The following is a 72,089-nucleotide window of genomic DNA, read 5'->3' as shown; positions in this document are numbered from 1 at the left end:
AGTTATGTTATTCCGCCATATATGTATAATATTACCTGTCTCTTTTTGATGTTGTCAAAGGGGGAGAAAACTGAGTGAATCAACAAGCATTGGAAAACAAACGCACCAAGAAAGGGGGAGCATACAGAAAGGGGGAGCATGCATTTCAGACAAGCAACACCTCGACTAAGATACACAAATTTTGCCATCATCAAAAAGGGGGAGTATGTGAGGGCAAGGTGTTGTTTTCATGCTGTCAAAATATTGTGAATCAACCGCAACTTAAGTGGAAACATAAAAATCAAGCACATGCAACCAAGACAAGCATTTTTGGCCACAAAACACCAATAGGTCGACTCACACACATCATAGGTCGACCTATTGCAAGCCCTTTGTGAAGAAAGTCAGGTGAAGGATGAATGCGTCGACGCATTACCTTCTTAGGTCGACGCATTGGGTTTTTGAGGAATTCACGGGAATGCGCACGCCGACCCTTCAGGTCGACGCATCAAATTTTGGCTGCTCAAGTGCAAGAATAGAATGTGTCGACGCATTGCTTCCTTAGGTCGACGCATGGCCTTTTGGGGAATCCACGGGAATGCGCACGCCGACCCCTTAGGTCGACGCAAGTGTCACACATGGCTCATTTTTCAGGTGCAAAGCATTACATAGGTCGACCTATGCAGAGAGCAGGTCGACCTGTCGCTAATAATACTGGTTTTTCTGCTGTGTTCATTTTGGTCTATGCATTGTATGTGGTATAAATCCTCAAGTGATCATTCTCAAGCAAAACAACAAGAAACGTGAAATATAGACTCAGCTTCTTCTCATCTTCAACCTTTCGCTTATTGATCGAGAATCACACATAATCATCTTTCTCCATCGAAGTAAGGAACGTGTGTTGATAAGGTTCGATGGTAGAGTTTGTCTTGTTCGAGATTCGACGGTAGACATTCATCTTGTTCGAGTGAAGATTGTTAAGGGTGTTTCTTGTATAAAACCTTAGGGTTTTTCCTTCCTCATCAAAGATTTTGTTCGAAGGTTTTTGACGATCGATTCGCTTTGGTTATCAATTCAGCCGTGCATAAGGGTTTGAGAGATTGAAGATCTACTCAACAAACTTGATACAACCGGAGGATTGAGAAAGGAACGATCGGGGTCTTGATCGTGAAGATCTTAGACATTGACTTGATTCGACTTGAATCAAGGGGAGGATCGAATTGTATTTCAATTTTACTGCATGTGTGTAGTTGGTGATTGGTACTTTCTATCCTTGTTAAACATTTTGCAATCAAATAAAACTTTCCTAATTTTATTTGAAATTAGGGGCACACGTACTCCTGCGAGGACGATAGAGGAACTGCCTAAACAAATATTGTGTTCCTTATCGCTTTTACTTTATCGCATTTTCAGTTGTTTTCGTTTATTTCCATTGTTGAAAAAAAACTAAGGTTAGGTAAAATATCGATCACCAAGTGTTCGATAAAATTACTCAATCAAATTTTTGTTCAAATTTTAGTGAAAACGTTCATTGTGAGTAATATACCATATAGTGTGTAATTGAGACAATCGAGATATTCGTTAAAACGTAATTCATCACTTGACATTTTCATCCGTTCGGTTTAGTGCACATATCCGGTCCCCGATAACATAATCATCTTAGACGATTAAGTGATTCAGGGAAGTCACGTTTCAAATAGCTAAAATTTTCTTAAGTTAAAAAAAGGTGGTCTATTCACCCCCCTCTAGACCAGTCCTATTGTCTAACAAGTGGTATCACGAGCTCCGGTTCATTCTAGTGCTTGATATAACTTTTTAGAAAATGGAGAACGGTAAAAAAGGGGCGTATACTAAAGCGCCTGTTTTCACTGGAGAAAACTATAGTTATTGGAAAGACTGTATGTGCATTCATATCAACTCCGTTGATAGAAAAATTTGGGATGTCATCGTCAATGGTCCTATGGCTATCACCATAACCAACGATGCTGGCATCACAATACCTAACCCTCAAGCACAATGGGATGAAAAAGATGAAAAGAATTACGGGTATGATTGGAAAGCTAGAAACATGATTATAGCTTCCTTAGGGGTCAATGAGTACTTTCATGTGTCGCATTGCCAATCGGCTAAGGCAATGTGGGATGCATTACAAGTCGCCCATGAAGGAACTAATGATGTTAAGCTAGCTAGAATCAATACTTTAGCGCAAGAGTTTAATCTCTTTCATATGAAGCAAGGTGAAACCATTGCGGATATGCAAAAGAGATTTTCTCACATTATCAATCGATTACACACTTTGGGACATATTACTCCCAATGCCGTAGCTACTAACAAAGTTTTGAGATGTCTTAGTAGGGAATGGCAACCGAAGGTCACGGCAATCAAAGAAGCCAATGATCTCACTACATTGGATCTCACAGCTCTATTCGGAAAGCTTGAAGAACATGAGCAAGACCTCATGAACCTAAACGAGCACGAAAAGAAAGAAAAGAAAGAAAAGTCAAAGGACACGGAAAAGAAGTCTATCGCTCTAAAGGCTTCAAGTTCTAAGTCATCCACCAAAGATACATGTGATAGTGAGTCTAGTGATGAAGATGATACTCCGGATGAAGATATGAGATTATTCGTAAGAAGATACAACAAATATCTTCGAAAGAATGAAATTAAGCACTCGGACAACAATCTAGTCGATTATAGACGTCAATCAAAGCCTAACAAGCAAGATGAGTACAAGAAGACTAAACATAGAGGATCTTGTTACAACTGTGGAAAACCCGGTCACTACAAACCGGATTGTCCTTCGCTAAAGAAAGATAAGACCAAGAGTAAACCTCAAAAGAAGCAACCAAAAGGAAGAAGAGCCTACATCGCTTGGGAAAGTGATAGTGACTCATCTAGCAAAGAAAGCTCAAGCGATGAAGAGGAAACCGTCAACCTATGTCTTATGGCTCATCAAAAGAAGAAAAAGATTGTAAGTCATGATAAATATAATAATGTTGATGCTATGTCTTACTTTGAATTAAAGCATGCCTTTGATACTTTGCATTATGAAGCTAAGGAAGCATTTCAACGCTTAGCCTCAAATAAAAGAATTTTTAAATACCTTGAGAAGAAAGTTTCCGATTCCGAAAAGGAATTAGAAACTCTCAAGGAATCTATGATCAAAAGTATCAAAGACACAAGCGTTGTTGACAAGAGTCCTTGGGTTTAAGTGGGGAGGATGTGAAACTTGTCACATTTGAAAAAAAGAAGTTAAAACTATCAAGGCCAAATTAGACAAGGCCTCACAACCAAAAATCACATATGCTATTGATCGATCACATTTCAAAAATAGTATGATAAATCTGTATCAACGATACACTTATGTGATAAAAGATCAATCTAGTAAATGTGATGACCACTCAAACTCAAGATGTCTATACTGTTGCAAAAGGGGGCATACCATTAAAAAGTGTCGCTTTAGGAGATTCTTGGTTCCCAAAGGCATTTTCAAATGGACTCCAAAGAGCAACATTTGTTTCACTCACACACAATGACCCAATGAAAATTGGGTACCTATTTCCCTTGTTTAAATTTGTAGGTGGAATGTCTTGAGCCATCCGAGAGAAGATGGTTTCTAGATAGCGGATGCTCAAGACATATGACGGGTGACTTATCTTTATTCTATGACTTTGTGGCTAAGAAGAAATGATTTGTGACCTATGGTGATAATAACAAGGGAGCAATACTCGGTAAAGGTAGTGTAGGTAATCCCTCTACTACTACTATCTCTGACGTCCTTCTAGTTGAGGGCCTTAAACACAATCTTATTAGCATCAGTCAATTATGCGACAAAGGATACTCAGTATCGTTTTCTAAAAAAAGTTGCATAATTAGAAATGATGACAAGAAAGATGATATGTTCAAAGGCCTGAGGGTAAATAATGTATACTTGCTTGATCTAAATGATGTATCCTTGATTGAAGCAAAATGTCTAGCAACTATGAGTGAAGACTCATGGCTTTGGCATAGACGTTTAACTCACGTCAACTTTGATTTGCTTAATAAAATCGTCTCAAAAGACTTAGTGTCCGGCCTACCTAAAATAAAGTTTTCCAAAGATCACTTATGTGATGCGTGCCAAATGGGGAAGCAAACGAGGATCTCTTTTAAATCTGAAAACCTTGTTTCAACTACAAGACCTCTTGAACTTCTCCATATGGACCTCTTTGGACCATCTAGAATAAAAAGTCTAGGTGGAAACTATTATGGGTATGTCATAGTTGATGACTTCTCTAGATATTGTTGGACGATTTTCTTAGCAAGCAAAAGTGACACCTTCTCCGCATTTGAGAAATTTGCCAAGTTAATTCAAAATCAATTAAACACTAACATAGTATCCATCCGAAGTGATCATGGGGGTGAGTTTGAAAACCATCTCTTTGAAGAGTTCTGTGGCAATCATGGCATTAATCATAACTTCTCCGCACCACGAACTCCCCAACAAAATGGAGTTGTGGAACGTAAAAATCGTGTGTTGGAAGAACTTGGGAGAACTATGATTAATGAACATGCGCTTCCAAAATATTTTTGGGTCGATGCCATTAATACGGCTTGTTATGTTCTGAATAGGATCTTGATACGTCCTATTTTAAACAAAACACCGTATGAACTCTTGAAAGGGAGAAAACCAAACATTTCTCACCTTCATGTATTTGGATGTAAATGCTTTGTTCTAAACAATGGAAAAGAAAGTCTTGGCAAGTTTGATGCAAAAGCGGATGAGGGTATCTTTCTAGGATACGCTCAATCTAGTAAAGCTTATAGAGTATACAACAAAAGGTTACATATTTTTGAAGAGTCTGTACATGTCTCTTTTGATGAGTCTTATCCGAAAGTTGTCGGAAAAGGTAGTGTTCTTAATGGTGCAGGTGTCTCAACTGAGAGTTTACTTAATGATCCGGATGCCAAGCTTGAGAAAGATAAAGAATCCCTCTTACCCGAGAATAATGAAGAGGAAGCGGATCAAACACCTAAAGAGAAAGTAGAAGATCAACCAAGCTAGAAGAGTGATCTTCCTCTTGCACGGAAATCTTCTAAGGACCATCCTATGGAGAACATTCTAGGAGACATATCAAAAGGGGTGACAACATGGTCAAGGATAAGTAACTTTTGTTTTTATTATTCTTTCGTCTCTCAAATTGAGCCTAAAAACTCAAAAGATGCATTAGTCGATGAGCATTGGTATTTAGCTATGCAAGAAGAGCTAAACCAATTTAAGAGAAATGAGGTTTGGGACCTTGTCCCTCCTCCGCGAGACCATTGAGTAATTGGCACTAAATGGGTGTTTAGGAACAAACTAGACGAAAACGGTATCATCACTCGCAACAAGGCCCGTCTTGTTACTCAAGGGTATAGCCAAGAGGAAGGGATCGACTATGAGGAGACCTATGCTCCGGTCGCCCGACTTGAGGCAATTCACTTGTTAATTGCATTTGCATGTTCACAAAACTTTAAGCTTTATCAAATGGATGTTAAGAGTGCATTTCTAAATGAGTTTATTAATGAAGAGGTTTATGTATCTCAACCTCCCGGATTTGAAAACATTGATTATCCTGATTATGTTTACAAGTGTTTGAGCAGGGTGATGTAGTGTTTGAGCATGTTGATAGCAAAAATCAACTTGCCGACATCTTTACAAAACCATTAGCTACCGAGCCCTTCTTTCACATCCGTAGGGAACTTGGCGTCCTTGATATATCGGATAGGTTGCAACTATGAGTAGTTGCATATGCTTTATTTATTATCATTATATATACTCTCACAATGTTTGAAGTGTTCATTAAAAGATATGTGAGGGCTTGTTTTCTCATCTCCCGTGTGTAAAGGTAATATCGTTTCAACCTTAAATTCACTTCATGGTAATGTATCACTATGGTAAAGTTGAAATGTGTTCATCAATATGATTATTCTATGCAAGATTTGGTCATAACATGCATACATTCATTGCATACAACCAAATTTTGAAATTTGCATTCACCATTTCCATATTGTCATGAACATTTTTTTTGTATTTTGTGACTTCATTTTATATTATGCTGGACAGAATTCTACCGTACTTTGTGTTTGTGTAAGGATTTGAATTGAGCTATGTGCTCATTATGCGTTTAGCTATTTATGTTATGTTGCCGTTTATTTTATCATTAACCATTGTTTTATGTGAATGAATGCTTTATGATTATGATTGCAAAAGGGCTTAGTAATTATCACGATTGAGTTATGTTATTCCGCCATATATGTATAATATTACCTATCTCTTTTTGATATTGTCAAAGGGGGAGAAAACTGAGTGAATCAACAAGCATTGGAAAACAAACGCACCAAGAAAGGGGGAGCATACAGAAAGGGGGAGCATGCATTTCAGACAAGCAACACCTCGACTAAGATTCACAAATGTTGCCATCATCAAAAAGGGGGAGTATGTGAGGGCAAGGTGTTGTTTTCATGCTGTCAAAATATTGTGAATCAACCGCAACTTAAGTGGAAACATAAAAATCAAGCACATGCAACCAAGACAAGCATTTTTGGCCACAAAACACCAATAGGTCGACTCACACACATCATAGGTCGACCTATTGCAAGCCCTTTGTGAAGAAAGTCAGGTGAAGGATGAATGCGTCGACGCATTACCTTCTTAGGTCGACGCATTGGGTTTTTGAGGAATTCACGGGAATGCGCACGCCGACCCTTCAGGTCGACGCATCAAATTTTGGCTGCTCAAGTGCAAGAATAGAATGCGTCGACGCATTGCTTCCTTAGGTCGACGCATGGCCTTTTGGGGAATCCACGGGAATGCGCACGCCGACCCCTTAGGTCGACGCAAGTGTCACACATGGCTCATTTTTCAGGTGCAAAGCATTACATAGGTCGACCTATGCAGAGAGCAGGTCGACCTGTCGCTAATAATACTGGTTTTTCTGCTGTGTTCATTTTGGTCTATGCATTGTATGTGGTATAAATCCTCAAGTGATCATTCTCAAGCAAAACAACAAGAAACGTGAAATATAGACTCAGCTTCTTCTCATCTTCAACCTTTCGCTTATTGATCGAGAATCACACATAATCATCTTTCTCCATCGAAGTAAGGAACGTGTGTTGATAAGGTTCGATGGTAGAGTTTGTCTTGTTCGAGATTCGACGGTAGACATTCATCTTGTTCGAGTGAAGATTGTTAAGGGTGTTTCTTGTATAAAACCTTAGGGTTTTTCCTTCCTCATCAAAGATTTTGTTCGAAGGTTTTTGACGATCGATTCGCTTTGGTAATCAATTCAGCCGTGCATAAGGGTTTGAGAGATTGAAGATCTACTCAACAAACTTGATACAACCGGAGGATTGAGAAAGGAACGATCGGGGTCTTGATCGTGAAGATCTTAGACATTGACTTGATTCGACTTGAATCAAGGGGAGGATCGAATTGTATTTCAATTTTACTGCATGTGTGTAGTTGGTGATTGGTACTTTCTATCCTTGTTAAACATTTTGCAATCAAATAAAACTTTCCTAATTTTATTTGAAATTAGGGGCACACGTACTCCTGCGAGGACGATAGAGGAACTGCCTAAACAAATATTGTGTTCCTTATCGCTTTTACTTTATCGCATTTTCAGTTGTTTTCGTTTATTTCCATTGTTGAACAAAAACTAAGGTTAGGTAAAATATCGATCACCAAGTGTTCGATAAAATTACTCAATCAAATTTTTGTTCAAATTTTAGTGAAAACGTTCATTGTGAGTAATATACCATATAGTGTGTAATTGAGACAATCGAGATATTCGTTAAAACGTAATTCATCACTTGACATTTTCATCCGTTCGGTTTAGTGCACATATCCGGTCCCCGATAACATAATCATCTTAGACGATTAAGTGATTCAGGGAAGTCACGTTTCAAATAGCTAAAATTTTCTTAAGTTAAAAAAAGGTGGTCTATTCACCCCCCTCTAGACCAGTCCTATTGTCTAACAAGTGGTATCACGAGCTCCGGTTCATTCTAGTGCTTGATATAACTTTTTAGAAAATGGAGAACGGTCAAAAAGGGGCGTATACTAAAGCGCCTGTTTTCACTGGAGAAAACTATAGTTATTGGAAAGACTGTATGTGCATTCATATCAACTCCGTTGATAGAAAAATTTGGGATGTCATCGTCAATGGTCCTATGGCTATCACCATAACCAACGATGCTGGCATCACAAGACCTAAACCTCAAGCACAATGGGATGAAAAAGATGAAAAGAATTACGGGTATGATTGGAAAGCTAGAAACATGATTATAGCTTCCTTAGGGGTCAATGAGTACTTTCATGTGTCGCATTGCAAATCGGCTAAGGCAATGTGGGATGCATTACAAGTCGCCCATGAAGGAACTAATGATGTTAAGCTAGCTAGAATTAATACTTTAGCGCAAGAGTTTGATCTCTTTCATATGAAGCAAGGTGAAACCATTGCGGATATGCAAAAGAGATTTTCTCACATTATCAATCGATTACACACTTTGGGACATATTACTCCCAATGCCGTAGCTACTAACAAAGTTTTGAGATGTCTTAGAAGGGAATGGCAACCGAAGGTCACGGCAATCAAAGAAGCCAATGATCTCACTACATTGGATCTCACAGCTCTATTCGGAAAGCTTGAAGAACATGAGCAAGACCTCATGAACCTAAACGAGCATGAAAAGAAAGAAAAGAAAGAAAAGTCAAAGGACACGGAAAAGAAGTCTATCGCTCTAAAGGCTTCAAGTTCTAAGTCATCCACCAAAGATACATGTGATAGTGAGTCTAGTGATGAAGATGATACTCCGGATGAAGATATGAGATTATTCGTAAGAAGATACAACAAATATCTTCGAAAGAATGAAATTAAGCACTCGGACAACAATCTAGTCGATTATAGACGTCAATCAAAGCCTAACAAGCAAGATGAGTACAAGAAGACTAAACATAGAGGATCTTGTTACAACTGTGGAAAACCCGGTCACTACAAACCGGATTTTCCTTCGCTAAAGAAAGATAAGACCAAGAGTAAACCTCAAAAGAAGCAACCAAAAGGAAGAAGAGCCTACATCGCTTGGGAAAGTGATAGTGACTCATCTAGCAAAGAAAGCTCAAGCGATGAAGAGGAAACCGTCAACCTATGTCTCATGGCTCATCAAAAGAAGAAAAAGATTGTAAGTCATGATAAATATAATAATGTTGATGCTATGTCTTACTTTGAATTAAAGCATGCCTTTGATACTTTGCATTATGAAGCTAAGGAAGCATTTCAACGCTTAGCCTCAAATAAAAGAATTTTTAAATACCTTGAGAAGAAAGTTTCCGATTCCGAAAAGGAATTAGAAACTCTCAAGGAATCTATGATCAAAAGTATCAAAGACACAAGCGTTGTTGACCAGAGTCCTTGGTTTAAGTGGGGAGGATGTGAAACTTGTCACATTTGGAAAAAAGAAGTTAAAACTATCAAGGCCAAATTAGACAAGGCCTCACAACCAAAAATCACATATGCTATTGATCGATCACATTTCAAAAATAGTATGATAAATCTGTATCAACGATACACTTATGTGATAAAAGATCAATCTAGTAAATGTGATGACCACTCAAACTCAAGATGTCTATACTGTTGGAAAAGGGGGCATACCATTAAAAAATGTCGCTTTAGGAGATTCTTGGTTCCCAAAGGCATTTTCAAATGGACTCCAAAGAGCAACCTTTGTTTCACTCACACACAATGACCCAATGAAAATTGGGTACCTATTTCCCTTGTTTAAATTTGTAGGTGGAATGTCTTGAGCCATCCGAGAGAAGATGGTTTCTAGATAGCGGATGCTCAAGACATATGACGGGTGACTTATCTTTATTCTATGACTTTGTGGCTAAGAAGAAATGATTTGTGACCTATGGTGATAATAACAAGGGAGCAATACTCGGTAAAGGTAGTGTAGGTAATCCCTCTACTACTACTATCTCTGACGTCCTTCTAGTTGAGGGCCTTAAACACAATCTTATTAGCATCAGTCAATTATGCGACAAAGGATACTCAGTATCGTTTTCTAAAAAAAGTTGCATAATTAGAAATGATGACAAGAAAGATGATATGTTCAAAGGCCTGAGGGTAAATAATGTATACTTGCTTGATCTAAATGATGTATCCTTGATTGAAGCAAAATGTCTAGCAACTATGAGTGAAGACTCATGGCTTTGGCATAGACGTTTAACTCACGTCAACTTTGATTTGCTTAATAAAATCGTCTCAAAAGACTTAGTGTCCGGCCTACCTAAAATAAAGTTTTCCAAAGATCACTTATGTGATGCGTGCCAAATGGGGAAGCAAACGAGGATCTCTTTTAAATCTGAAAACCTTGTTTCAACTACAAGACCTCTTGAACTTCTCCATATGGACCTCTTTGGACCATCTAGAATAAAAAGTCTAGGTGGAAACTATTATGGGTATGTCATAGTTGATGACTTCTCTAGATACTGTTGGACGATTTTCTTAGCAAGCAAAAGTGACACCTTCTCCGCATTTGAGAAATTTGCCAAGTTAATTCAAAATCAATTAAACACTAACATAGTATCCATCCGAAGTGATCATGGGGGTGAGTTTGAAAACCATCTCTTTGAAGAGTTCTGTAGCAATCATGGCATAAATCATAACTTCTCCGCACCACGAACTCCCCAACAAAATGGAGTTGTGGAACGTAAAAATCGTGTGTTGGAAGAACTTGGGAGAACTATGATTAATGAACATGCGCTTCCAAAATATTTTTGGGTCGATGCCATTAATACGGCTTGTTATGTTCTGAATAGGATCTTGATACGTCCTATTTTAAACAAAACACCGTATGAACTCTTGAAAGGGAGAAAACCAAACATTTCTCACCTTCATGTATTTGGATGTAAATGCTTTGTTCTAAACAATGGAAAAGAAAGTCTTGGCAAGTTTGATGCAAAAGCGGATGAGGGTATCTTTCTAGGATACGCTCAATCTAGTAAAGCTTATAGAGTATACAACAAAAGGTTACATATTGTTGAAGAGTCCGTACATGTCTCTTTTGATGAGTCTTGTCCGAAAGTTGTCGGAAAAGGTAGTGTTCTTAATGGTGCAGGTGTCTCAACTGAGAGTTTACTTAATAATCCGGATGCCAAGCTTGAGAAAGATAAAGAATCCCTCTTACTCGAGAATAATGAAGAGGAAGCGGATCAAACACCTAAAGAGAAAGTAGAAGATCAACCAAGCGAGAAGAGTGATCTTCCTCTTGCATGGAAATCTTCTAAGGACCATCCTATGGAGAACATTCTAGGAGACATATCAAAAGGGGTGACAACATGGTCAAGGATAAGTAACTTTTGTTTTTATTATTCTTTCGTCTCTCAAATTGAGCCTAAAAACTCAAAAGATGCATTAGTCGATGAGCATTGGTATTTAGCTATGCAAGAAGAGCTAAACCAATTTAAGAGAAATGAGGTTTGGGACCTTGTCCCTCCTCCGCGAGACCATCGAGTAATTGGCACTAAATGGGTGTTTAGGAACAAACTAGACGAAAACGGTATCATCACTCGCAACAAGGCCCGTCTTGTTGCTCAAGGGTATAGCCAAGAGGAAGGGACCGACTATGAGGAGACCTATGCTCCGGTCGTCCGACTTGAGGCAATTCGCTTGTTAATTGCATTTGAATGTTCACAAAACTTTAAGCTTTATCAAATGGATGTTAAGAGTGCATTTCTAAATGGGTTTATTAATGAAGAGGTTTATGTATCTCAACCTCCCGGATTTGAAAACATTGATTATCCTGATTATGTTTACAAACTTAAGCGTGCCTTGTATGGCTTAAAACAAGCTCCTAGAGCTTGGTACGAGCGGCTTAGCAATTTTATAATTAATCAAGGTTTCTCAAGAGGGAAAGTTGATACCACCCTATTCATTAAGAGACATGAAAAGCATTCTATATTAGTTCAAGTGTATGTGGATGATATTATCTTTGGTTCTACTAACATGACTCTTGTAAAGGAGTTTTCTAAGCTTATGCAGGGAGAATTTGAAATGAGCATGATGGGTGAACTAAACTACTTCCTTGGACTTCAAATAAAGCAACTAAAAGAAGGAACGTTTGTGAGTCAAACCAAGTATTGTCAAGAACTCATCAAACGGTTTGATATGGCAAAGTCCAAGGCCATTGACACTCCTATGCCTACCGCGGTAAATCTTGATCGAGATGAACATGGTAAGCCGGTTGATGTAAAAAGGTATAGAGGTATGATCGGTTCCCTACTTTACCTTACCTCTTCCCGTCCCGATATTATGTTTAGTGTATGCATGTGTGCAAGATATCAATCATGTCCCAAGGAGTCCCACTTAAAAGCCGTTAAGCGCATACTTAGGTATCTTGTAGGTACAACTAAGCATGGCTTATGGTTCTCCAAAGGTAGTGATTGCTCTTTGGTTGGATATTCCGATTCCGACTTTGCCGGGTGCAAATTGGATAGGAAAAGCACTAGTGGAACATGTCACTTCTTTTCAAATTCCTTGGTTAGTTGGCATAGCAAGAAACAAGTGTCCGTTGCTTTGTCAACCACCGAAGCGGAATATGTGGCGGCTGGTAATTGTTGTGCTCAAATACTTTGGCTCAAGCAACAATTACTTGACTTCAATGTCAAGCTTTATCATATTCCTATCATTTGTGATAACACAAGTGCTATAAATCTAACCAAAAATCCGGTCTTACACTCTCGCACTAAACACATAGAAATACGACATCATTTCCTTAGGGATCATGTTGAGAAGGGTGATGTAGTGTTTGAGCATGTTGATAGCAAAAATCAACTTGCCGACATCTTTACAAAACCATTAGCTACCGAGCCCTTCTTTCACATCCGTAGGGAACTTGGCGTCCTTGATATATCGGATAGGTTGCAACTATGAGTAGTTGCATATGCTTTATTTATTATCATTATATATACTCTCACAATGTTTGAAGTGTTCATTAAAAGATATGTGAGGGCTTGTTTTCTCATCTCCCGTGTGTAAAGGTAATATCGTTTCAACCTTAAATTCACTTCATGGTAATGTATCACTATGGTAAAGTTGAAATGTGTTCATCAATATGATTATTCTATGCAAGATTTGGTCATAACATGCATACATTCATTGCATACAACCAAATTTTGAAATTTGCATTCACCATTTCCATATTGTCATGAACATTTTTTTTGTATTTTGTGACTTCATTTTATATTATGCTGGACAGAATTCTACCGTACTTTGTGTTTGTGTAAGGATTTGAATTGAGCTATGTGCTCATTATGCGTTTAGCTATTTATGTTATGTTGCCGTTTATTTTATCATTAACCATTGTTTTATGTGAATGAGTGCTTTATGATTATGATTGCAAAAGGGCTTAGTAATGATCACGATTGAGTTATGTTATTCCGCCATATATGTATAATATTACCTGTCTCTTTTTGATGTTGTCAAAGGGGGAGAAAACTGAGTGAATCAACAAGCATTGGAAAACAAACGCACCAAGAAAGGGGGAGCATACAGAAAGGGGGAGCATGCATTTCAGACAAGCAACACCTCGACTAAGATTCACAAATTTTGCCATCATCAAAAGGGGGGAGTATGTGAGGGCAAGGTGTTGTTTTCATGCTGTCAAAATATTGTGAATCAACCGCAACTTAAGTGGAAACATAAAAATCAAGCACATGCAACCAAGATAAGCATTTTTGGCCACAAAACACCAATAGGTCGACTCACACACATCATATGTCGACCTATTGCAAGCCCTTTGTGAAGAAAGTCAGGTGAAGGATGAATGCGTCGACGCATTACCTTCTTAGGTCGACGCATTGGGTTTTTGAGGAATTCACGGGAATGCGCACGCCGACCCTTCAGGTCGACGCATCAAATTTTGGCTGCTCAAGTGCAAGAATAGAATGCGTCGACGCATTGCTTCCTTAGGTCGACGCATGGTCTTTTGGGGAATCCACGGGAATGCGCACGCCGACCCCTTAGGTCGATGCAAGTGTCACACATGGCTCATTTTTCAGGTGCAAAGCATTACATAGGTCGACCTATGCAGAGAGCAGGTCGACCTGTCGCTAATAATACTGGTTTTTCTGCTGTGTTCATTTTGGTCTATGCATTGTATGTGGTATAAATACTCAAGTGATCATTCTCAAGCAAAACAACAAGAAACGTGAAATATAGACTCAGCTTCTTCTCATCTTCAACCTTTCGCTTATTGATCGAGAATCACACATAATCATCTTTCTTGATCGAAGTAAGGAACGTGTGTTGATAAGGTTCGATGGTAGAGTTTGTCTTGTTCGAGATTCGACGGTAGACATTCATCTTGTTCGAGTGAAGATTGTTGAGGGTGTTTCTTGTATAAAACCTTAGGGTTTTTCCTTCCTCATCAAAGATTTTGTTCGAAGGTTTTTGACGATCGATTCGCTTTGGTAATCAATTCAGCCGTGCATAAGGGTTTGAGAGATTGAAGATCTACTCAACAAACTTGATACAACCGGAGGATTGAGAAAGGAACGACGGGGTCTTGATCGTGAAGATCTTAGACATTGACTTGATTCGACTTGAATCAAGTGGAGGATCGAATTGTATTTCAATTTTACTGCATGTGTGTAGTTGGTGATTGGTACTTTCTATCCTTGTTAAACATTTTGCAATCAAATAAAACTTTCCTAATTTCATTTGAAATTAGGGGCAGACGTACTCCTGCGAGGACGATAGAGGAACTGCCTAAACAAATATTGTGTTCCTTATCGCTTTTACTTTATCGCATTTTCAGTTGTTTTCGTTTATTTCCATTGTTGAACAAAAACTAAGGTTAGGTAAAATATCGATCACCAAGTGTTCGATAAAATTACTCAATCAAATTTTTGTTCAAATTTTAAAGAAAACGTTCATTGTGAGTAATATACCATATAGTGTGTAATTGAGACAATCGAGATATTCGTTAAAACGTAATTCATCACTTGACATTTTCATCCGTTCGGTTTAGTGCACATATCCGGTCCCCGATAACATAATCATCTTAGACGATTAGGTGATTCAGGGAAGTCACGTTTCAAATAGCTAAAATTTTCTTAAGTTGGAAAAAGGTGGTCTATTCACCCCCTCTAGACCAGTCCTATTGTCTAACAAGTGGTATCACGAGCTCCGGTTCATTCTAGTGCTTGATATAACTTTTTAGAAAATGGAGAACGGTCAAAAAGGGGCGTATACTAAAGCGCCTTTTTTCACTAGACGTCAATCAAAGCCTAACAAGCAAGATGAGTACAAGAAGACTAAACATAGAGGATCTTGTTACAACTGTGGAAAACCCGGTCACTACAAACCGGATTGTCCTTCGCTAAAGAAAGATAAGACCAAGAGTAAACCTCAAAAGAAGCAACCAAAAGGAAGAAGAGCCTACATCGCTTGGGAAAGTGATAGTGACTCATCTAGCAAAGAAAGCTCAAGCGATGAAGAGGAAACCGTCAACCTATGTCTCATGGCTCATCAAAAGAAGAAAAAGATTGTAAGTCATGATAAATATAATAATGTTGATGCTATGTCTTACTTTGAATTAAAGCATGCCTTTGATACTTTGCATCATGAAGCTAAGGAAGCATTTCAACGCTTAGCCTCAAATAAAAGAATTTTTAAATACCTTGAGAAGAAAGTTTCCGATTCCGAAAAGGAATTAGAAACTCTCAAGGAATCTATGATCAAAAGTATCAAAGACACAAGCGTTGTTGACAAGAGTCCTTGGTTTAAGTGGGGAGGATGTGAAACTTGTCACATTTGGCAAAAAGAAGTTAAAACTATCAAGGCCAAATTAGACAAGGCCTCATAACCAAAAATCACATATGCTATTGTTCGATCACATTTCAAAAATAGTATGATAAATCTGTATCAACGATACACTTATGTGATAAAAGATCAATCTAGTAAATGTGATGACCACTCAAACTCAAGATGTCTATACTGTTGCAAAAGGGGGCATACCATTAAAAAATGTCGCTTTAGGAGATTCTTGGTTCCCAAAGGCATTTTCAAATGGACTCCAAAGAGCAACCTTTGTTTCACTCACACACAAGGACCCAATGAAAATTGGGTACCTATTTCCCTTGTTTAAATTTGTAGGTGGAATGTCTTGAGCCATCCGAGAGAAGATGGTTTCTAGATAGCGGATGCTCAAGACATATGACGGGTGACTTATCTTTATTCTATGACTTTGTGGCTAAGAAGAAATGATTTGTGACCTATGGTGATAATAACAAGGGAGAAATACTCGGTAAGGGTAGTGTAGGTAATCCCTCTACTACTACTATCTCTGATGTCCTTCTAGTTGAGGGCCTTAAACACAATCTTATTAGCATCAGTCAATTATGCGACAAAGGATACTCAGTATCGTTTTCTAAAAAAAGTTGCATAATTAGAAATGATGACAAGAAAGATGATGTGTTCAAAGGCCTGAGGGTAAATAATGTATTGCTTGATTTAAATGATGTATCCTTGATTGAAGCAAAATGTCTAGCAACTATGAGTGAAGACTCATGGCTTTGGCATAGACGTTTAACTCACGTCAACTTTGATTTGCTTAATAAAATCGTCTCAAAAGACTTAGTGTCCGGCCTACCTAAAATAAAGTTTTCCAAAGATCACTTATGTGATGCGTGCCAAATGGGGAAGCAAACGAGGATCTCTTTTAAATCTGAAAACCTTGTTTCAACTACAAGACCTCTTGAACTTCTCCATATGGACCTCTTTGGACCATCTAGAATAAAAAGTCTAGGTGGAAACTATTATGGGTATGTCATAGTTGATGACTTCTCTAGATATTGTTGGACGATTTTCTTAGCAAGCAAAAGTGACACCTTCTCCGCATTTGAGAAATTTGCCAAGTTAATTCAAAATCAATTAAACACTAACATAGTATCCATCCGAAGCGATCATGGGGGTGAGTTTGAAAACCATCTCTTTGAAGAGTTCTGTGGCAATCATGGCATTAATCATAACTTCTCCGCACCACGAACTCCCCAACAAAATGGAGTTGTGGAACGTAAAAATCGTGTGTTGGAAGAACTTGGGAGAACTATGATTAATGAACATGCGCTTCCAAAATATTTTTGGGTCGATGCCATTAATACGGCTTGTTATGTTCTGAATAGGATCTTGATACGTCCTATTTTAAACAAAACACCGTATGAACTCTTGAAAGGGAGAAAACCAAACATTTCTCACCTTCATGTATTTGGATGTAAATGCTTTGTTCTAAACAATGGAAAAGAAAGTCTTGGCAAGTTTGATGCAAAAGCGGATGAGGGTATCTTTCTAGGATACGCTCAATCTAGTAAAGCTTATAGAGTATACAACAAAAGGTTACATATTGTTGAAGAGTCCGTACATGTCTCTTTTGATGAGTCTTGTCCGAAAGTTGTCGGAAAAGGTAGTGTTCTTAATGGTGCAGGTGTCTCAACTGAGAGTTTACTTAATGATCCGGATGCCAAGCTTGAGAAAGATAAAGAATCCTTCTTACCCGAGAATAATAAAGAGGAAGCGGATCAAACACCTCAAGAGAAAGTAGAAGATCAACCAAGCGAGAAGAGTGATCTTCCTCTTGCATGGAAATCTTCTAAGGACCATCCTATGGAGAACATTCTAGGAGACATATCAAAAGGGGTGACAACATGGTCAAGGATAAGTAACTTTTGTTTTTATTATTCTTTCGTCTCTCAAATTGAGCCTAAAAACTCAAAAGATGCATTAGTCGATGAGCATTGGTATTTAGCTATGCAAGAAGAGCTAAACCAATTTAAGAGAAATGAGGTTTCGGACCTTGTCCCTCCTCCGCGAGACCATCGAGTAATTGGCACTAAATGGGTGTTTAGGAACAAACTAGACGAAAACGGTATCATCACTCACAACAAGGCCCGTCTTGTTGCTCAAGGGTATAGCCAAGAGGAAGGGACCGACTATGAGGAGACCTATGCTCCGGTCGCCCGACTTGAGGCAATTCTCTTGTTAATTGCATTTGCATGTTCACAAAACTTTAAGCTTTATCAAATGGATGTTAAGAGTGCATTTCTAAATGGGTTTATTAATGAAGAGGTTTATGTATCTCAACCTCCCGGATTTGAAAACATTGATTATCCTGATTATGTTTACAAACTTAAGCGTGCCTTGTATGGCTTAAAACAAGCTCCTAGAGCTTGGTACGAGCGGCTTAGCAATTTTATAATTAATCAAGGTTTCTCAAGAGGGAAAGTTGATACCACCCTATTGATAGGAAAATAGCAAGTGTACTATTTTTGCCTATTGTAGTGATAAAAGGAGTTTTCTCCGAATGTCGATCTCAAGGACTGCTTGAGGATATAGAGTTGGAATATGATTTCAATTAAACAAAAGATCACTGGTAAATGGTTTGGTTTATAAGAAAATGATTAAATTATGCAATTCAGAAAGAGCAAATAAATCAGTTAAATGAATAACAAATATGAGTAATATGCTAGGGGTAGGTGAATGATTCTGCCTGCAATAATTTCGACTTATCAGTGCAATAATATACTTCACAGCAATTGATTACCGGTTCTCTAGAGCATCTAAGCCTAAATCCTTAGTCAGAAGATCTTTGAACACATACCCTAACTTCTATGTCCATAATCAATTACGGTAATGATCAAGCTTTCAAATATCGAGAATTTTCCGGTCAAGATAAAATATTTCTAGTCCTAGATAATATTTATTATCCAATGTTCTTATTCAGGTCGATAAACAATAGCTGCCCAGCTTAATATTTATAAAAACTCATAATCCGTTTTTCCGACGGTTTACGCATTAAGAACGATAACAAGAACAAATCAATTTAACAATGAATAACAAAATTAATGCATTGACAAATACGAATTCATTACATTCAGAATCAGGGTCACCCCCCTTAGCAAAAGGGGGTTTAGCTACTCATAATCAAAAACAAAGCAATGAAAAGAATTGTTGTCATTACAAAATCTGTGGAGGAATCAATCTTCAATTGTGTAAACTCTTGAATAATGTGAAACCCTTGCCAAATTCTGAGTTCTCCAGCGCTCTGAACGTGTCTTTGCAGTCAAAAATCGTCCAACCTAGTGAAATTTGCAGTACTGGTTTATATAGGCCTGAGATGGGCAATATTTTGGGCCTCATACGCGTATGATACTCCCTATACGCGTATGGGCAGAGTCAATTTTGCACATGATTTCTACAAAACTCGTATGAGACGCGTACAAGATAGGGGTCATACGCGTATGACATTCCCGTACGCGTATGAGCAGTCTTGTTTTTTGCCTTGGAATTTTAGGAACGCGTATGGGACTTGTGGCTGATCAAGCCATACGCGTATCAGAAGGGCCATACGCGTATGGGCTGCCTTGACTTGGATTTTCTTCCTTTCTTGCTTGTCCCAGCTTTTGTGCTCCTGATCTTGGACATCCATGCTCATAAACCTGAAACCATTAATTATACCACAAAGAGCGTAAAAAGGAACTAGAAAGAGATTGCCTTAAGCAAAATACTTTTTATTGAAAAGAACATAGATAACTTAAAATCGCGTGTTAAATCAAACAGTTTACCTGAATTCTTACTTTTTAAATGGTGAAATACTAACAAAAATGGTGACTGATCACAACCCCAAACTTAAATTGTTGCTTGTCCTCAAGCAACTTCAAATCAAGACCAATCATATCACCCCAAACTTCTTTGAAACAAAATTCTTACCACAATACCTGTGAAATCTTTCGCACCTCATTTCGCGATCACCCTTTAATTCTTCCAACTTTATGCCACCATCGCTTAGAGACACTTCCATTTTGAAACCTCATTCGACCTGTCAGCTTCTTTCACACTCTCACCAGTTCTCTCGGGGGTTCATGTGTTTACACTCAAATTCATGGTATGTAATACTCACTCAATAGTTCGAATGAATCCTAATCCCTGTTAACATGCATAAGTCACACACTTTTTCGAGGTCTTTAAGGATGTAATGGGGCTCGGGTTAAGGTGGAATAAAAACAAAAGGATGAAGGTTACAAGTTTCAAGTATGTGTCTATGCGTCTCATTACTAAACATGGTTACTGCTGGGTCTCTTGGAAAAGTCTTCGGGTAGTTCCATGCACTTATTTATGAGTACCTTTTCATTGTAAGCTTTTTTTTTTTTTTCAACTCTTTTTTTATTTTTTTTATTTTTTATAAAGGTACTCATATTGTGAGTTCATCTTTTGAATATCATTGCATAGCTACCCCAAACTTACACGTTGCTATTCCATGAGCAACCCCAAACTTACACAAAAGCCGATAAACCAACAATTGTAATTTACATACTTGAAACAGGGGAAGGTGACATTTAACCAGGGTGTGAGAGAAAGAAAAGATATCTGTTTTTTTTTTATAAGCTCGAAAATGGGGAACAAGGGATAATCAAGATCAGGTGCCTACAAAAGGCTCTAGGGTGAAAGAAAAAAAAACTTGCCTCAGTGTGTTATTATGCAGTATACAACAGAAAAGGACGCATGCAAACTCTGAATAGTAGAATCATACCTGAATATCCCTCATGGAAATGAATGAATAATCAGCTATTTCTGATCTCACCATGGTAGGGTGATTTTGACAGGTCTCCTGATGGCTCTCCATATTGTGCGTCTTCACTAAAGTTGTCACAAAGCTGTTAGGATTTCAGGATGACGTTGACTAAAGTGCGTCCGATCTTGAGTCACAGGTATCTATGAATGAGGTAACATGATTGGATGATTTACACATTTGTGGAGTCTAGAATCGATGTCACCCATTTAGTTAGAACCACCATCTCTATAAACAAGAAATTCATACTGAATGATAAAACAACGGATTCATTAATAAGTTATGCCCAATGGGCGATTACAGAGAAATAAAACTAAAATAAAACTAAAACAACGAAAACAAAGTACATTATAACACAAGATAACTAGAAGCAATTGAAACAGAAAAAAACTAACAAACGAACTAGAAGATAACAAAGAACTCTATGCGTCGGTTCTTCCATCCCTGTCCTGCATATCCGCATCAAAACTGATGTGCTCATCGAGATCAAAAGGTGTCCCCCGAACAAATGCATCTAGTGGGGATACAGTCGGCTGTGGGTTAAGGGTTTGCTGATGTGGCTGCTCTTGCGGGATAAAGGGTCCCCCCATCTAAAATGGCGCAGGGAATCCCGGAATGCGAACGATCCCAAAAGAAGGATCATCTGAAGTGCCAGAGTAACGATCACGGAAGCGCTGACACATGGCTCATTTTTCAGGTGCAAAGCATTACATAGGTCGACCTATGCAGAGAGCAGGTCGACCTGTCGCTAATAATACTGGTTTTTCTGCTGTGTTCATTTTGGTCTATGCATTGTATGTGGTATAAATACTCAAGTGATCATTCTCAAGCAAAACAACAAGAGACGTGAAATATAGACTCAGCTTCTTCTCATCTTCAACCTTTCGCTTATTGATCGAGAATCACACATAATCATCTTTCTCGATCGAAGTAAGGAACGTGTGTTAATAAGGTTCGATGGTAGAGTTTGTCTTGTTCGAGATTCGACGGTAGACATTCATCTTGTTCGAGTGAAGATTGTTGAGGGTGTTTCTTGTATAAAACCTTAGGGTTTTTCCTTCCTCATCAAAGATTTTGTTCGAAGGTTTTTGACGATCGATTCGCTTTGGTAATCAATTCAGCCGTGCATAAGGGTTTGAGAGATTGAAGATCTACTCAACAGACTTGCTACAACCGGAGGATTGAGAAAGGAACGATCGGGGTCTTGATCGTGAAGATCTTAGACATTGACTTGATTCGACTTGAATCAAGGGGAGGATCGAATTGTATTTCAATTTTACGGCATGTGTGTAGTTGGTGATTGGTACTTTCTATCCTTGTTAAACATTTTGCAATCAAATAAAATTTTCCCAATTTCATTTGAAATTAGGGGCAGACGTACTCTTGCGAGGATGATAGAGGAACTGCCTAAACAAATATTGTGTTCCTTATCGCTTTTACTTTATCGCATTTTCACTTGTTTTCGTTTATTTCCATTGTTGAACAAAAACTAAGGTTAGGTAAAATATCGATCACCAAGTGTTCGATAAAATTACTCAATCAAATTTTTGTTCAAATTTTAGTGAAAACGTTCATTGTGAGTAATATACCATATAGCGTGTAATTGAGACAATTGAGATATTCGTTAAAACGTAATTCATCACTTGACATTTTCATCCGTTCGGTTTAGTGCACATATCCGGTCCCCGATAACATAATCATCTTAGACGATTAAGTGATTCAGGGAAGTCACGTTTCAAATAGCTAAAATTTTCTTAAGTTGGAAAAAGGTGGTCTATTCACCCCCATCTAGACCAGTCCTATCGTCTAACATATACAACACATATAATCAATGATAAACATCAAAACATCACTCATAAATCAATTTCATAGATTCTATCATAATCTCTAAGTTAGGGTTTCACAAAATCAACATACATTCATCAAATCATATGCTATTTTCATACCCATTCATATAATCATACATCAGGCGAGCCATACATTAGGCTACATCAGGAGAGGCCGTACACTAGGCGAACCATACACTAGGCTACATCAGGAGAGGCCGTACATTAGGCGAGCCATACACTAGGCTATATTTGGGGAAACCACACATTTAGGCTGTATTTGATTCGTTGATGATACTTGCTTGACCGACTGGTCGACCTGAAAGACAAAATTAGTTTTATGCAATGTCATGATGTATGAATTGCATGATGAATTTTTTAAAAATGAATGAGAATGTTATACATGTGCTATGAGGTATATGGTGTATGAATGCAAAATGTTGTTTAATGATGACAGTAAATTGTATTAGTGTTTTGCAGGGAAAATAAATCCCTAACTGTTCAGCGCCTTTGAGAGATTATTTGAATCTCGACTTGATTTCCCCAGATGAATTGGACAATAACTTGTCATGCCCCTTGTACATATTGGTGTTTTATCCAACTGAGTCAGTCGTAGGAAATACTTATACTCTTCTGAGCACTTCTGAAGCATGCCTGTCGGGAGGGCTTCCTGAGATTTGTGTTGTTATAAGCAACTTGCCCTAGTATCATGAGTTTATGAACAATGCCCCTAATTGATCAACACTTCTGAGGGAGTGTTCGAGTCTTGACCTGATTGCCCCAAATATTGAATTCTTACTCAAAAGGGTATTCAACTGTTTTGTGCCCCTGAGGGTGATCAGTATTTGAGATATTCTCGCTCGAACTCAACGGAGTTCTGAAGACAACTTGTCACTTGAGAGGATTAGACTATTTATCTGCAATTCTTGATAGAAACTTTCCTGATTTCAAGCACTTGTTCATATGCAAAGAATGTTTATTATAAGAAATATAATCCTAATTCAAAGTTCATGTTTGTCTTTAAGTTAAAAAACTTTTTTTGAAAGGATGTCAAAACATCGATCTTTTGTGAAAGGTGGTGTGATACCAACTCAAGCGTTTTAGCAAAACTCCTAGGAGTCGGTTTACCGTATTCGCGTTTCAGTATGCTTTCGAATTAACCCTGCTTCAATTAGGATGTTTGAGGGTTGTAACGTGGCCAGGTTCACAGTTTTAGGAAAAAAGGATTTTTAGGCTTTAAATTTTATTGGTGCCCACCCCCTTCGTGATGTTCTCCAACCTAAGTTCAGTTAACTCGATGTGAGTATCCACCATTCAATAGGAGTTTGAGACGATGGAGGAATTAATGAGGTGTTTGGACATGGCAGTCACTTTACCTTTTGTATTTGGTGTCTGACCATACGATCTTGTTCTTTATAGTCCCACGACTTCGCCCTTTTGTTGAGGATCTTCTTGTTTCGCAATCCTTTCTTTTCAGGCTTTTCATTTTTTCCCTAATTTTTCCTGGACAAATTCTTTTGATTTTTCAGGTTTGCAGTCCAGCGGGATGCCCTAATTTTTTGCCTAAGTCACTTGTTTTCAAGTTTGTTTACTTAGCGGGCTTTCTTTTCTCTTTTTTATTCATTCTTTTGAACAAGTTGTATGATCTTGAGACGTCTTCGATTTATTATCGTTGGAAGGATTGTGATTGCCTCATTTCTTGGTTGATGAGGGATAACCATTATGGTATTGACTTTCTTCAACCTTTTGAAGGATAACCATTGTTCTATCCTTAGATGCGTGTTCCTGATTACTTTTGAACGCTCAATCAGGTTAACTGAACACTAACCTGCCCCTTGGGTTAAATGAGAGGGGTTTTCGTATAGAAAAGAAACTCCTACTTCAAGGCTCAAAGGGGTTGACAAGGGATTATAGAAAAGAAACTCCTACTTCAAGGCTCAAAGTGTTTGAGGATTTGAAACAATGCCTGTACATCATTAACAGGGTTTTACTCGAAAGCACACCATTTTAGATTATGGGTATTATATGTTCGTCATTCTCCCTTAGGAGTTGTCATGCTTTATCGCCGAGAGTTTGGCATCACAACAAAAGAAAACATATTAGAGCGAGAGCGAATGAATTTTTTCAAGACAAACATATCCAATGCATCATTATTATAGTTCAAAAACAAACAAGTATTGCATATAAACAGTATTGAACAAAAACAAGAAAGATTACACATGAAAATGCATGACGAATTTCGAATTGCCAATGTTGAGGAGATTCTCTCTGTATGGACTTATTGCTTCAGAAGATCCATTGAGTCGATGGAGAACTTCAAATATGGCTTTCAGGTATGAATAGTGATAACCTTTGTATCAATCAAGTCTTGAACCTTGTCTAGGAATGGTTGATAATCATCAATCGACTGACCAAGTGCCCCGAAGTGGAAAATAAGCCAAACGTTAGTGTTTGAGCCTGTAGGACACTTTAGACGGCTTCTAGGAAGAAGATTCCGGCGAAGTCACACAAGAGTTGTAATTGTACAGCTTCAGGGATAGTAAGAATAAAGTAGTAAGAAAATTAGAAGGTTGTCCTTTGGAAACTTTGGTTGCAGCTTCGTCTGAAGAGCTTTGACTTTTCATCTTTGGACGTCTTCTATAAGAATCAAGCTCACCATATCCAGTGGGTCATAGCCTCTGATTCAGGGTACGTTACTTTTGAGTTTAAAGGCATATGGCTAAAGGAAAATAAATCCTCTTGCCCCTTGATAGGAATTGTACCTTTGAGTTTGAAGGTATCTGGCTAGAGGAAAATAAATTCTCTTGCCCCTTGTTAGGAATCTGGATCTTGATGATAGCACATGGAATTGCGCGCCTAAATACTTGAGATCCTTGAAAAAGGTTAGTTAGGTGATAAGGACGAGTAAGTCCTACAAAGAATTCAAGTTGTTAGTGTACGCACAAATCCTACAAGGAAACCAAATGGTTAGGGTATAAACAAATCATGCGAGGAAACCAAACGGTTAGGGTATAAACAAATCTTGCGAGGAAACCAAACGGTTAGGGTATAAACAAATTCTGCGAGGAAACCAAACGGTTAAAGTATAAATAAATCCTGCGAGGAAACCAAATGGTTCGATAATGAATACAAACAAGTCACGCAAGTAGCCTTAGGTTTAAAGGCTTGCATGAAGTCCATAGGTAAGTACCCTTCCCCTTGCAGTTTAGTTGGTTCAACCTATCCTAGATAAAGATCGGGTTCTAGGGAACTCATATCATTGATCTTTCTCAAAGGCATTATTTCAGTTCAGTAATCGAATCACCGACCGAAAACATCCTGAAAGTCCGATCCATATAAGTGTAGCTTCGAGTATCAACCAACTTCAGTCGGAACCAAAGTCAGCCACCTCGCTACGTCCTATTGGCCAAAGTCAAGTTCAACTAAGGTTCTAAGGGCAAAGTAGTGCTTAATGACACCACGCTGCAGCCAAATGTTTGCAGCCAAATGTTTCCCCAGGTCGGATCCCAAGGAACATTAGGACAAACCAAAGTGTCACACTAACAATGGCTCCCATATCAACCATAGCGGTATACACCGTACAGTCTCCTTGGTCTCATGCCACATACCTAAGGTACACTAGATCCGGGTGTAGGATCTTTCACACAACAAAATACCCAAACAATACCCTTAAAAGTAAAGCAAACAAAACAAACAAGCAAGTATTAAAGTGAACTAAACTCTAAGGTAACCCCTCTTTTTAATTTATCCCCAGCAGAGTCGACAGTTCTGTAACTCGGTGGGAGAACTGACTTTTTATTTTCACAAGCAAAATGTTGCGGTGAGCAAGAGTCTCCACCGACTTTTATTTTGTCCAATTATGGCAAGGCATAAAAGTACAGGAAAAACCTTTTTAAGAAAAGACTTGAGTTCGGGGGGTAAGTTATGAAAAGGGAAGGTGTTAGCACCCTTTTCATCTGTAGTTATCTACGGGCTCTTAATTTGCTTAGCTCGTTTTGTTTTGTTTGAGAAGATTGAAAAAGCATTGTGTGTGTGTGTGCGAGTGTGTTAGATTCGAGTATATTATCTTGAATTATGTTAGCTACTGTTTGTTTTTAGTCTTACCATACACACCTAATTACTAGCACTTGATAATATATACATGCAGAAAATAAAAACAACAATAAAACGTAACTATTACAGGGCTTCGGGGAGGGGAGTACATAATCCAAAATGAGGGATGTGCGAAAAGTAAACCTACCACTAATTATTACAACACCCATGAAATTGATAAATGTACACACAAAAAAAACTCGTAATTGTCCATAATAATCCAAAAGTCTTCCAGAATGGTAGTACCTCACAAAACGAAGAAAAAAAATGTTAGTACAATAGCATAGAATAGTGATGAGAAATGATAAAAATATGAACAAGAATTGGTTGAAAACGAGAGAAATTCTAAAAAAATTCACATTAAATTCTAACAAGAACTAGGAAAGATTGAAATAATTATTTTTTGGTCTTTGATATTATATAAAAAAAACTAATTACTAAAGTATTTTTGTGTTTTTCAGAATTAAACCATATGTATTTTTGAATATAGTAACAAAAAGAATATAATTTGTAGAAACAAAAAATAAGCTAAACTTAATTAGAACAACAAATAAGGGAGGCTCAAACAAAAACATATACATTAAACCCAAGATAAGTAGTAGGCCCAAAAACTGAATTTAAATTTGCTAAGATGAGGGGGTGTGCGCCTGGCAGATGGGTTATGTAGCATAGAAATCGGGTTGGGCTTTGGTGCCCCAAGCCCATAACAAACTCAGACTAAAAAAAACCTAAAAGAATCAAGAGGAGGCCGCCTCTTTCTTCTCCATCATTTCTTACGGTCTCTCTACTCATTCGGAATCTCACGTTTTTCATTTTCTTCTCAACTCCTCAAGCTCTGTCCTCATAAACCTCTCTCAAATCAACTCATAAACAAATCACCAATGATGAGAATTAAGCAAACAGAAAGAATCAAACAACAAACACAAGTATTATCTTAGATAGAAGAACAACACACATCCATACCAAATACGGTTCAACAGCAACATTAATCATTATCGGTTGAATAGGGAAAATGAAAATTATACCCGTGATGCTTTGGTTCCTCATATGTTTCGCGTGTGATGAACGATGAAGGTGATGCTGAAGTGTGGCGCAATGCTTCGATGTGGTGGCCGTGTGAATCCGGTGATATGAACTGATGATGTTGTTGCTTGACTCGGTTCTGAGTTACTTGAATTCGCAATGGAGATGCCCACGGATTTTCGGGCAGGGGTGCGTCAGTGTGTGAGCTATTGGCCGGAGATTGCTACGTGCGGATTCAAGGCGGAGAGAATCTGAATCGTCTTCCTTGTTCTTTTCTCAATTTGTAAAAACAAGGACAATAGACAATATTTGTTGCTTTTAAAACAAATAAGGACACCTATTGAATTTGTTGGATATTGATTTGTACAGGTTGATGATGGGCATGATGATCCGAGTTCTGCAAAACAAATCAATTTGTATTAATATTACAAACCTTGTTGGATCTGTGAATTTGAGATAGTGGTAAAAAAATTGCAGATATTTGCTGAACGTGGTTCTCTTGATAGTGAGATAAAAATTTGTTGAATGTGGAAAATTAAAAACTGTTTTTTAACAAAAACTTGAAAAAATAAATTAATCGTGGAGAATATATATATAAGTGCACCAAGCGGGATTTGTACCCGTGTACTTCTGTTTGCAAGACTTACTTCCTTACCAATTATGCTATGTTATTTGTTCAAAATAAAAAGCTAATTGAAAGTATATGAAGCATCGGCCAACATTTTGCTATTTATTTAAAATATAAATAATTTAAGAGTAAACCATTATATTTAAAAATGGACTTTAAATCGGATATTTATAAAATTCAGAATATCACTGTAAATGGACCCAATATTTTATAAAATCCAATTTTAAAAATAATTTTGTATAGCTTGAAAAGTGCGGGCAAATTTTGAGGTACAACACATTGCCAATGATGAGGGGTTAAAAATGAGATATTTTCCCAGTTCATTAACTAAGAATGCATTCACATAGTTTACCACGCTGGCCCCTAACTCCATAAGGACGTGGGAGCAGTTAGAGTGTGTGTTTCACGAGCAATTTTACATGGGTCAATCCAAAATTAGTTTAAAGGAACTCTCATTGGTGAAAAGAAGATCGTCTGAATCTATAGACGATTATCTGAATAGGTTTAGATTACTAAAGGCCAGATGCTTCACTAGGGTCCCGGAGCATGAGTTAGTCGAAATGGCCGCTGGGGGTTTAGATTACTCTATTAGGAAAAAGTTAGATACTCAGTATCTCATAGACATGGCCTAGTTGGCCGATAGGGTTCGACAAGTCGAGCGCTTAAAAATAGAGAAAATAAAGGCATCAAAGGGTCACAAAAGAGAATAAATTGCCTACATTGACACTGGTGATTATTCCCCAGAGTGGGAAGAAGAATGCGTAGAGCTAGGAGAGGTTAACGTAGCTGAGTTAAAACCTGGGCCTCCATATACGTGTAAAGTGTTAAAGCCATCGAAAGGGAAGAATGTTGATGAAGAAAAAAATGATAAATTTGCTACTAGGACTTACACGTTTGACGTTACTAAATGTGATGAAATATTTGATGTTTTAGTTTCAAATGGTCAGATTGTAGTGCCTTCAGGCCTAGAAAGATCCACCATTGGAGCAAAAACAAAAAAGAGGTTTTTGCAAGTATCATAATTTTTTGGGTCATAATACTTCTCAATGCGTTCTTTTCAGAGATTTGGTGCAGAAAGTGCTGAAAGATGGAAGGTTGCAGTTCGGTGAGAGGCCAAAGACTTCCATGAAAATTGATATTGATCCTCTACAATGGAACTTGAGGCTAGCGGAAGTTTGTGTGGTCGAGATTACTGAGGATCTCGATGATGAGTTGAGCACAGTGGTTAATCAGATGGCTGCGTTGGAACTTGAGGCTACTGAGGAGCAATCGAAGCTACTGAAGGTTTCGACAAAAGATAGGCGGAAGTGTCGGGCCAAAAAGAAATGCTGGGTATTGAAACTACTGAAGGTTTCAAAGCAAAACTGTGAGCTTTGTGGAGCCATTGGAACTTATGATGGTGGGGGTTATTGAAGACCTTGGAAACCAGAAAGAAGAGGAGAAAATGGAATGTGAAGTGAAAGAGGAAGAATTGTCTAAGGAGACAATGGTAGAGTTACTGAAAGAAGTCTTCCCAAAGCCTGAGGAGGAATTAGTTGATTTTCTGAACCGGTGCAAGGTGAGTAATTCAAGAACCTTATTATGCCCTAATTGTATTGTGGTATATAATGAGAAGGTTGCGAAGAGGATCGACATGCTCAAGAAAGAAGAATCAAAAAGGGAGGGCTTTCAAGGGAAAAGTCCTAAAGTGGTGTTCAACCACTCAAGGGCAGCCTATAGAGTTCAAAAATCTCAGGGCAAAGCCAAGTTTGCTTATCAAAGGACGTTTGTGCCACCATCAAATGCGCCTCAAGACAAGTAGGTTTGTCCTGTTCACGCAGGGGGAGCAACCCAAAGTTGGAAAAGAATAGAGAAAGGTTCAGGGTCGAGCCAGAAATGGCAAGTGCTAGAGAAAGGATCAAGTTCGATTCGAACAAGGTTGTATGCCTTAGAATTAGTATGAGGTTGTTTGAAGGTATTTTGAATTACCTTGGGCCCACGTGCTGTTTGACAAACGAATGAGAGAAGGAGAGAGGGTTCCACGACCGTTTGACTGACCAATGGGGATTGGAGAGATATCATGCACTGTTGACCAACCACTCGTGATGCCCCATCGTGCCACGCTGGAGATCAAGCAAGTCAGAGGGGGAACGGCCGCCGGAACAGGGACGTCCGGTTGTCTTCTCCGACTGCTCTAGTCACCCAACCTGCGAAATAAAACCATAACAAAACCCCTGGGTACCCTTGTCCACTAATTCGACCCTCCTGAGTCCGAATCTGGTGTTAGTTTTGGCTGAAACGGCTTGTACCAGTGGGTTCGACAGTGATAGTTCCTTAAGGTCCTTTAATGGAATAATGTGATTCAAGCCTCAAATATTACATGTAGCACGTTGCATTTGGCTTAAATATCACCCTAATCATGAACAAGCAAACAAAATATATTAACAATGCATGGAAAGCAAAAAACGAATGCAAGAAACTTCACCAAATTCAGAGCAATTGAAAGGTGCGATTCAAGGACTTTTTAGGATCGTGAAAGGGCCTGGATCGACTGCTCAACACCTTAGGAGAATGAATAAATGCTCAGGATTGATTGATAGAGGCTGTAACGATACTTTTCTCTTGCCCTAGTTTGAGAACTTTTTGTGAGTTTTGGTGTCTGCTTCAGGCTAGGGTTTTTCGCCCCTCAGCAAGGCTTAATACTTGTACTTATATAGGGAGTGAAATTAGGTCAAAAGTTTGAGAGAAAGTGATTTGATTGGTGAGAAAGATTTGATTTGGAAATTTGCATTCAAACTTTCTATTTTTGAACTCCATCTATTTTATGCACTTTCTTCATACCTTCTTGGCCATTGGATGAGATTTAATTTGATCAAATCAAGAAAAAAAGTTTGATATATCTCTTATATAATTATTTCATGATTATATTTGATTTTATTTGGATTTTAATGAATAAAATCTCATATAAATAAAATCATAAAAATAATAATATTTGGCCAATGGACTCCTTATGGGCTCTAAATCACGTGGATAAGTCAAACATTGAGGCCCATTTGAAAAATAATCAAGATTGCTCAATATTGGCTTCATGCACTTTGTAATACGGTGAACTGACTTTTTTTAGAAAATGTCGCGGTAAGCAAGAGTCGTCACCGACTTTTATTTTATCCAAATTAACAGAAAGGCTAAAAGAATAGGAAAAACCTTTTAAAAGAAATTTCGAGTTCGGGGGGTAATTTATACAAAGGGAAGGTGTAAGGCACCCTTTGCATCCATGGTTTTCCATGGGCTCTTAATTGCTTAGCTTACTTTGAAATGTTTGGAAAACGCTTGCAATGAATAAAGAAAAAGATTTGAAATAAGGACTTTAGCTTGTAAATAAGCGTAGCCTTTTTGAAGGTTTTTGATAAAGGGTAAGAAAAAGATTTAAACCAGAGCAAGCAATTAGGAGGTAATTACCCCTATTAAAAAGGTTCTTTTAGCCTTTCAGGGATATCCATACCATGTGAGGGTAGGAAGTCCTTTGATTGGAGGTTGAAGGGTCGCCGTAGTTATCGTTCGCCATAAGACTGTCCCTACAATGAAGGGGGGCAGGTAGTCTAAGGGAAGGATAAGAATAGTCATTATTTAGGCAACCAAAGAGGACACCTCAGCAATCGAAAGGGACTATCACATCATTTGTAGGCAACTCGAGGGACGAGATCATATAACCGAACCGAAGGCAGCATCATTGGGACTTATGATCTTTTTGGGATGCGAATGAACTAAGGGCAACATTTGCTGAGGCGCCCTCGTATCCGAGGGACTTGACTATTCTGTACTGAAAAGGCAACAAGGCAACAGACAACAGGCAACAAAAGGGGTTACCATAAAAGGTGTGTGGGTGCACAATCACGTGATTCAATTCAGATAACTATCTTGCAATTAATTATTCTAAATTCAATTCGAGGTTTCCACGCCCTAAATTACTAACCACACAATTATATATAACAGTTTAAGTGCCTTCAAGGCCAAACAATACAAACCGGAAGCAGTTACAAAATAATAGCCATGGGGAAGGGGAAGAAGCAATAATATAAACCAATAAGTAATAGGTTTAACACAAGTAATAATATAAGGGAAAATAAAAAAGAACGAGTAATAGGCAAATTTTTTGGTCATAAAAATAATATTGATAATGCTAACTATGTCAAAAGAAAGAAGTTCTCAACGCATAAGGATAAAGAAGCATCCACTTCATCACAAGAAGTTACATGCTATGAATGTAGGAAACAAGGACACATAAAGCCAGAATGTCCAAAACTTTCTAAGAAGAATGGATTCAAAGGCAAAAAGGAGTTCAAAAATAAAAAGGCCTACATAGCATGGGAAGATAATGAAGTAAGTTCCTCATCGGACTCCGGTAGTTACGAAAGTGAAAACCTAGCACTAATGGCATCAGACCACTCAGACGATGAAGAAGGCGAGGTTAGTTATGATGGTTCTCTTTTTGATAATTGTGCATAAGGCGCAATAGATGAATTATTAAAAGAGTGCAAAATTCTCTATTAAACTATTTCATCTCAAAAGAAAATAATATCATCTTTAGAAGAGAAGTTTAAAATAATTTAAGAAGAACATAAAGATGAAAAAGAAAAAATGATTAGTGTTCAAAAAGATAATGTTGTATGCAAGAATTGTGAATCACTTTCCTTCCAAGTTGTCCAATTAAAACGTGTTTTAGAAAGATATGAAAAGGGGCAAATTGGATTGGAAAATGTTCTTAGCACACAAAGATACTCCAATGATAAAAGCGGACCTGACTTTTCAAAATTTGATAAACCAAGTTCCAACAAGACTATCTTTGTCAAGGCTAGTAACCAACAAATTCAAGAGAAAATGAACAAGTCTAAAGTAATGCAACATTATCCTAAAAGGAAGAACTTTGTTAATAAGAAATCTTATCCTCCTAGATATAGAAGTAACTTTGAACCTACTTGTTTTTATTATGGTATTATTGGTCACACACCCAATGCCTGTTATGTAAGAAACTTTAGTGTACCAAGTGGACATTATGTATGGGTTAAGAAAGGAACTAACTATGATGGACCCAAAGCCACTTGGGTACCTAACAAAACTTAATTTGTTTTGTAGGCATGCTTGAAGACCACTTCAAACCTATGGTATCTAGATAGTGGTTGTTCAAAGCATATGACGGGAGACCTAAACCAATTTTCAGATCTAAGGCTAAAGGCCAAGGGTTTTGTCACTTATGGAGACAACAATAAGGGAAGAATCCTTGGCAAAGGCAAAGTTGGTGCACCACCTTTCACATCCATTGAAGATGTTCTTTATGTTGAAGGACTAAAGCATAATCTTCTTAGCATTAGCCAACTTTGTGACAAAGGCTTCAAGATCAAATTTACTAAAGAGGAATGCTTGATCATTGATGAAGTCACCAATGAGGTAAAACTCAAAGGTACAAGAATTAATAACATTTTTATGATTTCTTTAAATGATTTATCTTTGAAAGTAAAATGTCTTTTGGTAAACAACAATAATGAATCATGGTTATGGCATAAAAGAGCAGCCCATATTAATATGGATCATTTAAATAAGTTAACCAAACATGATCTTGTTATTGGCTTACCTAAGATAAAGTTTGTCAAAGATAAATTGTGTGATGCATGTCAAAAGGAAAAGCAAACCAAATCATCTTTCAAACCAAAGAATGTGGTGACTACGACAAGAACACTTCAATTATTGCATATGGATTTATTTGGTCCATCAAGGACAAGAAGCTTCGGAGGTAATGTATACGCTTTAGTTATTGTTGATGATTATTCTAGATATTCTTGGACTTTGTTTCTTGTGCAGAAAAGTGATGCTTTTAAAGCCTTTAAGAAGTATGCAAAACAAATCCAAAATGAAAAGTCATTAAAGATTGTATCCATAAGAAGTGATCATGGTGGAGAATTTCAAAATGCATCATTTGAAGAATTTTGTGAAGAACATGGTATCTCTCATAATTTTTCAGCACCAAGAACTCCAAAACAAAATGGAGTACTTGAAAGGAAGAATAGATTTCTAGTGGAACTTGCAAGAACAATGCTTAGTGATGCAAATATTCCTAAATATTTTTGGGCGGATGCGGTTAGCACGGCATGTTATGTTGGAAATCGAGTAATCATTAGACCTATCTTAAAGAAGACTCCATATGAACTCTTCAAAGGAAGAAAGCCAAACATTGCTCACTTTCACATTTTTGGATGCAAGTGCTTTGTTCTCAACAATGACAAAGACAATCTTGGTAAGTTTGATGAGAAATCCGACGAAGGTATATTTCTTGGTTATTCTCTTTCTAGTAAAGCATATAGAATTTACAATAAAAGAACTTTAACTATTGAAGAATCTATGCATGTATCTTTTGATGAGACTAACACCTCTAAGGAGGAAATAGTTGTTTGTGATGATGATGATCCTTTAGATTTACCCCCGGAAGAACTTTCAAATGATACAATTGTAAAGGCACCGGAAATTCAACAAGAAAGTGTACAACAAGAATCAAACACCAATGATCTACCAAAAGAATGGAGAACTCATAGAGATCATCCTATTGATAAAGTTATTGGTGATATTAGCCAAGGAGTTTCAACAAGATTAAATCTCAAAGATGCTTGCTTACACATGGCGTTTGTTTCTCAAATTGAACCTTCCAAAGTTGATGAAGCCTTAGGAGACGATCAATGGATAAATGCAATGCAAGAAGAATTAAATCAATTCAAGAGAAATCAAGTTTGGGAACTTGTTCCTAGACCAAGTAATAAACACATCATAGGTACCCGATGGGTGTTTATGAACAAACTTGATGAGAATGGTATAATTGTTCGAAACAAAGCAAGATTGGTGGCCCAAGGTTACAATCAAGAAGAAGGAATCGACTTTGAAGAAACATTTGCTCCGGTTGCAAGGTTAGAAGCTATTCGTCTCTTACTTGCTTATGCATGTTCATTAAATTTTCAGCTTTATCAAATGGACGTCAAGAGTGCATTCTTGAATGGCTACATCAATGAAGAAGTCTATGTCAAACAACCCCCAGGATTTGAAGACTTCAAGAATCCTTCACATGTCTTTAAGTTGAGAAAGGATCTTTATGGCTTAAAACAATCACCTAGAGCATGGTATGATAGACTTAGCAATTTTTTGTGTGAAAAGGGTTTCGAAAAGGGTAAGGTTGATAAAACTTTGTTCATTAAGAAAATCAAAAGTAACACTTTATTGGTTCAAGTCTATGTTGATGATATAATTTTTGGATCGACCAACAAAGAAATGTGTGAGGAATTCTCATTGATGATGCAAGGAGAATTCGAGATGTCTATGATGGGAAAGATGAACTACTTTCTTGGATTACAAATTAAGCAACTCAAGGATGGAATCTTTATCAATCAATACAAATATTGTAAAGAATTATTGAAGAAGTTTGATATGGATAATTGTAAAGCAATGAATACTCCAATGGGCTCCGGTACATATGTTGATCAACATGAATCCGGTACTCCAATTGATATTACTAAATATCGAGGTATGATTGGTTCTTTATTGTATTTGACGACAAGCCGTCCTGATATAATGTTCAGTGTTTGTCTTTGTGATCGCTTTCAAGCAAATCCAAAGGAATCACATCTTATGGCGGTTAAAAGGATCATGAAGTATCTCAAAGGAACAACCAACGTTAGCCTATGGTATCCTAAAGGTAGTGTTTGCAATTTAATTGGTTATTCTAACATGGACTATGCAGGTTGTAAAACTGATCGTAAAAGCACAAGTGGTACTTGTCACATTCTTGGAAATGCATTAGTCTCATGGGCTTGTAAAAAGCAAGCATGTGTTGCTCTTAGAAGGGCGAAGCAGAATACATAGCAGCGGGTAGTTGTTGTGCACAAATTATTTGGCTTAAGGAACAACTTCGTGACTACGGACTTAATCTCGGATGCATTCCTCTTCGACGCGACAACACAAGTGCAATTAATATCACAAAAAATCCGGTCATGCATTCAAGAACCAAACACATAGACATTCGACATCATTTTCTCCGAGACCATGTCCTTCAAGGAGATGTCGAAGTAACATTTGTGGATACTCATAACCAACTTGCAGATATCTTCACCAAGCCTCTTCCAAAAGAACCGTTTTACAAAATTCGACGAGAGCTTGGAATTTTAGATGAAGGTGATGTTTAAATGTGTTCTTCATTACCATAAATCAAAGGTACACATTTCTAACAATTCATGTGTGTCAAAAAGTGCTTTATTTATGTTTATATATTATGTCTTAATGTTTATATGTGTTATATATGCTTTCTATTTCATAAAAATCAAGTTTTTGGACTTTTTCTGTCCAGGAACCGGTTCCCATGTAGGGAGGAACCGGTTCCCCATAGTAAATTCCAGAAGCGTAACTTTTTTGGGTCTCAGGAACCGGGTTCCATGTAGAGAGGAACCGGTTCCCATGTACTTTTTCAGAATTTTTCTTGCTTTTACTGTGGTTGTTACGTATTACTTATTTTATTTTTATTTTTCACTTATTCTTTTATATCACTTAATTTCACTTTATCTCTATTCAACCACACATTTACTTTCATTCTTCACATACATTCATCTTCATCTTCTCCAAACACCCTTCCACATCCATTGTCAAACCCCATTAAAAGCTCCACTATCTCACTTTAACCAACAAATTTTAATTACCCACTACCTCAAACCTCTATATAATCTTCCATTCTTTCACATATCTCACTCATATCTTCCTCCACTCTCCAAATCCGAAAATCCCAAACCAAAACCCTAACTCTCAAATCCTCTTCAACCATGGCACCAAGAGCTACAAGGAATAAAAAAGGGAAGAACAAAGTTGGTGAAACTAGTGAAGAACCTCAAGAGGCTAAGTACGGAGAATCACTTTCAACATCCGGAATAGGAATCCTTCCGGCTAAGTACGGTAAACTCCATGATTTTCCAACTCATAGCTTCAATTTAACTGCTAGGCTAGCTAATGCCGGTGTCGCTAACTTTGTGAGTGACCATGGTGAATATTATCCAGATTTGGTTAGGGAGTTTTATCATAATCTTAAGATTGTTACAGATGAATTTGGGGATTTTATGTTAACTTCTGAAGTATCTAGGAAAGATATTTGTTTAGATGTTGAAGAATTTGGAAAATTGTTAGGAGTTCCATATGAGGGTTTGGTGCTCATTCAAGGTAACATTCCGGAGGATTGGCAACCTTATAGTAAGGTTGATGTTTTGGTTAACATGTATCGACCAACTCAACGTGATACGGTTCGACAACAACTTGCTACAAAATACAACATGTTTGGTTCAAGCTTATCGGTTAGTGATAGGATGCTCCATCTTATCATTGGATATGTTTTATTTCCGAAAAACTCTAACCATTCTCATGTTAATGAATTTGAATTGATGGTTTTGTTTGCTTTGACTCGTGGCATTGAGGTTAGTTGGGCTCTTTCCATCATGCGCCACATGCAACTCGTGGCTTCTCTTAAGGGTGGTTTACCGTATGCAAGGGCTATCTCTCACATTGTTAGGAATGTCGGTGTCCTTCTCCAAATGGAACCTAAGAAAACCATGGATGAACAAGAATGTGCTATATCCTCCACAACCGCGCTCAAGAAAACCGGAATTGTAACGGATAGAGAAGGAAGATTCCTCTACAAAGTTGATTTTGAGCCAACTGTTCCTCATGTTCCTCAACCTCCCGAAGGTGGCTATACCATGGAGATGATGTTCAACAAACTTTGCTCCATTAAAACCTCCATTGACAATAATCAACGGGAAAACACCTTTGAACATGGTCTTATGAGGAGGCAAATCTGTGAGATTCAACGCACTCAAAGACGCATCTTGGCTCACTATGAAGAAGAAGAAGAAGAGAGTGAAGAGGAAGATGACCAAGATGATGGGAATGGAAGTGGTGATGATGAAGAGCAGATGAATGAAAGTGACTAATTATTTGTTTCATTTCTATGTTATGTTTTATTGTTCTTTATGTTTATGTTTTTCTAGACAATGTGTTATTTATGCTTTGTGATGTTTAAGACCTAGTATTTGTTATGTGTTATAATCGTTATAACTTCGTATTGTTCCGTACTTCTAGTATCGTTTAAACTATATGTGTTATGTTTATGTTATTCCATTTGTGTTATGTTTAAATTTCATATCTATCTCTTTTTCCCCATCCTTTTTGATAATAACAAAGGGGGAGAAGAATATGCATGCTTGTTGTTGTTTTGTTTCAAAGAAAATGCAGGACATAACTAAAAGCATAAAATGAAATGACTCCATAACTCAAGAGAAATCATGGATTTAGGGGGAGTCACTAACATAAGGGGAGTCTTGCATTGTTCAACAAATTTCAAGCACAAAACAACTTTTCAAAACTTTTCAAAGACATTTCAAGACTTGGTTGTCATCATCAAAAAGGGGGAGAATGTAATTGCAAGCTTCTCAATCATACTTGGTTTTAATGAAGAAAATGTTCATATCAACTTTCATGAAGGATGTGCAAAAAGAATATCAAGTCTTAAGCAAATTTACATCATTTCAAGTCTTGAAGAAATTGTGAAGATTTACATCAAGTCAAGGCATCAAAGGTATAAATAATTCTCACTTTGATATATAAATGTTCACAAATATATTCCACATGCATTTCATAACATGCTACAAAGTTTCATACATTAGTTATCATTTGAAACCTTTTTACAAAGTCAAAATCCTAAGTAAAGGTTCCAGGAACCGGTTCCTCCCTATCTGGGAACCGGTTCCAGCTTGCAGCATGTTTTCAGTTCTGTGGTTTACTACTAGGAACCGGGTTGTCCCTAGCTGGGAACCGGTTCCCATGTACAAAATTTCAAATTTTCTGCTGTAACGTTCAGCAGGAACCGAGTTGTCCCAGGCATGAACCGGTTCCTACTGAACCAGTATGTTTTTCTATTGCATGTTTTCACCCATACAAAATTATATTCTCTTCCCTTAATCATTGCATTGTTTCATTGAAAAATGACCTTTCAAAAGGGTGTTTAACACACTATATATTCCACGACTTTCATATTCATTATTCACCTTCTTCATTAACAATTGATAAGCATAAAATTTCTTCATCTTTCAATATCTTCAAGTGTTCATACCAACCAGAATTTTTTAGTGAAACTTATCATACACATTTTCATTGAGAAATTATTCTAAGTTTCATTCATTCATTGTGAACACTTATATACCTATTGAGAATTGTTTACTTGAAGAAGAAGATCAATCCAAGATTGATATTGCTCTACACATTTCATCATAAACTCTTGTATAAATTCAAAAGAATATTTTTCCTTACTATCCAGGATTGTTGGAAGTAAGTGTTGTGTTTGAAGAGGATTGTTCTTCATTCACATTAGTGTTGCTTGATCTTAAAGGTGTTAAGAACCTTTGATCACCCTATAGGTTAGATAGTAAGCACAGGCTTGTACAATCATTCTAACTATAGTGAAATCTCTTTCGTGTTTGAAAGGGGACTGGAGTACTCTCGGATTGTGAGGGGAACCAGTATATATCGTTGTGTTCTTTATCTTTCCGCATTTTATCGCTTTCATCACCATTATCAAGAAAAAGATAAGAACCATCCAAAACCTTCAAACACTTAACCAAAAATTTAGTAAAAGCATTCTCATAAAACCGATTATTTTTGAAAACCTAATTCACCCCCCTCTTAGGCATATCTGATACTTACATGGCGCGTGTCTGAAGAACCCTGAGGGTAACCCTGAAAAGTTGCACAAAGAAAAGAAATTTTTAGTGCATGAGTGATCAAATGACAAACCTCGCAACCCTGATTGGGCACAAGTTAACCATGGTTAATAAAATAATAAAAAGCTAAATTAATTAATTATTGGTTTTTAACCTAATTAATTAAATCGACAAGAACATGTTTTCGATTAAATTATCTAACCCTAATAAGTAATTTAATTAATTAATAAAATATAAACCTAATTGAAACAACTAAATTAAACTAACCATTTAATTATTTAAATCAAATAAACATCATTATTAACAATTAAATCAAATTAATAAATATTATTAAAAATAAATAATTATGATTTTATGAAAAGAAGGAAAAAGAACTTAAAAGAAACCTTATATAAAAAAATAAATAAACAATATAAAAGAATAGTTATTGAATAAATAAAAATATTTTTTTTTGAAAAACTTAGCTTATGATCCAGTGTGGTGGATTGCTTAGGGTCTATGGTAGACTGGCATTCCCAGGGGCGTTGGATCTGCTCCTGCTGAGATCCCAGGGCTTTGAGAGTGAGGGCGCATGATGGATCTTTCCTGGAGGTGTGTATGGGATCTGGAACCCTGTTATTTTGTAAAAAAGGTTGTTGGGACGAAGGATCGATCCCACGCCCTTTCGCCTCACAGTCAGCCTCCTAGCCACACAACCAACGTGCTTTGCTTATCACATAAACGCATTCAATAATACAAATAAGAAAACAAATAGGGGTTAATGAAAATGCGCGCGAGGATTCAAATCACCCAACCACGTCGTGCCACACCTTCATCTTCTTCCTTGGGCCTGGTTTAATTAGCTACGATCTAGCTAGAGTTTAACTACGGTCGTTTTGGTAGCTGAACCACCTGCTGTCATACCCCAAATTTGTCCTACCCTTATTTATCTGGCTTGCCACTCATAAACATACATCCATTTAGGCCATACTGTTGCACCCCAAAATTTGCCCTCTTATCCGTGCTATAAGTTATCAATGGCGTTTATTTCGTCGTTCAAAAATCACAGAAAAATTAAAGAGTTCCTATTCATTTTGATATAATCAAGTCAAGGGCATGTGGGGTGGATTGCAAAAGAATGAGTCATGGTGCAAGACCTGAGGTTGTGGATTGTTTGTGATCAAGGCATTATCATTTCGCTCAATTGTTTATTAATTGCAATACAAGGTGAATTGTTTTGGATATTGAATTTAGGTTCATTTGAGAATTAAAACGGGAATAAAAAGTCATTCAAGGTTTTTCACCGATTTTATTCGTCAAGTCAAGTTCAGCATGATTCAAAGTCATAAGGCATGTTCTAAAGAAGCTTTGTTCATCACAATATCATTACAAATTCTAACCATTATAATCATCCATATTGCATTACAAAAATACACAAGTTACAAAGCCCACTCATTCAAGCCCATTACAAAATTACAAAAAAAAAAGCCATAAACTTGTTCTTAATTTTCTAATCCAATGTCATGCTTCTATATTCACTATTCAATAATAATTCCGAATTGCATATCCAAAAGCCAACTTGCTTCAAGTAAAAACCTCCACTGCATTCAAGGTGAACCGCCTGCACTTCAGCCCCTTAGTCTTTCAAACCCGCAGCTCAACGAGAAGCAAATCCCTTCAAATCTGCATACATATTTCAAAACCAAATTGCGGCAAAGAGGAAGAAACCGGTTCACCAAAGGACCTGTAGAAAACCGACCTGCATCAATTACTAGACCTGCAGAAGAAAAATGACAGTTCAAATTCATCTTGCAACAAACCGGTTCGAACCGAAAGCAACGGAGGAAAATATCAATAGAAATTGGAAAGAGGAGAGGAATTCACTAACAGACTATTATGCCATAAAACTGAAATCAGCAGAAGGAGAGACTCAGATAACAGAACAAGAATCACATAACGGAATGGCAAGAAAAAATTGATAACAGAAAAAGATTGGTAATAACCTGTAACAGAATTCAAAAATGTAACAAACTTTTTGAGACTCTCTCTCTCTCTATCTTGGATTCATCACCAACTTCAATCATCTTCGAGCTTCATCCTCCACACTTCAATCCTATCATCACACTGAAATTATCGGAAATCTCGAATCCACAAGAACTTTTCAATCTCAGAACCTCTTTCTCAGAAATCATCATCGCAAATTGAATCTTCACCAATTCTTCAACCATCACCATAACCGTTTCTGTTTCCTAGAATCTTCATCAATTCTCAAACCAAATCATCATCAATCTGATTCTTCTTCAATCTCTGCATCCTCAAGAACAAAGACTCCATTCATACACCATTAGACAACAGTTCGGAAGAGAGTAACAGAAAGTGATAACTGATCGTAACGAACTTGCTCTCAATTGAGGAATATCTCTCTGAACCTTCACGTGATAATCATCAGCAATCTTCATTCACGGCAAGGATTAAGAAGAGCGGCATCATCTTCGTATCGCTCTTCACTTCAATCCTCAATAAACTAAGCTTCAACCACGCATCAATCATCAATCGAGGACCTTCGACTTCGCACCATCGTTGAAACCAGTATAATCCTCTACAATTATTCGACGAGCTTCAAGAGTTCTTCAATCAACATCATCATCCTCGTCACTACAGCAAAACGTTAAGTATCATCATCATCATCTCCGCTATGAAAAGAAGAATTAACAGAAGAGAAGAAGAAGAAGAACGCAAAGACTAAGAGGAGATTCGTACCTGGAGATTTCGGAGCTTTCTCTGGATTTTTTCGTCTTTTGCAATCATAATCGAAGAGGCATCGGATCCTTCCTCCGATAGGTAAATGTAGCCTCCTTCTTCATAGAATCTTTTCATCTTTCCGGTGACGTGCTCACGTTGAATGAACGGAGCTTGAACGAAAGTGGTCGGAGATTTGATTGGAGGGACGAAGATGAGAAACGAGTGAGGCGAAGAAAAGACTGTGCTATTTCATTTTCTTAGTCCCCGACGGCGGAGGAATTTTTGATCGGAGAGAAACTTAACTCCGGCGCCGCCGCGAGTTCATTTGAGAGGAGGGGAAGACTTCGTTCTTCACTGAGCTGTGCCACATTTTGGTAACCCTAATCCTCTTTTATTTGTAATTAGCTTATGTTAATTAATGTTGATTGTGATTAATTGGAACTGTAAACATGAATGGTAATCTGAAAATCACACTCAGTGGATTAAACCGTGGGCCTCACACGAAAATGCTTATCACACTCCACTACCATGGCCCATCTTTCCTTTTTGTTAACATAGAAAATCTGTACAAAAAAACCCTTGGGCCTCATTCTGACCGGGCCTGTGCGCCTTGGTTACTCTCTGCACCATGATTTCAGACTTTCACCCCCCTTGTATGCATAATATTTCATGTTAAATAGTTTTCTTTTAATAGTTTGCTTTCCATTATTTTTAGCATAAAAAATGACATAAAAATCATAATAAACTTTGTTAGATTTAGGATTTAATCTTGATATTGTTTTGTTAGATTTTAGAAATTAACCGAATATTTCGTTGTTAGTTTTTGCATGATAAAATCGATAATGAATAAAAAACATGTAATATCTTTTGCTTGTTAGAATTTAATTGTTTTGTACATAGTTTTGTTCTATTACTTTTAGATGAAAATGCCACAAAAAAACAATTTAATCTTGCTAGATTTTCTTTTAGAATTCATTTAGAATTTAATTGCTAGTATTTTCTATGGCGGTGCGAGTTTTCCTTGTTATTACTGATTTGTTTGCTGAGATGTACGAGATACTTCGAGAGAGCCTTCGATTGTGATTCGACTTGCTTCGTGTTCCACTTTATTTGTGGGACACGAATTCGCTTCCAGTGCCATTTGTCTTACGACTTGATTTGCGTCGTGTTCCACTTTATTTGTGGGACACGAACCTATTTTCGATGCCAGTCACCTGATCTCTCATTCATTGAGATGTATACTCTTGTATTGTCTGGATTGTTTCTCTTGCAGGTTACTCGTGTGGTTATGCTCGACGTGTACCACACGTCGCTCGTGATTTATTTTCACGACGACGCTTTCCGACTCGCTGTGCTTGATGATGGCTTACGCGAAGTATTTCGGACTTCTCTGCTTACGCGTGCTAGCTCATTGCGGATTTGCAATCCGTTTGGTATCGTTCCCTATTCCCTTTTACTTCTTTCTGTACTTTATCGCTTTCTCGCATCATCCTATAACATGAGAAGTAGGACCTAGACATGCATCTGGACAAGGCCTCGAAAGAGGCTCTGTTTTTGTTGGTGTGTTTATATTTGTGCTTTGCGGCAGGGAGTCACGGTGTAATAAGTCCTATATGGCACTCCGTTAAGTCCTCATGGAAGGCATGCAGAAAGGGTTTGCAATCAACCCCCACCCAGTCTCATCGAGTCCGTTCGGTATGCGCACGCTACGCGTGACTCGCTTCTGAACCAGCACAAGATCTTGTTATCGAGTATGTCAGGAAAAGGGTTCATGCAGCCGGACCCCCGCCTTTCCTATAGCTCGCGTCGCTCGACGTTGATGCTCGGTGTACGCACGCACCGTTTTCCTTTATGATCCGTGACGGCTTGGTTGCTGAGAGGGGTCCGCCCTCTTGTCTATGGCCCGATCATTTTCACGAGGTCTAATGTTTGGTTGACTTGGGTTGAGCTGCTCCCCTTGGCTATGGCGGGACCGCTTTTCTACCATTCGGTCAGTACCGTTGGTTTTGTTTGCTTTACGAGCGGATGCTCGTTTGTGTGATATTCTTGCGTGCCTCCCCTTTTCCCTCGCAGGTTGATAGCTTAGCTTAGACTTGTACCCTTTGTATGATAACATTAGGTAGCAAGCTTTCCCCCTTAGCTTAGGTTTCCTCATGCATTCTTTAAAACACAAACCACACTCTTTGATTTTCTTTTCTTAAGAACTTGTTATTTCCGCTCCATTCCCAGCATAAGTCTCCAAAGGTCGAGCAGCGGAGTGTGAATGTAACTCGTTCACCTAAAAAACACAAAACAAACAGAAACTTGTTAGCCGAGCTACGGTACCTCTGATTCCGCAAAACGGATACGTAGGCAGCGGGGTAGGGCCCGTGCGAGCATGACTCTTTCTTTTCCCTACATTATGCGTTCATTTTAGTCCAGATTAGCACATTTTGCTTACACACCCATAGGTTTAGACATAAGCGTGGATACCATCGAGTACGATGGGCGCGTGGGGTGCTAACACCTTCCCCTCGCGTAACCGACTCCCTTACCCTTTTCTCTGGTCGTGCGACCGTTGTTTTGTTTTGTGGTTTGCTGGCATTCCCTTCCTTTTCAGGATAAATATGTTAGTGGCGACTCTGTTAATTTTCGCGGTAGCGACAGCTGGCGACTCTGCTGGGGACGTCTCGACCTGTTGCTGGTCCGGACTCAGCAAGTCGATCCTAGCACTTGTGTGTTTATCATTGGGTGTTTTTACTGCTTTGCATATTTACCTGTTTGCATTGCATTCTATGTGCGCTTTTACTTTTCTGCATCATATTCTGGACTGGCTGGATCTCTGTCTGTTGGGTGGGTGTTTCAAGAGGTAAAAGGCCCAATACCCAGGCTATGTGTGAACCATAGGAATCCTAGGATAGAGTGGGAGCATGGTTTGTCTCGAGGTGTACGTCTCGGGATGGATTATGTGACCACGAGCAGAGTAGTGGTTTCTGTCGCACCCTAAATTTTGACCTAAGTTTTTTATCTGATTCATTCACATTAGCATCAATCAATTCTTCTGCATCCAGATTAAATTTCAATTCCATACATTTGCATTTCAAGTCAGTATAAAATTTGCGATCGTTTTCTCATCATGTCAATTGGTAGTAATTTTATCTTGCATAAAAATATTTTCGATGAATTTTTGTTTTTTTTAATTAAATGTATTTTTTTTGTATAGTAGTTAAGTTGATTGAATAGTATGTTCCCTTTATGATTAATTTAATTATCATTTAAATAGACATTTTTTAGATATTAGTGTGTAGGACAATACAAAATGATAAAAAAAAAAAAGAAAGAGTTTTAAAATCAGTTTTTTTACTTTATTTTGTTTAAATAAGTTCATTACAATGTCATCAAAGATATTAAAAAAAAGAGTTTTTTTCTTTATCTTCTTGCATCCCACGCTCTCCACAAATGGTCCCTACCATTGACCCTGCACCATACAAAACAAATTGCTGCTCCACCTGCAGCAAAGGTCCAAAAAAAACTTGCAGCTGCTGCCTCTTCACCACTCTGCTATAGCCAAAACCCTGCTCCAGCCGACTTGCTGCTCCACTGCACCAAAAGAGTCCAAAAAACCCTGCAGCAACAATCCAAATCATACACCAAAATGGACAACCATAAACCTGCATCAGAAAAAGCAATAATCAGACTACCACAAATGTTCAAAACCCTTTGATTTTCCCCCCAAAAACATCTCTCAGTTCACCTATAAAGAGCATGCTTTCACGATTGAAGAGAGGGGGAGAGTATTAACAAGAGGAACCTCTGCTCGATTAACAGAACCCACACAGTCTTTGTTCAAACCTTACTCAAAACTGAAAATCACTACAAACCTCTGTTGACTTACTCTCCCAAAACCTTTACCCTTCATTTTAGCATTCAAATCCAACTATCTTCATAAGCATAACACTCCTTTCAGAAACCACCCTCAAAACCTCTGTTAAAACGTCCCTTTATTCAACCAAACCTCCAAACCTTCAACAGTCCTCACACATAAATCCCAGATACACACAACCACACATCTTCACGACCCTCACACACTCACAAAACCAATACACAAACACACGAAGCAAAAAAAACAACAACAGCAACAGAAGATCGAAGAAGCATAGGAGGAAGAAACCACAACAAATAATAGAGACGAAGGAGTAGGAACAGCAAACATAAGCGAAAAATACCTGGGTTCGTTTTCTCCTTGTATTTATTGTTCTTCATCTTGTGTTCTCTCATCTATTTCACCATGTAAAAACCTCGTAACATGTATTCACCGAATCTTAATGAGAATTGGGGATTTAGGGTTTTGTGGGATAAGGGTATCAATATTGTTTGCTATGTTTGATGTTGTTGTTTGAACCGTGAGAGACGAAATATAGAGAGCAAACTGTGAGACACGAGAGTTGAATCGCGAGTTGAGAGTTTGTTCTTTTTTCTGTTCACGATAAGAGCATGAGAGATCACGAGAGAGAGATCGAGAGAGATCTGGAAGTATTTCTTGGTTGAGAGTGTAATCGTGAAACGAATCTGAACGAGTGGAGAGAGAGTAGATCGATTTGGTTTTCTTTTTCCTTTTTCTTTTAATTATTTTTGTTAACAAACTTTAATTTGAGCTTAATTGAAAAACAAGGAGGTGCAACGGCGCCTCATATTGGTTTCTAGGTTTTTTTTCACTAAACCCAACTTTGGTAAGTGGATATGGGTCAAGAAGACCGATCCGGCCCAGTGAATTGAACCCAGTGTCTCGTAGGACTTTACAAATTTATTCCAGCCTTATCACCATTTTTTGTATTCGTTTATTACTTAATTATTTAGTTTTGTTCTAATTAATTATTTTGATTAAACTTTAACTACATTAGATATTTGGTTATTTTTTTATGCTAGTTAACTATTAATTAATTTAATTAGTTGAAAACATAATAAGAATCAATTCATTTTTCACAAACAATTTTCATTCGAATAAACTTCTCGATTCAACGTCGAGCTTACTTCAAATAATTTCATAATAAATCTTGGTCAACACCAAATATCATTTTCAAACTTCATTTGTCACAATCAAAAAAACTTCAAAAATGTTTTAATAATCGAATAGAATTTTGTCAATAATGGATGAAAGGAAGGGTTTGTACGTACTTGTACAAGTTGTTCTAAAGCATTTGGGCGATGGCCGTTAAGCCTTTGTTTGAATGCTTAGATTCCATTAAGGACTCATTCAAACTCGATTTGCCTCTTTTACAAAAACTCTAAAAAACAATTTCAACTCATCAAATCATTCTCTTCATCGCCCAAGTGCGAATCTTTTCATAACAAACTTTGGTCAATACCAAGTTCCTTTTTTCAATCAATATTTGCTTTTTTTACAATCAAATTGAGTTGAGTCCTAATGGATGAAATTAGAAGGGTTTGTACGTACTTGTACAAGTTGTTCTAAAACATTTAGGCGATGGTCGTTAAGCCTTTGCTTGAATGTTTGTATCTCATTAAGGACTTCTCAAAATTCAAATCATTTCAATCTCTTTCACCACCCAAGAGGGGTTTGTACGTACTTGTACAAGTTGCTCTTTCAAGCATTTAGGCGATGGCCGTTAAGCTTTTGTTTGAATGCTTGTATCCCGTTAAAAAACTTCATCAAACTCAATTTAGCAAATGCTCTTTCAAGTATTTTAGGCGATGGCCGTTAAGCCATTGTTTGAATGCTTGAATTCCACTTTTTTTCATAAAAACAATTTCAGTTCAAAACTCATCTTCTCTTTGCCCAAGTGCAAATCTCGCCCAAGTGCGAACCACATTCAAAAACTCGTTGTTCCGCCCAAGCGCGATTAGACCCATCAAAATTAATCAACAAACTCGTAGTTCTTTTCGAACTACAATCGCTCTGATTCTTCCATTGAATATATGTAGGCACAAGACTCAAATGTCTTGGCGAGCACACTAAATAAAAAAATATAATACCGTAGCCATGAACTACGAACGCTCTGAATTTCCTATTGCACGAGGGAATACGTAGGCACAAGACTCAAATGTCTTGGCGAGCACAATAATAAAAAAACCCAAATTCCGTTTCTTTCTTGTCCATATAATAATTAGAACGCAAGTAAATAATAAGCTAGCAATCGATCACAAGAATAACTAAATGGGTCCCATCGAGTACGATGGAGGTAAGGGGTGCTAATACCTTCCCCTTACTTAACCGACTCCCGAACCCAAATTTGGTTGCGATGACCATCTTTGTCCATTTCATTTCATTTGAGGGTTTTATCAATATTTTCCCATTCCCATTGGAATAAATAAAATTTGGTGGCGACTCTGTTCGATACAATTTCGTGGCGATGATTTTTTGACCCGCGACAGCTGGCGACTCTGCTGGGGACTTCCAAGAGAGTCAACCCTAATTTAGTTTTTTTGTGATTTTGTTTTCATTTATTTACTTGCTTCTTTATTGCCTTTATTATATCATTGTTTGATTTCTCATCATTATGGTTGGAATCTTTCTATTGTTGGCACTTTATGGACAAAGCTCTACACCCGAGCTCAAGAAATACATAAGATAAGATGGTGGTTTAGTATTAAACTTACTTGACGTAGTGTCAAGTGGGAGATACTAATACCCCGCCTAGAGTAGGTCCTTTGAGAAGATGTCTTTGGTTGAGTAAGTTATTTACTCGAGCGATGATGTTTTCAATTTGGATCGTTAACTCTAGGGACCTTTAGAAAAACCCTAAACCATGACTTTTTAGGAAATGGTGGTTTCACGCCCAACTTGCGTAACGTAACTATTACTGTGGGTAAGTGCGAAAACCACACTCAGAATAGGCTTCGTTTGAAAACACATTTGGATGGTAAGTTATTTACTAGATGACTGAGTTTTCAAAAGGAGTTTGTAACTCTGAGAACCGCGTCTAGAACCTTGTCAACATAAAACCTTAGAACTATCCTGTGGTGAGCCACTGTGTGCCAAGTAATCTTTCTGTATCCAGTTGATTGTAAATCTATTACTTGTGAATCATACTTGATAAGACATGGCATTCATTTTTGCATTAAAAAAACAAAAATCATCATACATTTTGCATTCATTAACATGCATTCTCATTCCCAGAATCCAATACTCATACTTTTCTTCCTCAAACGGTTGGAAAAGCAAGTCAATTACCCGACACTCTATTGGACTCGAAGCATGTCTCAGAAGACGTTGAGTAAGCTCCAAAATGGATAAAGAATAAAATTCAAAAGATCCGTGATCGATATCATGGAAATGCTTCAAAGCATTAAACACCAAGAAGGGGTCAACCTCGACACACGATGTGGTTAAACAACCCCCATGCTCTCAAGAGTGCCAAGACACTGGGAACATGCCTAAAGCCAGCTATCAGATGAGAAAGTTCATCCTTGTTGGTATTATGTTATATTGCATTTGAATTTTTTTTCATCCTTAATCGTAATTTTAATGAAATGAGCGTTGCATTTGTTTTGAATCAATCATAATGTGTTCTCTTGTTTTATTTTCGTATCATTTACACAAATTCAAAAAAAAAATACAAAAATGTGCATTTCCACTTCACTCTCTTTATCAGCTTTCTGTCTAAACAAGATTAGAAGGAGGATGACGATAAACGAAATATCCAATTTGCATCAGTGTGCTATCAAATGAAACTTTGTTGATGATGTACAGGCATTCTTTCAAATCCTCAAATACTGGAGATATAAGGGAGATAATCCTTTGTTAACCCCTTTGAGCCTTAGAAGTAGGTGTTTTCTTTCTGCATGAAAATTGAAACCCTTAATCAAAACCTGGGGGAGGGTAGTTGTTCAGTTAAAATGACTAATGCATCTGATTTCCAAGAGAATCATTTCATGGGAACCATTCCTGACCGAAGGTTCAACCGCATCCCCTCTTCGTACACCATGTCGAAGTTAGTAGTGAACATACGAAGCTTATAACAGTTGTTTCCCTTGGAACATAAATATGGCAGTCACAACTCTCAAATTCTCATATCATTGAACAAATGTCATACAAGTTTGTTCCAAAAAAAAAAATCAAAGAAAATCCCGCTAAGTCAAAACCTAAAAAGGAGACTTAGGCAAAAAAAATAGGGATACAAAAGTAAAAAAAAAAAAAGAGATCAAAAGATCATTGTCAAATGGAAAGCAAGAATAAACTTGTGTGGCTTCCAAAGAAGAATAGGTGACTGCCACCCCGGAATCCATTGATTCTCAATTATCACATGCAAATTCTCTTGAAAGTCGAATACTTGTGAGAGTCAACTGAACTTAGGACTGAAGTACATCACGAAGAATGGGTGGGTTAAAATCAAAATTTGAGCCTATATCCTTTGTTTCTTAAACCGTGAACCTGGCCAAGTTACAACCTTCAAAAGTCCTAATTGAAGCAAGGTTTCTTTTGAAAGCATACTAAAGCAAGGTTGCGTTAACCTGACTCCTGAATATTTGCTAATCGTTTGTTTTGATACCACGCTATCACACATCTTTCACAACTTGAATTTCAAACTTCCATTGCATCCTCATTGGGATCTATTCATCGTATACCGCAGTTTCATTTCAATAAATGATTTGTTTTTAAAACTTGCATGCACGTCGCATTAAAATTACCATTTTGAATAAAATAGTTTCATTTGTAAATAAGCACTTTCCATCAAGGAAGTTCCAACAATGGAAATCATTCGAAGAGCCTAAAGTGGCATCAGCAAAGTCACATCACTTCAAAAGTCCATCATTCAGGGGAATTTCATTTCAAAGTTCCCAAGGACTGGGGCATGTCATCTCAGGATCATCAATTTGAATCCAAAAGCTTTGTTGAAATAAATTTCTACAGAGGCTCAGCATTCAGGGACAGATCAAAGCCAATACCTTTCTTTCAAGTAGTCCAAGCAGACTATGCCATATCAAGTAGTCCTCCTCAAACTAAAAATTGGTGTCGGGAATTATGCTTGCACAAACCTTCTACAAAGGGACCTTTCCCACTTCACCGAAAAAATCATTGCCCTCCACTGGGGCATCCCTTCAAATATTCCAAACCATACATTTCATTCATAGCATGCATTCATTAATCATGCATATCATTCATGGGGCAACCTCCCACAACATCAAATCAAAAATTCAATCTTGCTCGATCTTTTCCATTGAAAATAAAGCCCAGTCCACTATGGACATCCAAAAAAATGCATTGCCCATTGGCACACATCCAGTAAATTCATTACCAGCATTGATCAATTGTCATATGCATCACGTGCATCAATTTGCACAAAAAGAAAAACAAAAGTATCTCATACATAAGCACAAAGCATGCATAGGGGGTCATTATCTTCTTGTTAACTTATGTCAACCCATTGGTTGATATTAATCATTTTCCTTTGAACCGACCCATTGGTTGAGAATAATCCTTCTCTTGTTGTCAACCCATTGGTTGAAATTTATCATTTACCTCCTCAACTCATTGGTTGAAGTTAGTCTTTTATTTTTCATTTAACCCAAGTCAACTCATTGGTTGATAACGAATTGTTGTTTACCTTCATTAACTCGTTGGTTGATGTTGGCGTTTCCTGTTTTAATCGTACTCGACTCATTGGTTGAGAACGATGTGTCGACTTTCATCAGCTTAGTGGTCGATGTTAGTTATGTCTTCTTTCAACTCATTGGTTGATAACGAATTGTTGTTTACCTACATTAACTTAGTGGTTGATGTTAGTTATGTCCTTTTTCAACTCATTGGTTGATAACGAATTGTTGTTTACCTTCATTAACTCGTTGGTTGATGTAGGCGTTTTCCTGTTTTAATCGTACTCGACTCATTGGTTGAGAACGATGTGTCGACTTTCATCAGCTTAGTGGTTGATGTTAGTTATGTCTTTTTTTTTCAACTCATTGGTTGATAACGAATTGTTGTTTACCTACATCAGCTTAGTGGTTGATGTTAGTTATGTCTTTTTTCAACTCATTGGTTGATAACGAATTGTTGTTTACCTACATTAACTCATTGGTTGATGTTGGCGTTTATCTGTTTTAAATCGTACTCAACTCATTGGTTGTGGACGACGTGTCGATTTTCATCAGCTCATTAGTTGATGTCAGTTATGTCTTTTAAAGTCAACTCAATGGTTGATAACGATTCTTTTGGCACCATTGCCTTTTCCCAGCAAGTGTTCTCATTGGAACTCCTTGACCAATCATTTCATAATCCTCACACAATTTACTTTTCATCTTCATATCCTCAACAAGAATTCATGCACCCATGCATTCATGACATTTCATCGCATCAAGGGCCAAAATTCAGGTCACTTAGTATTTAATTACCTTTCGCCTTTGATATCCCGAAGATCAAAGTCCTTCGAGCTATCTGGCTAAAGATAATTAAATAGGGGCATCTGTCGCACCCTAAATTTTGACCTAAGTTTTTTATCTGATTCATTCACATTAGCATCAATCAATTCTTCTGCATCCAGATTAAATTTCAATTCCATACATTTGCATTTCAAGTCAGTATAAAATTTGTGATCGTTTTCTCATCATGTCAATTGGTAGTAATTTTATCTTGCATAAAAATATTTTCGATGAATTTTTGTTTTTTTTTAATTAAATGTATTTTTTTGTATAGTAGTTAAGTTGATTGAATAGTATGTTCCCTTTATGATTAATTTAATTATCATTTAAATAGACATTTTTTAGATATTAGTGTGTAGGACAATACAAAATGATAAAAAAAAAAGAAAGAGTTTTAAAATCAGTTTTTTTACTTTATTTTGTTTAAATAAGTTCATTACAATGTCATCAAAGATATTAAAAAAAAGAGTTTTTTTCTTTATCTTCTTGCATCCCACGCTCTCCACAAATGGTCCCTACCATTGACCCTGCACCATACAAAACAAATTGCTGCTCCACTGCACCAAAAGAGTCCAAAAAACCCTGCAGCAACAATCCAAATCATACACCAAAATGGACAACCATAAACCTGCATCAGAAAAAGCAATAATCAGACTACCACAAATGTTCAAAACCCTTTGATTTTCCCCCCAAAAACATCTCTCAGTTCACCTATAAAGAGCATGCTTTCACGATTGAAGAGAGGGGGAGAGTATTAACAAGAGGAACCTCTGCTCGATTAACAGAACCCACACAGTCTTTGTTCAAACCTTACTCAAAACTGAAAATCACTACAAACCTCTGTTGACTTACTCTCCCAAAACCTTTACCCTTCATTTTAGCATTCAAATCCAACTATCTTCATAAGCATAACACTCCTTTCAGAAACCACCCTCAAAACCTCTGTTAAAACGTCCCTTTATTCAACCAAACCTCCAAACCTTCAACAGTCCTCACACATAAATCCCAGATACACACAACCACACATCTTCACGACCCTCACACACTCACAAAACCAATACACAAACACACGAAGCAAAAAAAACAACAACAGCAACAGAAGATCGAAGAAGCATAGGAGGAAGAAACCACAACAAATAATAGAGACGAAGGAGTAGGAACAGCAAACATAAGCGAAAAATACCTGGGTTCGTTTTCTCCTTGTATTTATTGTTCTTCATCTTGTGTTCTCTCATCTATTTCACCATGTAAAAACCTCGTAACATGTATTCACCGAATCTTAATGAGAATTGGGGATTTAGGGTTTTGTGGGATAAGGGTATCAATATTGTTTGCTATGTTTGATGTTGTTGTTTGAACCGTGAGAGACGAAATATAGAGAGCAAACTGTGAGACACGAGAGTTGAATCGCGAGTTGAGAGTTTGTTCTTTTTTCTGTTCACGATAAGAGCATGAGAGATCACGAGAGAGAGATCGAGAGAGATCTGGAAGTATTTCTTGGTTGAGAGTGTAATCGTGAAACGAATCTGAACGAGTGGAGAGAGAGTAGATCGATTTGGTTTTCTTTTTCCTTTTTCTTTTAATTATTTTTGTTAACAAACTTTAATTTGAGCTTAATTGAAAAACAAGGAGGTGCAACGGCGCCTCATATTGGTTTCTAGGTTTTTTTCACTAAACCCAACTTTGGTAAGTGGATATGGGTCAAGAAGACCGATCCGGCCCAGTGAATTGAACCCAGTGTCTCGTAGGACTTTACAAATTTATTCCAGCCTTATCACCATTTTTTTGTATTCGTTTATTACTTAATTATTTAGTTTTGTTCTAATTAATTATTTTGATTAAACTTTAACTACATTAGATATTTGGTTATTTTTTTTTATGCTAGTTAACTATTAATTAATTTAATTAGTTGAAAACATAATAAGAATCAATTCATTTTTCACAAACAATTTTCATTCGAATAAACTTCTCGATTCAACGTCGAGCTTACTTCAAATAATTTCATAATAAATCTTGGTCAACACCAAATATCATTTTCAAACTTCATTTGTCACAATCAAAAAAACTTCAAAAATGTTTTAATAATCGAATAGAATTTTGTCAATAATGGATGAAAGGAAGGGTTTGTACGTACTTGTACAAGTTGTTCTAAAGCATTTGGGCGATGTTCGTTAAGCCTTTGTTTGAATGCTTAGATTCCATTAAGGACTCATTCAAACTCGATTTGCCTCTTTTACAAAAACTCTAAAAAACAATTTCAACTCATCAAATCATTCTCTTCATCGCCCAAGTGCGAATCTTTTCATAACAAACTTTGGTCAATACCAAGTTCCTTTTTTCAATCAATATTTGCTTTTTTTACAATCAAATTGAGTTGAGTCCTAATGGATGAAATTAGAAGGGTTTGTACGTACTTGTACAAGTTGTTCTAAAACATTTAGGCGATGGCCGTTAAGCCTTTGCTTGAATGTTTGTATCTCATTAAGGACTTCTCAAAATTCAAATCATTTCAATCTCTTTCACCACCCAAGAGGGGTTTGTACGTACTTGTACAAGTTGCTCTTTCAAGCATTTAGGCAATGGCCGTTAAGCTTTTGTTTGAATGCTTGTATCCCATTAAAAAACTTCATCAAACTCAATTTAGCAAATGCTCTTTCAAGTATTTTAGGCGATGGTCGTTAATCCATTGTTTGAATGCTTGAATTCCACTTTTTTTCATAAAAACAATTTCAGTTCAAAACTCATCTTCTCTTTGCCCAAGTGCAAATCTCGCCCAAGTGCGAACCACATTCAAAAACTCGTTGTTCCGCCCAAGCGCGATTAGACCCATCAAAATTAATCAACAAACTCGTAGTTCTTTTCGAACTACAATCGCTCTGATTCTTCCATTAAAGATATGTAGGCACAAGACTCAAATGTCTTGGCGAGCACACTAAATAAAAAAATATAATACCGTAGCCATGAACTACGAACGCTCTGAATTTCCCATTGCACGAGGGAATACGTAGGCACAAGACTCAAATGTCTTGGCGAGCACAATAATAAAAAAACCCAAATTCCGTTTCTTTCTTGTCCATATAATAATTAGAACGCAAGTAAATAATAAGCTAGCAATCGATCACAAGAATAACTAAATGGGTCCCATCGAGTACGATGGAGGTAAGGGGTGCTAATACCTCCCCCTTACTTAACCGACTCCCGAACCCAAATTTGGTTGCGATGACCATCTTTGTCCATTTCATTTCATTTGTGGGTTTTATCAATATTTTCCCATTCCCATTGGAATAAATAAAATTTGGTGGCGACTCTGTTCGATACAATTTCGTGGCGATGATTTTTTGACCCGCGACAGTTTCAAACGGAGGTATTATTGTCACCCGCATCCACGCTGTGATGATGCTTACCTTCGGGCGGACCGTATACTGCGTTTCATGACCTTACCTTGGCCTAGATTTTACCCGTGAGTGGGGCGGGAATCAATGATCATATAATAGGTACATTGTTGGTGACCGCTGTTCTTGTTCGGGGGTTACCGCTGTTCTCGTTCGTGGGTTACCGCTGTTCTCGTTCGAGTGTACTATTGGTTCCTGTTCGTGGGGTACGACGGTTCTTGTTCAAGTGGTAATCTATGTTCTATGGGTTTTGGTTCCGTGGATTGACATTCTGTGTTCCGTGTGGTTTATCATTTGGAGCCGAACCTTTGAACTTGTGCCGTGTGATTTCTCGATATTTCAGATATATCCAGTATTGTGGTTCCCACCATTTTGCATCATTGCATATTTACTTTTGAAAAAATGATGTACACAAAATAACTAGCATACATGGTCCTTCCATTTCCAAGGAATCGTATCTTTAAGCCTCGTATCGAGCTTTTCCATCTCTTATTTGAAAAAAACAAAACACGAGGATTCCTTGGAAATCGAATGAACATGGCATTGCATTCATCTCATACATTTCATGCATAACAGGTGTTCAGGATCGAGGATCTCTTATTCAGATTTGGTACTATCTCCAGACTCAGAGACTTGATTTGTTCTTATTGTGTGCTCATAGATCAATCATGGAACAACTTTGTGGGGAGTTGACCGAGAAACAAACTCAGTTGGGGTTGTTTATGAAGACATGCAAGTTTTGACACGTTCTCAAGGACTCTTAGTAAGAAAGACTCGGGGAGAACTTCGTGGATCTCTTCCACAATTGTGCGGTTTCTGAAGTTCCTCGTCAGCGGCTAATCTCTTTTCTCTTATGAATTCAAGGGGTATGTTCTCGACAGAAGAGGACCGAAAGACGAGTCTATCTGATTCTCATGTCCTATGATCATTTTGCTTCCATGCTTGCTTTATTTGCAACTGGTTAAGCTCTGTACGGTGTTGATGTCTACAAAACTCTCTACTTGATGACGATGACACTAGGTGTGAGTTTTATTCTGGGGCACCTGGTCGTGATGTTAGTATCTACAAGTCTTTGAAGTTGCTTGGGGCTCGCGCACGAGGGATAAGCAAGACATTGTCTATCTTGGGCATTGCATCATTTGCATTGCTCGAATCCCTAAAGCATTACAAATTCCGTGTGACTACGCCAAAATCTTCTGCCAATCAATAATCAAAAGTGATCTACAAAGGCACCTCTCATTCTCAAGGTTCTACTTCATATCCTGAGTTATCTCCTCCTCCTGGAGTTTCCTTTTTTGTAGCATTTGCTTGTCAACAGAGTCAGAAAGAACATGAGAAACAAATTGATGTGAGCCTAATGCCTTGTGTCCAGTTGCTTCCTTGCTTGTGGGAATTTCAGTTGGTTAAGATTTTTGCTTTGGATCTTCCTCACCACAGATAGCTCTCCTGATTTCGGTGATAATACTAGGTGTATTCTATGCCGAGGCACCTGATCATAATGTGTTGGGATACAAAGAGCCTAGGACTTGCTCGATACAGAGATGGTTGAGTTTATTCATAATGGTGTCCACCGATTAATCCCATTTCATCTGCTGCAAGTAGAATGTTCGTTCTTCCTCAAGGGGTAACTCATAAGAATCACTTGCAATTGGTACTGCCAGAGGTTTCCTTCACAGCAACTATTGTGTGTTTCAAGTAATGACTTTGATAGCCAAGCGTCATAGGTTATTGATGCTCGCCGATAGTAACCCAAGTTTCCTCCACTCATGATGGTGTTTTCTGTTTCAGCAACTATATTTAGGGCTCCCGACCGAGGGATAAGCAAGACTCTGTGTTCTTGAGTTTGCATCATTGGCAGCTCAAATCCCTAAAGCATTCACGAACTCCAGTCTCTATTTTTGGGGCTCCCGACTGAGGGATAAGCAAGACGCCTTGTATCTTGAGTTTGTGCACCACTAGCACAACTCAAATCCCTAAAAGCTGGACACTTGCAACTTCTGTATGACTTTGCCGAAATCTTCTTCCAGCAAGTGGTCTAAAGTGTTCTAACGTAGTGCTTGGTGTGTTTTCCATGTTGGGGCACTTGGTTATCTGATTGAAGGCTGACAGTCATTCAGAGACAAGGTACAAGACCTGATTTACTCAAAGGCTATCACATTTGCACCTGAAGGCCAGAATTGAGGTTCTCCTTTGACGCAATGGATCTTCTGAAGCAATAAGTCCATACGGAGAGGATCTCCTCAACATTGGCAATTCCTAATTCATTATGCATGTTCATGTTTAAGCTTTCTTGCTTTGTTCAATACTGTTGCATGCAAAACTTGTTTGTTTTTGAACTATAATCATAATGCACTGGATATGTTTGTCTTGAAAAAAATCCATTCGCTTTTGCTCTTATATGTTTTTCTATACTTTTTGTGGTATCAACTCTTGTTAATAAAGCATGATAACTCCGAAGGGAGGATGATGAACATAATACCAAGAAACTCAAATGGTATGCTTTTAAGTAGAACCCTGTTGATGATGTACAGGCATTGTTTCAAATTCCCAAACACTGGAGATATAAGGGAGTGAAACCTTCGTTAACCCCTTTAAGCCTTGAAGTAGGAGTTTCTTTTCTATACGAAAAAACCCTCGCATTTAACCCAGGGGGCGTAGTATTCAGTTAACCTGATTGAGCATTCAAAATTCATCAGGAGCACACATCTAAGGATATAACAATGGCTATCTTTCAAAAGGTTGGGGAAAGTCAAATGCACAACAATTATCCCTCACATCAAGAGGTCGAGACCAACATCAAAGCCGGTGTGGTTTATCCCTCACATCAGGAGGTCAAAATATGACGATACCGCAATGGTAATTCTTCATCGATCAAGGACTCAGGCAGTCACAATCACTTCACACAAATCTGAGATTCAGGATCACACGACTTGTTCAAAAAAAAAAGAATGAAAAAAAAAAGAAAAAGCCCGCTAAGTCAACAAGTTGAAAGCATGTGACTTAGGCAAAAGTTAGGGCATCCCGCTGGACATCCAACTCGAAATTCAAAAGTTAGGGAAACAAAAAAAAAAGCGAAAGCAAAGAAAGGATTACAAAATAAAAATCCTCATCAAAAGAACAAGGTCGTGTGATCAGACACCAAAAACAAAAGGTAAAGTGATTGTCGTATCCAGAAGACCTCATTCACTCCTTATTCATTTCCAAACTCCTCTTGAAAGATGAACGCTCGTGTCAAGTTAACTGAACTTAGGACTTGAGAACATCATGAAGGGGGTGGGCACCAAATAATTTTGAGCCTAAAAATCTTTTTTTTTCTAAAAACCGTGAACCTGGCCACGTTACAATCCTTAAAAGTCCTAATTGAAGCAGGGTTAATTCAAAAGCATACCATACACGAGAATACGGTAAGCTGACTCCTAGGAGATTTGCTATAGCTGTTGAGTTGGTATCACACCATCTTTCTTTCATAATAAAAAAATTGATGTTACGACATCCTTTCATAAAAAGTTTCTTTAAACTTCAAGACAAACATACTTTTTGCATTAGAATTATATTTCTCATAATAAACATTCTTTGCATATGAACAAGTGTCCGACATCAAGAAAGTTTCTATCATGAACTTCAGATGAAAAGTTTTATCCTCCCGAAGGACGAGTTGTCTTCTGAGCTCCGTTGAGCAGAGGCAAGAATATCTCATATTCTGAAGGGCATAAAAGCAGTTGAATACTTTGTCGAGCAAGTTTTCGATCAATCTGAGGCAATCAGGTCAAGATTCAAAGAATCTCTCCAAGTGCTAAGCAATCAGGGGCATTCACTCAAGCACAGTCGAAGCTACCTCCAATACAGGTCAGGCAGGGGCACGATTCCAAAGTTCATGATACTGGGGAAAATTGGCTATGATAGCACAAATCTCAAGAAGTCCTTACGAGACAAATTTTGTCAAAGTCCTTACAGGCTGGGCAAGACACTATGCATTGGCATTTTATCCTCATCAGGAGGTATTCAGTTTAAAGTTCAGGTGTGAGCTAAACAACTTATTAACTTGAGAACCATCAGGGCGTCATCCTCAACAATCAGAAGCTGAAAGTCCAATACTTGTTGGCATCCTCACAATCATACGAATATGCAGAACACTATGAAATCCAATGCTTGTTTGGTCCCTTTGAAGTCAACACTTGCTTGACCCATTAATCCCACTTCCTAGTGGCACTCTCTCGGAAAATCAATGCCTGATTGATGTGCCGGCCGATACTTGTTTGGTGTTCAAATCATTGCTTGCCTATCAGCTCATTGAATCCATTGCCTGTATGGAAAGTTTCAAAGCCAAGATGTATGACAATCTGTTTGCTCTTGCATTTACCCATTGTGGATGAGCATCACTATCCTCTGTCATGTGAGGAAACCTCGTGAAGATGTCATGCTATATTCTGGGGCATTTTCATTTGTTTATCTCGCAGGTATATCCTTTCGAGCGTATCATATCAGCGCATTGGCGGATCTATCCAAACAAAAGATCTTCAGTCCCCAGTTGAGTACATTCATACGAGGTTTTTCTTTGTTCCAAGATTCTCATCTCCTCAGCAAAGCACATCTCAATGCAATTTTCGTGCTTCAGAAGTCTTATTCCCCGGTGGAATATTTTCTCCCCAGTTGAGTCATGATTGAATGGTATCTGATTCCCCAGCAAGCTCTTAATGAGGTTCCTTGCCCGAATGCCTCTCTTTCCTTAGTAGAGGTTTTCTCTCCCTAACAGATTGACCTGTTTTCCCCAGGAGAGTCATCTTATTCCCTAGTGGAGTTGTTTTAACAAAAGGTTCTTATGCCGAGTTTCTTATCCCCAGCGGATCTCTCATATCCTTAGCAGATTGCTGTGCAGAAGTATTCATCTTCCCCACTGAATTTCTTTCCTCAGCAGAGATTCACATGCATCCTCAGCAGGATCTGTTCTCATCTAGGACTTCCCCAGCGGAATGCGTCCTACACGAGCAAGTTGGTCACTCCCCATCAGAGTTGTCTCCATGACTTGCTCTTATCTCCTCATCCCCAGTGTGTCGAGGATTTGCTTCTCCAGTGAAGTTGCTAGGGTATTCCCCAAGCAGGATTTATTCCCCAGCCAGAGCTCTCATCCAAATTTGATCGTCTCCAGCAGATTTCTGATTCATCTTTGTCAGCTCGTAGTTTGTGACTTCGGGTCACCCCGCAGAGTTCTATACTCTCTCCAGGACTGCTTCAGCAATTCAGTGCTCTTCCGTTGTCTCCCTAAGCAACGTTCAAATCATGCATCATTCGCATTGCATTCTCTAAGCGTATAGTGTAACACCCCGATATCCGCTGCACGCATCAACCGTGTCGGCCAACCGAGCATGTTACCGGCTTAATCAATAATCCCCCCTAGGTCCGCTTATCGGCTGCCCAGGAAATATTGTTTTTGCCTCCCGCAGGAATCGAACCATGTACCTAGGGGTTAAGTACATATTCATAGCAATTCCTGCTACCACTTGACCATATGGTCAATTGGTAGCAGGAATTGCTATGAATATGTACTTAACCCCTAGGTACATGGTTCGATTCCTGCGGGAGGCAAAAACAATATTTCCTGGGCAGCCGATAAGCGGACCTAGGGGGGATTATTGATTAAGCCGGTAACATGCTCGGTTGGCCGACACGGTTGATGCGTGCAGCGGATATCGGGGTGTTACATATAGCGTCTTCCTCCTCGGAAACGTTATTCCATACACATTCATACATGCATCATGCATTAATCATATCATATCTGTCTCTTTCTGCAGGAAAGTTATCCAGATTCAAATACTCCCCAGAGAGAAATATTCACCTAGTCATTACAGGCGCTTATCCTGATGTTTTGAATCAGAAGAGGATTGTTCTACTTATTTTCTGGCATAGCTCAGATCAGTTCAAAGACATTCCTATTCCCGATGCCCCCAGATCGGTGGAAGATATTTGTTCCTATCCTGATATCCAGCTCAGTTGAAGGAACCGCCTCCGGATCTCTATAGATCTTCTGAAGGAGCAAGCCCTCTGATACATCAGATAAGTTGGAAATATCTACTCCCTGACGATTTAGTTCGTTCAGAAGAAGAAACTCGTCTGCCCAGTCCTGATGCCTAACCATCAGTTGAAGACGCTTTCTTTACCCGGCGTACACAGTTCGAAAGAAACATCTGTTCCTATCCTAATATTCAGATTCAGATTAGTTGAAGGAACCGCCTCCAGATCCCCGTGGTCTTACGAAGGAGCAAGCCACTGATATCATCAGATCAGATGGAGATGTTTGCCTGATCGCTTTTGTCTTTCAGATGAAGATTGTCCTACTTATTTTCTAGCATCATGTCTAGATCAGTTTAAAGGCATTCTTTCCCCGGCGTACACAGTTCGGAAGAGATATTGTTCCTATCCTGATTTCCAGTTCAGTTGAAGGAACCGCCTCCGGATCCCCGTGGTCTTACGAAGGAGCTAGCCGCTAATTCCCAGATTAGTAGGAATATCTACCTGATGATTTAATTGCATCAGAAGAGATGTCTGCCCAGATTCCCAGATCATGATTCCCAGATCAGAGATACCTATTACCTGTTGATGTCCGATTCAACCGATGTATCTCCCTCGATTCCCAGATCGACTTAAGACATTTATCCCGATGCAAGTTCGGAGACATCTGCTACGCCTGATGCCCAGATCAGTCGAGATGTTCCTTCTCTTGATAACCAGATCAATTGAAGTGTTTTCCCCTGCCTGTGGGTGCCCGTTCCTTCTTATCACAAGTTGGAGCATATTTATTATCCAGATCAATTGAAGTTTTTTCTCCTCGCTTGCGGGGTGGTACATTCCTTCTTATTACAAGACGGAATCTTCTATTGATCAAGAGCGCAAATTTTCGAGTTCATTCTGGTATTCAATCTCCTTCCACCTCAACAGTTCGAAACTTTCGTTTCTCACTCGTCAGGTTCAAGGAGTTTGAATAGGGGCAGTTGTTGCACCCCAAAATTTGCCCTCTTATCCGTGCTATAAGTTATCAATGGCGTTTATTTCTTCGTTCAAAAATCAAAGAAAAATTAAAGAGTTCCTATTCATTTTGATATCATCAAGTCAAGGGCATGTGGGGTGGATTGCAAAAGAATGAGTCATGGTGCAAGACCTGAGGTTGTGGATTGTTTGTGATCAAGGCATTATCATTTCGCTCAATTGTTTATTGATTGCAATACAAGGTGAATTGTTTTGGAAATTGAATTTAGGTTCATTTGAGAATTAAAACGGGAATAAAAAGTCATTCAAGGTTTTTCACCGATTTTATTCGTCAAGTCAAGTTCAGCATGATTCAAAGTCATAAGGCATGTTCTAAAGAAGCTTTGTTCATCACAATATCATTACAAATTCTAACCATTATATTCATCCATAGTCCATTACAAAAATAGACAAGTTACAAAGCCCACTCATTCAAGCCCATTACAAAATTACAAAAAAAAAAGCCATAAACTTGTTCTTAATTTTTTAATCCAATGTCATGCTTCTGTATTCACTATTCAATAATAATTCCGAATTGCATATCCAAAAGCCAACTTGCTTTAAGTAAAAACCTCCACTGCATTCAAGGTGAACCGCCTGCACTTCAGCCCCTTAGTCTTTCGAACCCGCAGCTCAACGAGAAGCAAATCCCTTCAAATCTGCATACATATTTCAAAACCAAATTGCGACAAAGAGGAAGAAACCGGTTCACCAAAGGACCTGTAGAAAACCGACCTGCATCAATTACTAGACCTGTAGAAGAAAAATGACAGTTCAAATTCATCTTGCAACAAACCGGTTCGAACCGAAAGCAACGGAGGAAAATATCAATAGAAATTGGAAAGAGGAGAGGAATTCACTAACAGACTATTATGCCATAAAACTGAAATCAGCAGAAGGAGAGACTCAGATAACAGAACAAGAATCACATAACGGAATGGCAAGAAAAAATTGATCACAGAAAAAGATTGGTAATAACCTGTAACAGAATTCAAAAATGTAACAAACTTTTTAAGACTCTCTCTCTATCTTGGATTCATCACCAACTTCAATCATCTTCGAGCTTCATCCTCCACACTTCAATCCTATCATCACACTGAAATTACCGGAAATCTCGAATCCACAAGAACTTTTCAATCTCAGAACCTCTTTCTCAGAAATCATCATCGCAAATTGAATCTTCACCAATTCTTCAACCATCACCATAACCGTTTCTGTTTCCTAGAATCTTCATCAATTCTCAAACCAATTCATCATCAATCTGATTCTTCTTCAATCTCTGCATCCTCAAGAACAAAGACTCCATTCATACACCATTAGACACGGAAGAGAGTAACAGAAAGTGATAACTGATCGTAACGAACTTGCTCTCAATTGAGGAATATCTCTCTGAACCTTCACGTGATAATCATCAGCAATCTTCATTCACGGCAAGGATTAAGAAGAGCGGCATCGTCTTCGTATCGCTCTTCACTTCAATCCTCAACAAACGAAGCTTCAACCACGCATCAATCATCAATCGAGGACCTTCGACTTCGCACCATCGTTGAACCAGTATAATCCTCTACAATTATTCAACGAGCTTCAAGAGTTCTTCAATCAACATCATCATCCTCGTCACTACAGCAAAACGTTAAGTATCATCATCATTATCTCCGCTATGAAAAGAAGAATTAACAGAAGAGAAGAAGAAGAAGAACGCAAAGACTAAGAGGAGATTCGTACCTGGAGATTTCGGAGCTTTCTCTGGATTTTTTCGTCTTTTGCAATCATAATCGAAGAGGCATCGGATCCTTCCTCCGATAGGTAAATGTAGCCTCCTTCTTCATAGAATCTTTTCATCTTTCCGGTGACGTGCTCACGTTGAATGAACGGAGCTTGAACGAAAGTGGTCGGAGATTTGATTGGAGGGACGAAGATGAGAAACGAGTGAGGCGAAGAAAAGACTGTGCTATTTCATTTTCTTAGTCCCCGACGGCGGAGGAATTTTTGATCGGAGAGAAACTTAACTCCGGCGCCGCCGCGAGTTCATTTGAGAGGAGGGGAAGACTTCGTTCTTCACTGAGCTGTGCCACATTTTGGTAACCCTAATCCTCTTTTATTTGTAATTAGCTTATGTTAATTAATGTTGATTGTGATTAATTGGAACTGTAAACATGAATGGTAATCTGAAAATCACACTCAGTGGATTAAACTGTGGGCCTCACACGAAAATGCTTATCACACTCCCCTACCATGGCCCATCTTTCCTTTTTGTTAACATAGAAAATCTGTACAAAAAAACCATTGGGCCTCATTCTGACCGAGCCTGTGCGCCTTGGTTACTCTCTGCACCATGATTTCAGACTTTCACCCCCCTTGTATGCATAATGTTTCATGTTAAATAGTTTGCTTTCCATTATTTTTAGCATAAAAAAATGACATAAAAATCATAATAAACTTTGTTAGATTTAGGATTTAATCTTGATATTGTTTTGTTAGATTTTAGAAATTAACCGAATATTTCGTTGTTAGTTTTTGCATGATAAAATCGATAATGAATAAAAACATGTAATATCTTTTGCTTGTTAGAATTTAATTGTTTTGTACATAGTTTTGTTCCATTACTTTTAGATGAAAATGCCACAAAAAAACAATTTAATCTTGCTAGATTTTCTTTTAGAATTCATTTAGAATTTAATTGCTAGTATTTTCTATGGCGGTGCGAGTTTTCCTTGTTATTACTGATTTGTTTGCTGAGATGTACGAGATACTTCGAGAGAGCCTTCGATTGTGATTCGACTTGCTTCGTGTTCCACTTTATTTGTGGGACACGAATTCGCTTCCAGTGCCATTTGTCTTACGACTTGATTTGCGTCGTGTTCCACTTTATTTGTGGGACACGAACCTATTTTCGATGCCAGTCACCTGATCTCTCATTCATTGAGATGTATACTCTTGTATTGTCTGGATTGTTTCTCTTGCAGGTTACTCGTGTGGTTATGCTCGACGTGTACCACACGTCGCTCGTGATTTATTTTCACGACGACGCTTTCCGACTCGCTGTGCTTGATGATGGCTTACGCGAAGTATTTCGGACTTCTCTGCTTACGCGTGCTAGCTCATTGCGGATTTGCTATCCGTTTGGTATCATTCCCTATTCCCTTTTACTTCTTTCTGTACTTTATCGCTTTCTTGCATCATCCTATAACATGAGAAGTAGGACCTAGACATGCATCTGGACAAGCCCTCGAAAGAGGCTCTGTTTTTGTTGGTGTGTTTATATTTGTGCTTTGCGGCAGGGAGTCACGGTGTAATAAGTCCTATATGGGACTCCGTTAAGTCCTCATGGAAGGCATGCGGAAAGGGTTAGCAATCAACCCCCGCCCAGTCTCATCGAGTCCGTTCAGTATGCGCACGCTACGCGTGGCTCGCTTCTGAACCAGCACAAGATCTTGTTATCGAGTATGTCAGGAAAAGGGTTCATGCAGCCAGACCCTCGCCTTTCCTATAGCTCGCGTCGCTCGACGTTGATGCTCGGTGTACGCACGCACCGTTTTCCTTTATGATCCGTGAAGGCTTGGTTGCTGAGAGGGGTCCGCCCTCTTGTCTATGGCCCGATCATTTTCACAAGGTCTAATGCTTGGTTGACTTGGGTTGAGCTGCTCCCCTTGGCTATGGCGGGACCGCTTTTCTACCATTCGGTCAGTACCATTGGTTTTGTTTGCTTTACGAGCGGATGCTCGTTTGTGTGATATTCTTGCGTGCCTCCCCTTTTCCCTCGCAGGTTGATAGCTTAGCTTAGACTTGTACCCTTTGTATGATAACATTATGTAGCAAGCTTTCCCCCTTAGCTTAGGTTTCCTCATGCATTCTTTAAAACACAAACCACACTCTTTGATTTTCTTTTCTTTAGAACTTGTTATTTCCGCTCCATTCCCAGCATAAGTCTCCAAAGGTCGAGCAGCGGAGTGTGAATGTAACTCGTTCACCTAAAAAACACAAAACAAACAGAAACTAGTTAGCCGAGCTACGGTACCTCTGATTCCGCAAAACGGATACGTAGGCAGCGGGGTAGGGCCCGTGCGAGCATGACTCTTTCTTTTCCCTACATTATGCATTCATTTTAGTCCAGATTAGCGCATTTTGCTTACACACCCATAGGTTTAGACATAAGCGTGGATACCATCGAGTATGATGGGCGCGTGGGGTGCTAACACCTTCCCCTCGCGTAACCGACTCCCTTACCCTTTTCTCTGGTCGTGAGACCGTTGTTTTGTTTTGTGGTTTGCTGGCATTCCCTTCCTTTTCAGGATAAATATGTTAGTGGCGACTCTGTTAATTTCCGCGGTAGCGACACATACCATTGCATGCATCCATATCATTAGTCCTGGATCAGAAGAAGAGACTCGAAGCCTAATATGGGGTGTCATCGTCTTATCCAAGATCTTTTGAAATCAGGGTTTTCTCATTCTCAACTCAAGACATTGGTTAGAGGATACAAGCTTGTTGTTCATCTGGGCATCCTGAATTAGGGTTTCTTGACCAAAGTCAACGCAGTCGACTTTTTTGGTCAAATACATTGATCAAGAGCTGATTTTGTGAGGAGAAGTGGCATGATGCTTGTGTGGAAGTGTTCAGTTGATTTCCATTGGTCAGAAGCAGATTAATCAGGAATTTCATTGAAATCGGGAAAAAATCAGAACAGTTGACTTTTGGGTCAAAATCAGGTCAATCGCTCAAATATTGACTTTTGGTGGAAAATCGGTCGAGAAAAGTCAAAGAACGAATAAAATCGGAGGTTTGACAAAAAGTTGCCAAAAATAGAAAAAATAACAAAAAAGGAAGGTTTTCATACTTAGAAATTTTTTTGAGGTTTTAAATCTTAATGGACAGTCCACTTCAGCCCTGGTTTACACGTGTCAAAAGGCTTTATTCCAGAAATATTTCAACATCAAAGCTGTTCAAATCATGGCCCTCTACAAGTTTGTAGTTGGAAGTTTTTGCATTTGAGGCTTGTATGAAGAGATAAAGTGGTTTGAAGTTTCTGAAAACTCATTTGATCTAGGCCACAGCTCAAGTCACAAACCAAGTCATGACCAAGCATTTTACCAAACACTTGGCATGCCAAATGTCAAGCTGGTCCTTGAGCTCTACAAAAATGCTCTAAGCTCAAACTTGGTATCATTCTTCTCTTCCCCATACCCTCTATGCAATGAAACAAGAATTGAGTCAATTGAGTGGATATTGAATCGATTGTGGATATTCAAAGTCATGCCCTCACACTAGCCAGAATGCTGCATCAGGCAGGCCAAAACCCAGGCCACGCGCGTGACATTTCCACAAACACGTGGTGGGCCAACTTCAAATCCATTTTTCTTCCTCCACAAGTCTCCATATTGAACAAGTTTGGTCCTAAACTAGCCTTTGCCATTTCCTCTTTCCATTGACATCCTGAACACAACATTTGATCGAGAAGGTAATCACTTGTGAGGTCTTAAAGTCGTGCCCTGGCCAAGACACAATGCAGCAACTCGCCAGGTCAGAAACCATGTCACGTTTGCAGGCCCCATGCGGTGATTTTCTTCCAAGTTCCAAGTCAATTTACGAGAGCTACAAGCATCTTCTCGTGACACTTTCAACACAAAAACTATGCTATCCCATGCCTTCTTCAGGACGAGTGCAAGTGCGCATGAATTGGTGGCTCGTAGTTTGAGATACATGCGCATGAAGTGGATATCTTGAACATATTCGTTTGGCATGGGATATCAAAAAAACTCAGCAGCTACTATATGTGTGAAGGTACATGCACACACATATGCTACTATTAGCCATGCATGTTTCTGGACATTCAAAAGCTCACGCAGAGAGTGCCAAGTTCATTAGAGCAAGTATAGTGTAAAGGCCCCACTTCAAGTAATCATCAAAAAGGGAACTCCCATGCTTGCTATATAAGGATACCTCCACACACGATTCGAAGAAGGCTCTCACTTTCTCTTTTTCAGTTTCACAAACCTTTTCTCTCTTCACTTCACTCTCCCACCATCTCTTCCTCCCTCTCCCTCATTCTCTCACCTCTGCCACCATAACAAACTCCGGCAACCGTAACCGCCATAGCACCACCACAACTAATTCCACCTCCAAGTTTCAACAACCTCCATCATCATCCACAGATTTTCATCATCATCTTCCACCTCTCATCCCCCTAAGAACCGCGATAACCTTCATCAACCTCCATCACTATCAAGTTCCATTCACGCACCTCCATTCTTCATCACTTTCGCACCATCGGTCATCATCGTGAAACTCGTCATCAATCTCAAGCTTCCGTTTTCAATCACTATTAATCGTTTATTCCAGTCATCATCGTTATCAAGCTTTGGTTGTGGATACATTCACTCATCAAGATTTGTTCAGGAAGAACACAGTGGTGGATTCCTTTCATTTTCTTTAGCTCAAGACTCGTAACAGGTGCGTTATACTCAGTCTTTCTCGGCATAGTAGATTACATGTGTTAGCTCATGCATTCAATGCTTGCGCGTATATGAGTTATCTGCAATTCTTGAATTTTGTTTTTGGTTCATATGAAATTGATGCTGTTTGAACGATCGAATCGTCTTTTTGAACTCTATGAACAGATAAAAGCTGCTTGATATGCTAAGAGTTGTTTTTAGAAAAGTTGTGAATGTCAGGATTTTGGAAATGTGGTTCGGTTTTGGAGTTAGAGAAAGAATTAAGAAAAACCGAAGTCGGATTCGGAATCTATGCGGAAAAACGAGTCAAAGTGTGTAAGCTTTTTCCGTTTCTGGGTGTTTTGGTGGCGGACCGGTGACGATGCCGAGTGAAGAAGATGACCGGAGCATCTCCGGCTCCGGTGGTATTCATGCAAGGTTTGATTTTGTTTTTAATACGTGGCGCACGCTGACTGGTCCTCGTTCCTAGCATTTTGGCATTTTTGTTTTCTTTCATATGATTGAAATGCACAGTGGCACGACGTGAGTGGCTGGAGTTTGTTTTGTCTCGTAGTGATTTTAAATGAGTTTGAACCAATTCATACCATGTTGCATTTTATTTGCACGTTACATTTTGACAAAAGACTATAGCATAAGAATAAATAAATCTGCATGCTGGTTAATAATAATGAAACAAAATGAAATAAAATGAAATGAAGTGAACAAAAGAACGCTGGGCTTCACGCTTTGGGCTTTGCCCTGTTTCTGGAATTGCACACCCCATTCGCTAGTGCACCACACGCTAGTGAGACTGGGCCTGTACGCAGATTGCTATTCCCACACCCCTATTTTTCTGGCCCAGTTTGCTTTAAATTGATTCGAGTTCAAATGTTAATTGCTTTGACACCCCCATGTTGTTAGTAGAGAACTAATAAAATTGATTTTCCTTTTATTTTCTTTTGCTAATTGTTTTTTCCTTAAATAAAATTGATAAAAAATCTTTTCTAACCAATTAGACTTTTTAGGAATTTTATGATTTTTTTAGAAATGTTAATTGGTGATTTTCTTTAATTTTTAATTGGTTGTTGAACCATAAAAATAAGTAGTTTTTAGTTTAATTCTTGAAAATAGTTTTTGAACATGAATAAAAAATGCCATTGCTTGTGAATATTCTCATAATTAGTCTAGACTTTAATTCTTTTCTTTTTGTGAATATTCTCATATATTGTGAAATACCAAAATAACTTCTTCCTCTTTTCTATTAGAAGTAAACAATAACTCTAGGCTTAGAAATTAGGCTAGTCCCCCACTTTTCTCATTCTTTTCTCTTACAACATTAAAACACTTAATCAATATCAAAATAAAATCCCTTTAAAAAATACAAAGAAAATACTTAAAAAACATTAATAAAAAAGTAAAAATCATTAAAAAGGGAATGGAAGCTTGAATCTCCCTTGCTTTAGGGAATCATTCGAGTGCTTGGATCTCCCTTGTTTTAGGGAACTATTCGGGCGTAAGTTCCCAAATTCTAAAAGACACAAACCAAAGAGTAACTCGAGTTTCCCTTGCCTTAGGGATTTCCTCGAAACACTCAAACTCTCTCTCTTCTCTCCTTTCTTAAGGGCATTGTTATCTCCGCTCTATTGCATCCTAGGCTGTCCCCTTATGCAAGAGCGCGAGCGTTAACTACACCCAACTAAAAAACACAAAAACAAACAGAAAATCTTGAGCCGAACTACGGCGCTCTGATTTTTGAAAAGGATACGTAGGCATCAAGTCGCGGGGCTTGAACGAGCACATTTGTAAATAATCCTTCTTTTCCCCGTATTTCTTTTTGCATGCATTCACATATAGGTAGACATAGTACACACCCTTTAGATAGAAACAAACATAGGTGGATACCATCGAGTACAATGGGCGCGAGGGGTGCTAATACCTTCCCCTTGCGTAACCGACTCCCGTACCTTGATTCTCTGGTCGCAAGACCCTGTCCCTTCCTTTGTTAGGTTTTCTGATATTCCTTTCCCTTATGGGATAAATATATTGGTGGCGACTCTGTTCATTTTTCGCAAGCGTGCAACAGCTGGCGACTCTGCTGGGGATTACCTAAGCAAGTCGATCCTAGCCTTTGTTTGTTTCGTTTATTGGGTGTTTATTTATTTGTTTATATGTTTACATCTTGTATATATGTTTGCATATCATGT

Source organism: Vicia villosa, linkage group LG7, assembly GCF_029867415.1.
Source record: "Vicia villosa cultivar HV-30 ecotype Madison, WI linkage group LG7, Vvil1.0, whole genome shotgun sequence".
NCBI classification, from domain to species: domain Eukaryota; kingdom Viridiplantae; phylum Streptophyta; class Magnoliopsida; order Fabales; family Fabaceae; genus Vicia; species Vicia villosa.
Note: the sequence above shows the minus strand (reverse complement) of the source record.